This window comes from Tenrec ecaudatus, chromosome 11 (genome assembly GCF_050624435.1).
Source record: "Tenrec ecaudatus isolate mTenEca1 chromosome 11, mTenEca1.hap1, whole genome shotgun sequence".
NCBI lineage: Eukaryota > Metazoa > Chordata > Mammalia > Afrosoricida > Tenrecidae > Tenrec > Tenrec ecaudatus.
The window spans coordinates 63,990,616-64,060,799 of record NC_134540.1 but is presented as its reverse complement, the minus strand read 5'-3'; the positions used below and the strand labels follow the sequence as shown (position 1 = coordinate 64,060,799).

The 70,184-nt window shown below is 54.7% G+C and overlaps 1 protein-coding gene across 2 annotated transcripts; it reads right to left on the bottom strand.

The window, feature by feature from the left end:
- Positions 1-30,738: 30,738 nt before the first annotated feature.
- Positions 30,739-65,138, bottom strand: ATOH8 (atonal bHLH transcription factor 8). 2 transcript variants are annotated; one of them, XM_075563092.1, is made up of 3 exons: positions 64,266-65,132; positions 54,102-54,293; positions 30,739-31,770 (listed from the first exon to the last, which is right to left on the bottom strand). In XM_075563092.1, the coding sequence occupies exons 1-3, from the start codon at positions 64,998-65,000 to the stop codon at positions 31,765-31,767; spliced, it is 933 nt and encodes a 310-aa protein (XP_075419207.1). In that variant the 5' UTR covers positions 65,001-65,132; the 3' UTR covers positions 30,739-31,764. The 2 variants fall into 2 exon arrangements, with proteins under 2 accessions (XP_075419207.1, XP_075419206.1); XM_075563091.1 differs by lacking the exon at positions 30,739-31,770 and adding an exon at positions 43,213-44,665 and having other exon boundaries at positions 64,266-65,138.
- Between the last annotated feature and the right edge of the window lie 5,046 nt (positions 65,139-70,184).

The window sequence follows — 70,184 nt, the reverse complement described above, 5'->3', positions numbered from 1 at the left end:
GAGAGAAATGGTCCTGAATGAGCCGGTGGTCAAGGCACGCAGGGGCACGCCATGCAATGGTCCTGAGCCCCCCCGCAGATGGGTGGGAGGCGTCGTGAAGGACTAAGTGTCAGTTTGCATGTTTAAAGGTGAAGATGTTTGGGTACATTATGGCCTTCTGAGTATATTTTTTATGGGCAACTGAAGATCGTGTTTTGTTTTTTTTAACTCCTTTCTTAACAGTTAAAGATTCACGGGAGGGGCAAAAATATTCAGCGTGATCCTCTGCATTCGTCCCCCATCCCCGTCCCCTCGGGCGAGCAGCTTGCACTTCTTGTACAATAGGAATCTGACTTACTTAGATCTCACCAGGTGTCCCTCACTGCCATCCAGCCAATTCTGACCCTGCAAGGCTGAGTAGACTTGACCCCTGTGGGTTCTGAGACTACAACTCTACGGGAGTAGAAAGCCTGGCCTGTCTCCCTCAGAGCAACCACTGACCTTTCAACCTGCTGCCCTTGTGTTAGCAGGCCAGTGCATAACCACTGTGCCACCCGGTTCCTCACAAGATGCTCATGCATTCACATGTGTGTCCGTAGCTCTCTGCAAGTGTTTCCCACGACTGTAGCATCCCCACAAGACCCGTTCATGTTGTCTTTGTTAGCTCCCTCGAGGTTGACTCCAGCTCCTGGCTTTTATGTGTAAGAGAACAGAACATTGCCTGGTCCCACCAGCTTCACGGTTGTGGCTATGCTTAAAAACATCGCGCTGACCATTATCAATCCATCTCATGGAGACGTTCCTTCAGCTTCACTGACTCATTATCTTATCAAACTCTGGTGTCCTGTCCAAGCAATTGGTCTTTCCTGATGGTACCTGCAAAGTAAGAAAAGTAGTCTCACCATCCTTGCCTCTGGTGGCATGTCCTCTAAGACCAACTTGTGGATCCTTCTGGCAGTATATTCAATATGCTTAGCCAACACCACAGTTCAAATGCATCCATGGTCCTTCTGGAAGACTCCCTTAAGCTCCCCTTTAGGGTGGCGCTCTAAGAACCTCTCATCCCAAGCACCTGCAGCCACTAGTCAGTTTCTCAGCTGGATACATTGTTATTTCAAGAATGGAAGCAGGTAGTATGTATCTTCTTGAGATTGGTCTTTTTACTAAGCTAACATCCTCGAGGCGCCTCCACATTGTTGCAGGTGTCAATGGTTTGTTTCTTCTGATTGCTACATAGTCTTCACCAGAGGGATGCTGTTTCCCTTGATTGCTGCTTGGATCGCAGGAAAGTGGTTTGCTAAGCCACTAACATTAAAGGACACTGGGGCAGTTTCAAGATTTGAACGATGATGATTTAAATTTCCTGTAGACATTCATGTGCAAGTATCAACATGAAAAAAAGTTTTCCTTTCTCGGTAGTGCCCGAGGGTAAAATTTCTCGGCACTATAGTTAGTCCAGGCGCCCTGGTGACACCAGGTCAGCAATTTGAAACCACCAGCTGCTCCGAGGGAGAAAGGAGGTTTCTGCTCCCATAAAGAGTTACAGTCTTGGAAACACGCAGGGGGGCTTCTACCCTGTCCTACAGGGTCACTGTGAGTCAGCATTGACTCGATGACAATGAGTGGTTTGGTATAGTTAGTCCATTTTCAGTTTAAAAAGGAATGTTCAGCTATTTTCCAGTGTGCTTGAACACCTCATGTTCCTATCAGCAATAAATACAAAATTTTATTTGTATCCTTACCACCATTTGATGTCAACAGTATTTTTAAATGTTAGCTATTCTGATGGTTGTCTAATGGTATCTCATGGTAATCTTAACCTGTCAGTTTCTGCTTGTATGGTGTTGGCTGTGGTGCTGGAAACTAGGTCACCGCTGTTTCAAGTACTTGCAGGGTCACCAGAGTGAACCAACTTCTTCCATCTAGAATTGATCAAATCTGCATTCAAGATGCATTGATAATTACTGATGACTGGAACATGAAAATTAGGTGGAAGGGGAGATCAGTTGTTGGAAAATATAGAAATGAAGCTGGAGATTACATGATAGGATTTTGCAAGACAAAGCCAAGGGTCAATTGTGGAATAATTCATCAACTGGTCAAATGCAAGTTCAGGTTGAAGTTGAAGAGAGTGAAAACAAGTCCATGAGAGCCAAGATACAACTTTGAGTCTATCCCCACCTGAATTTCATGACCATTTCAAGAACAAATTTGTCACCTTGAGCACTAAACATTGAAGACCAGATGATCAGTGTGATAACATCAAAGCATCATACATGAAGAAAGTAAATTGTCATTTAAAAGACAAGAAAGAAAACACCAAGGAGGATGTCAGAAGAGACTATAAAACTTGCTCTTGAACATAAATTAGTTAATGAAATGGTGAAGATAGCTAGAGAAGACAAAATAAACTATTATAAGGAAGCGTGCAAACACTGTTAGTTAGGAAACCAGAAAGGAAGAGCTTGTCTTTCAACACTTCTCCAAATGAAAGACCCAAAAGGGAAGTTGAAGTGGCTACATCGAGGGATTATATGGACAAAATATTGAAGATGCCCAAAGCCACGAAAGATGAGTGGACTACCTGGGGCTACTGTTCCAAAAAGACCTAGTTGACACTCAGCCATTTCAAGAGGTAGCACACCATCAAGAACCAGTGGTACCGAAGGGAGAAGTCCAACTGCACTGAAGGCATTAGCCAAAAACACAGCTCCTGGAACTGATGGAATGCCTATCAAAATGTTTCCGCAAGGTGATGGAGCCCTGGAAGCATCGCTTGTCTATGATAGGGAATTTGGGAAACAGCGACCTGGCCAACTGACTGGAAGAGATCCATATTTGTGCCCATTCCAAAGAAAGGGGATCCAACTGAGGGTGGAAGTTACTGAGCTCTATCATTAATAGCACATGCAAATGGAATTTTGCTGAACACAATTCAACAAATGTTGCAGCAGTACATCAACAGAGAGCTGCCAGGACTTCAAGCCAGACTCAGAAGAGGACCTAGAACATGGGATATCACTGGTGATGTTACATGGATCTTGGCACTAAGCAAACTCATTTTATTGTGTGGATTATAACAACCTATGGATAGCATTGAGGAGAATGGGAATTCCAGATCACTTCACTGTGCTCGTGTGGAACTTGTACATAGACCACAAAGCAATCGTTTGGACAGAAAAGGGGGATGCTACATGGTTTCAAATCAAAAGAGAGTGTATCAGAGTTGTATTCCTTCACCATAATGATTGATTCAGTGTGTGTGCTGAGCATGTAGCTGCACTATATGAAATAGAACGTGGCATTGGGGTTGGAGGAAGACGCATGGACAACCTGTAAAGGCAAATGATACAACATTGCCTGAGGAAAGTCACGAGAGTTTGAGAAGATCAAAAATTACAGTCTCCAGTATGAATTACAACTGAATGTAAACAAAACAAAACCAAATCCTCACAACAGAACCAATAGATGACATCATGGCCCATGGAAAAAAGTTTTAGATTGTCGAGTATTTCATTTTTGTGGATCCACAGTCAATACCCACGGAAGCAGCAGCCAAGAAATCAAATGGTGTAAGGTAAATAAGCGGCCATCTAGCTCAGAAGCAACAAAGCCCACATGGAAGAAGCACACCAGCCTGTGCGATCACAAGGTGTTGAAGGGATCAGGCATCAAAGAACAAAAAATCATATCACTGTGAATGAGGGTGAGTGTAGAGTGGGGACTCAAAGCCCATCTGTAGGCAATTGGACATCCCCTTACAGAAGGGTTGCGGGGGGAAAAGACAAGCCAGTCAGGGTGTAGCAATGATGAAACATACAACTTTCCTCTAGTTCCTAAATGCTTCCTCCCTGCCCCACTATCATGATCCCAGTTCTACCTTACAAATCTGGCTAGACCAGAGGATGTACACTGGTATAGGTAGGAACTGGAAACACAGGGAATCCAGGACAGATGGTCCCTTCAGGACCAATGGCAAGAGTGGGGCTACCGGGAGGGTGGAGGGAGGATGAGGTAGAAAGGGGAGAACAATGACACGAATCTGCATCTAACCTCCTCCCTGGGGGATGGACAACAGAAAAATGGGTGAAGGGAGACATCAGACAGTGTAAGAGATGACAAAATAATAATAATTTATAAATTATTAAGGGTTCATGAGGGAGGGGGTTGTGGGGAGGGAAGGGGGAAATGAGGAGCTGACGCTAAGGGTTGAAATGGAGAGCAAATATTTTTAGAATGACGAGGACAACAAATGTACAATTGTGCTTTACACCTTTGACGTATGTATGGATTGTGTTAAGAGTTGTATGAACCCCCAATAAAATGATTTTTTTTAAAGAAACAAATAAATAAAATGGTATGTGGCATGGAGCAAATCACTGCCCAAGACCTCTTTAAAGTGCTAAGAACAAAGACCTCACTCTGAAGACAATGTAAACCTGACCCAAGTCATGGTATTCGCAACCGCCTCCCATGCATGCAAAAGCTGGATGGTGAGTCAAGAAGACGGGGTGAGAACGGACGCCTTGACTTATGGTGTTAGTGAAGAACACTGCAAGTCCCCTGGACCAACAGCAAGAAGGACTGACAAATCCATCGTGGAGGAAGTCCAGCCAGCACGCTCTTATAATGGAGGATGGTGAGACTTGTCTCAAGTATTTAAGACATGTCACAAGAGAGACCCGTCCCTGGCACAGGACATCATGCTTGGTCAGGCGGAGGGCCAGTGCCCATGAGGAAGACTCTTGAAAGATGGATTGACCCCCTAGCTGCAACAAGGGACTCAGAAGTAACGCGGCGAGGAGGGCGCAGAAGCAGGGCATGTTTCCTTCTGATGGACATAGGATGGCGATGAGTCTGGTCGACACGCTGGCACTAACAGCAACAAGCCTGTGAGGTCTCTGCCATCCTCTTCACAGAACAATGCAAACATCCGAATGAGCTCCAATGGAGCCACTTCCCCTTTTGTGCGCTGTTCTTTTGATGCAAGAAACCTTTGCCTAGCCCGAGATCCCAAACATTTTTTCCTGTGCTCTTTCTCAAGGTTTCGTAGTTTGTGTTTGACAATTAAGTAAGTCTGGATCTATTGTGAGTTGAACTGTTGTATTAGGTGAAAGGTTTTGGGAAGAGGTTTTGTTAAGTTTCTCAGGTGGGAAATACCTTGGTTCTTGGCTTTGCAGGAGAGAGAATTCACAGGAAACCTGGTTTGTGATTCAAGTGGGTTTTTTATAAAGGACCAAAGATATTTTAGGTTTTACATTTACTGAACACAGGCAACCTCACGGGACTGCACACCCACACGTGGCAGCCTGGGGCCAGAGACGTGCACGGCCAAGCAGAAAACAAAGAGGGCGGTGGTCTCCAGGTTCTGGCCGCTAGGGCCTTCAGCTGGGAGACATGGTCAATGGTACTGGTTGATCCTATTGGCTGAATTAAGCCCACCCGGCCTAGTTTAGGCCCACCCAGGTGTACTGCCTCCCTGGCTTGGGGCCTGAATTAGCGCATGCCCTTTAGACTTTATTGGCTTCCAAGTGTAGGGGGCCCTTAGGCATGGAGAGGACCAACCCCCTATCTTGCTACCTAACAGTTTGGTTTTGCCTAAGGATGTTTTGGGACTAAAAAGATTTTAAGAGCCATTTTGACAAGACTCAATTTTTGTCTCAGGACTACCACTTTTAGATGGGGTAAAGGATGTCCCAAGAGACTGGATGATTCTCTCAAGGTTACTGCTTGTCATGAGTTCCCTCGACTATTTCCTCCTTTGTCTTGCTCGCCCATGGCCAGGTCACACCTCTGGGTCCTGGTGTGGTTGGGTAGGACCATATAAATAGCTCCAGCTAATGAGGTGTGAGCAGACGTTACTGGCTTTCTACTCCTGTCAAGGAGGAGCCCACGTGGTGTAGTGGTTATGAATTAGACTGCTAAGTGCAAGGTCAGCCGCTCTATATCACCAGGCAGCTCCGAGGAGGAAAAGACAGAGCTTTCTATGTCTGTAAAGAGTTAATACAGCCTTGGGACCTCCCAGGAGGCAGTGCTCCCCTGTCCCAGAGGGCCGTGGTGCGTCGGAATGGACTTGACAACCGTGCGTCTAGTTTTGCGTTGTCCCTGTTTTGAGCATTGCCATCCCTTTGGGAGACCCTCAGACCCTCTCTTGCCCTCGGTGGTCACAGCCATCATGGAATGGGATGCCACCAACACAGAGGAAAACTGGCGCAGAGCCCGGAGAATTCATGATGGTAGACTCGTGACCTCCTTTTAGGGCTGCTTGTGACCACAGCATGACCTCGCTTACCCTGATGAACATGGCCACTCAGTGGGTGATTGGGATTGGGCAGCTCTTTGTAATATGTTTCAACCGTGGTGATGTACGGCCCGGGAATTACATGGCAATGAGGCTACAGGGAGAAATAATGCAGAAAATAAAAGCTACTCACAAACCAAGGTGGGCAAATGGTTATTGAGAGATTTCAGCTTCCCTTACCCCAGAGTCAGTCCTTCATCTGTCACTTTGTCATCCTGTGGTGGCGTCTGCGTTATGGTGATTGTCTACTACGCCGCCAGCAGGGTCACCCGCACGGACAGTGTCAGACTGGGACATTTTAGGAAGACTGGGACATTTTAGCCAAGGGGAACCGATGGGTCACAACAGAACATCGTCCAGCTCACATGCTGTGGACATGGGATCCGGAGAGTTCCATGGGACATCATGCTTGGTAACGCAGAGGGTCTGTGAGGGCATGGGAGACCCTCTGTGAGATGGGCAGGCACAGTGGCCACATCATTGGACTGCAACCCGCTGCGGATTATGCAGATGACCCACACAGGGCAGCATCTCATTCTCCTGCACACAGAGCCACCGGGGGCCAGAGGGGACTGGATGGCAGCTTTCTGTCTGCCTGTCTCTTTGTTGTCTATCCATATGCCAGTCCAGGGCAGTGCCTGATGCTGGCCACTTCATGCAATCTCCTCCAGCGTCACCATGGCTCACTCATTTGCCATAAGGGGAGACTGGTTGGCAAGGGAGTTGGATGGTGCCAGGGGAACACTCTCTGCTCCAGGCCCACTCCAGCTCCCCTGCACCAGCTCAGCTCAGAAAAGCAAAGTGGCCCAGAGTTTAACAGTTCTGCTTGCACTTGGTGACCCAGGAGGACCTCCCCACTTGCTTGGCACTAGAGACCCCGCCTAGGGTCTGTATCTACGTCTCAGGGCCCCTCGGAGATGCACAGGGACAAACTGGGAGCTAAGGAAGTGAGGTCCTGAGTCTGGAGTGGGGATACCCAGCAGATCTTGCAGTTCAGTCTAGAAGGCGAAGTGGCTCACCTTCTTGCCGTCTCGGGCCATGTGTGGAGAACATCCTTGCCTACTCAATAATCCTTTCCCAACTTCCTCCCCATTACCAGTGTGCCCAGCCCCAGGTGGAGCACCACGACTGGTTTAAACCAGGCATGATAAGCCTGTGCCTCATTTCCCAGCCTCCCTTGCACATAACATCGGTGGAACCGTAAGACATTAGTGGAAGACTGCTGGTGGGGAGGCCGGTGAAAGGGCCCAGTCTCCTGATAAGAGAGGGCAGACATGGCTGGGAGAGCCCTGCTCGTTCCACTCTTCTGCCTGCTTGTTTTCTTTGGATTGCGCACAGCTATTTCACGACCACGAGGAAAAACATTAAAAGATTCTCAGAACCTTTAGCCCGAGCTTTGTGGAGGCACTAAACCAAGGTCAACAAGCACCACCTCCTGATTTCTTGTTATGCGATAAAAAGCCCCCTTCCCGTGTGTTTAAACCTGCACGTATGGGCAGTTTTCCTATTCTTTTTGCAGTCCAAAGCCAATAAACCGAATGCACTGCCATTGAGTTGATGCAGATTTTCTTTCTCTTTTTTTGATTGCAGGTTCTTAGAGACCCTATAGGACAGGGTAGAACTGCTCTTGTGGGCTTCTGAGATTGTAACTCTTTACAGGAGCAAAAAACCCCATTTTTCTCCTTCAGAGCACCTGATGGTTTTGAACTGCTGACCTTGCAGTTAGGCCAACATGTAACCAAATGCCCAACCTGCATGGTATAGTACTTAGCAGGGGAGTTGGAAGAAAGGTCTTAGCTAGCTTGGGCTGCCATCATAGAAGTACCATAGTAGATGGCCGTAACCCCCAAGACATTTAAATGAAGAGCTGATACCAAGGGCTCAAATGGAAAGAAAATGTTTTGAGAATGATGAGGGCAATAAATGTACAAATGTGCTTCACACAATGGATGCATGTATGGGTTGTGATAAGAGCTATAGGAACCCCCAATAAAATGATTTAAAAATAAAAATTTTTAAAACCCAGATGTTTATTTTCTCACTCGTTGGGAGCATGGAAGTCCAGACTGAGGGCATCAGGTCCACAGGAAGGCTTTCTATCAGTGTCAGCTTTGGAGAGAGATCGTTGAGCTCCTGCTTGGTGGTCACGTACCTCAGTATCTCTCTTCCCCTGCCTCTGCTGGCTAGCTTGCTTAATCTTTTTCTCTCTCAAAAGAGATCAACTCAATATATCCCCTGCCTCGTTAACATCACAAAGTGGCCCATTCTGAAAAGGGATCCTGATAGGAGTAGGTTAGGATTTACAATTTGTATTTGGGGGGAGACCCAATTCAATGCATAACAGACCTTCTTCTAGGTTCCAACGCAGGCTGGCTTCCCATGGTGCCCAAGCAGGCCTGCCCCAGGAAGTGGCTCCTGCACGGATCAAGTCTGTCCTGCAGCAGCAGGGGCTTGCATTGAAGCAGCCCCACACCCCAGGCTCTGCAGCAGCAGCAGCCTTTCCCATCTTCCCCATCACCTCCCGAGTCAGCTCCCCACCTGAACACGGAGGCACTTCTCTACCCAAAACAAACATCTACCCACTGCCCCTAGGCCCCAGGAAAGGCATTCAGAGGTCTCCCCGGGCCCCATAAGAACCTCCCACAGATGACAACTCAATGTAAAGGACCACAAATCCTCACACCAGGTCACCAGTAGGTGACATCAGCATAACCGGAGAACAGATGGAAGCTGTCCAGTATTTTGTCTTGCTTGATCTGCAATGAATCCTCCTGGAAGCACCAGTCAAGAAGCCAAATGACACATTGCATTGGGTGAATCTGCTGCACAAGACCCCTCTAGAATGTTGAAAATCAGGGCTACCACCTTGAGGACTAGGGTGCGCCTGATCCAATGGCCTCAGAGTCATGTGAAAATGGGGTTTTGACTAAGGAGACCGAAGAAGAATCAATAGCATTGAAATCCGGTGCTGGTGAAGAATGCTGAAAGCCCCACGGACTGCCAATAAGGACAAACAGATCTGTCTGGGAAGAAGTACAGCCAAAACCAGGATGGTGAGACTTCCTCTCACGTCCTTTGGAGACCAGTCCCTGGAGAAGGACATCGTTCCTGGTGAAGTAGCAGGGCAGCAAAGAGGAGATCCTCCAGGAGATGGCCTGGCCCAGCGGCTGCAGCTCTGGGCTCACAGGTAAGAATGATTGAGGATGGTGCAGGACTGGGCCGGTTTCCGTGTGTTGGGCACAGGGTTGCTGTGGGTCGGACCCAACTTGATAGCACCTAACAGCAACTGTACGCCACGCTGCTGCTCTGCTCAGTGGCTATGAAGTCGATTCCCCCTCACGTTGACTCCATGTAGCAAAGTAGAATGGTCCCGTCTGCTTTTCAGGGCCGTGACCCTTCCAAAGCAGACCTCTGGAACTGTCTTCCAAACACTGCTGTGTGGGTTTGAATCACCAACTTTTCAGCTCAGAGCTGAGCACTGAATCGTTTGTGCCATGCAGGACCTCCATCAGCCACCACGCTGTCCTCTATCTGAACCCGCCTCCGTGGCCCAGCTTGAATCTCAGGCTGGTTGTTCCCTCCTTTGCCCTTAGTCCGTACCTCTGTTCCAGCAAGTGACACGCCATCCTGCACTGACTTATTCTCCAGGCGTTCTTGGAAGAGATTGTGGTCTCTGAGGGCAAGGCCCATCTTTCCTCTATTTGTCTGTACTTCCGGAACAGCTGGGAGAAAGAGGCTTTTTACTCCAGTAGAGTGACGGTCTTGGAGACTCACAGGGGCAGTTAGTTCTAGCCTGTCCTCTCGGGTTACTACGAGTCAGCTCTGACTAGAGGGTGGTGAGTGGTGAGCTGCCTCCTGAGTCAGTAAAGCAAGCCCTGTCCCAGGCGTGTTCTGGGATCTTAGCCTGAGCTTCCTCTTGCGCTTCCATATGGAGTCACTCTTCAGGGAACCTAAGGAGCCCCAGTGGTGCTGTGGGTTAGGTATCGGGCTACTAAGGTCAGTGGTTCAAACTCACCAGCTGCTCTGAGGGGGAAAGATGAGGCTGTCTGCTTCTGTGAAGATTGACAGCCTCCGAAATCAGATGCAGGGTCACTTTGAGTTGCAATCAACTCAATGGCAGTGGTCTTCTGGTAACTTGGGAAGTTCTCCATCATAAGGAAAGGGCTTGTCAATTTTCTTTTAATAATTGCTGAGCATCTACTATGTGCTGGTCAGTCAGCTATCTCCACAATACTGCCGAGTAACAAATACGCACAGACTCCAGAGGCACATGACTAGTGTCGTTTGTTTCTCGTTTGTCAGAGAGAGAGAGAGAGACCAGAGGAAGAGAGGCACATGCAGAGGTTCAAGTTTGCATGGCCGATAAGCATCAGAACCAGAATGAGCCCAAGACACTGTGTTACACACTGCCTCTCCATCTGTGTTAGTCTGGGTAGACTAGAGAAACAAATCTGCAGAAACTCATATATATATAAGACAGCATTTTATATAAAAGGTAAATGTACTTTAAGAAAACATCCCAACCCAGTGCTGTCCGAGCCCGTAAGTCCAACATGAGCCCATATGTCTGACACCAATCCACAAAGTCCTCCTCAAACTCATGAAACACACACTATGATGCCGACTGCAGGAGGAAAGCCGAGTCAGTGAATGTGTAAGCATCTCAGCACTGGCAGGGGTCTCCACACGGCTGCTCCAGCACCCAGGGCTGCATTGGGGTAGGTCCATGTGGCTTCTCCTCAGGGATGTCTCACATGAAGTGAGTTTTGCCAGCTGAAGCAGGAAACTAGCTAAGGCAGCTGCACCCTGGTCTGAAATCCAAGAACTAGAAAGGCGAGGCTCACCAAGCCATTTATCTCTCCGCCCTTCAATTAATCCCACATGTGTTTATCATCCAGGTTGGCACAATAAACCTTAACTATCTCACCATCTTTGAGAGCATCCTACCTCAGTCCATCAAGAGCGTGCTCATTAAAAACAAATAAAACCTACCACCAAAGCCAAGTATTCTAAAGAATGAAGGTTAATAAGGCAGAGTCATTCCGCCAGTCCCTTTTGATCTACACGGAAGTGGTTTCTAATAGTTTGCGCTTACGGCACAAAGCTATTGTGAATAATTTGTAAAGGCAAAACCCTCCAGCAGTCGAGTTGCTGGGTCCATGTAGTTGCTGTCTGTCAGCTGCCTTCCAATCAGCCCCCAACTCATGGCAGCCCCATGTCTGGCAGAGCCGAATTGGTCCAGGGTGTTTGCTTGGCTCCGAGTTTTTATATATATATATTGAAAAAGTTTATATTTAGCATTAGCCAGCTGGGCTCATTCTAGATGTTTCCAATTTTGTTGGCAACATCTAAAGTGTCACAGTCAGGAGCCAGTCAAACATATGCCTTCTTCTCCCCGTCAGGCCTGGTCAAGGTGTTGACCTTGCCTACGTCAATGTCATAGAGATTTTCCACAGCCTGTTTGATCTGGTGTTTGTTGGCTTTGACATCCACAGTGAACAGAAGTGTGCTGTTATCTTCGATCTTCTTCATGGCAGACTGTGGTCAAGGGGAACTTGATGATGGCATAATGGTCCAGCTTATTTCTCCTGGGGCCGCTCTTCTGAGGGTATTTGGGCTGCCTTCTTAGTCTCAGGGTCTTGGGCCGCCAGAAGATGGGTGACGTGTGGATTTTCTTTTTGTGTGGCTGTGGACGCCTTTCAGCACAGCCTTCTTGGCTTTTAAAGCCTTTTCTTTGGCTTCCTGATTGGGAAGAGCAGGAGCATCCTTCTTCGCCTTCAGCGCCATCTTCGTGAAAAAGGCGGCTCCGATCTTGATGGGAGCAGATCACTAAGGCTTTCTGCCTCCGAGCCCCCAGGTGTGTTCCACGAATCTCTTAAAGTGTTCATCAGTCAGCCGTGCGCAATCAATGTTCCCACCTTCTTCCAACAGGGGGTGTCAGCAAACACTTTCACCTGTGACTCATGGTGTGGCCGCTGGTGCCGATACTCCACGGCCCATGTGTGTCCAGTCTAGACGTCCAACCTGGAAGAACCTCTCCCCAGCCCAGAGAACCGAGTGAAGCACCGTTCCAGGTGTTCCCCACATGCCGAATATTGTGTCCAGAGAAAAGAAAGCAAAAGAGAAGCTGGTTATCGATTTAGTAAGCATCTATGGGAATTTTGCAGAAAGAATCAGAAACATCAGTCCTTGGGTGGGAATTTATCAATTAAAGGCTCAATGCCAAAAAACAACAACAACAAAAAAGCAGCAAGCTTTGGGAAACCACCTTAGCAGAAACTGAAACAGGAAAAGAGCCAAGGCCATGTGGGGAAGAATCAGGAGTCCGGGTCTGTGGGCCATCATTGCCATCAGGGGTAATGAGTGCTCTCTCCCTCAGCTCTGGGGTGAGGGGTCTACCACACAGACATGCGCAGAACCCACAGGCTGAGGAGGAGAGACTCTCCCTGCTGTGTGCTCAGTCTGCCCTCCGAGCCAACAGGGCGAATGACCACCTGGAGGTGAATTAGCTTCCCCCTACGAGGCTGAGAGCTAACATGGAAACCACCCGAGGGCCCATCCAGGAAGCTGTACGCTGACCTCTTCTGCCCACGTGCCCCGTCAGCTAGAATTCAGACGTAGCTCCATGGAAGCCACACTTGCCCCTGCGTTGTGGTGGCTGTGCCCCCAGTCAGAAGCTGGGGGTCTGCTGCTATAGGAAAAAAGTAGCAAGAAGGTCTGTGCCTCAGCCCATTCCATAGCATGGGCTTTGGCCTTGGGGAAAGCTGACCATTTGCAACACCTGCCAGCCTCCCCTCCCAGCCAGGACCACCCAGCATCCTTATGGAGTGAGGGGGGCAGAGAAGCGCATGTAAGATGCCTTATTCAATGCCTCACATGGGAGAGTGTATTTGTCAAGGGTTGGCTGTTGTGACAGAGAAGCCAAGTTTACCCCGAACAATAATTGTGCGGTTCTCTGAGGTAAAAGAATAAAACCCTGTGTGTATGGAGGTGACTGGCCCAGGGACTGAGCGGATCAGTAGCTCCACATGCCTGTCACCCATTTAAAACCCAAAGCCTAGCTCACTTCCAACGAGTCAATTCTGACTCATAGCAACCCTATAGGGCGGGGTAGAACTGCCCCAGTGGATTTCTGAGACTGTAACTCTTTATGGGAGTAGAAAGCCTCATTTTTTCTCTCATGAGGTGGCTGGTGGTTTCTAACTGCCAGACTTATAGTTAAGCCCCCAACTTATAGCCCAATAGGCCACCACCAAGGCTCCTGTTTTATAGTATGCCAAAGAATCCCAATGTGAGTTGGGAAACGCTTACTTAATTAACACAGGCATTTAGTCCCCTCTCGTCTTATATAAAAGTCTGAGTTGTGAAGCTCTGTGAAGCCAGAAGGCTCCATGTGCCTGTGTGGCTGCTCCACCGTCCCTAGGACGTTATCCTCCTCTGTAAGATCCAAGATGGCACCCCACTCATCCACCGTCCCCTCAGAGAGGCAAAGGGGAGATGTCCTCTCCATCCTCTTAGCATGATGTTCTAGTTGTCCACTGCTACGAAGCAACCTGCCCCTAGCCTTAATTGCTTTAAACGATAGACCATCTTATCTCACAGTTTAGGTGGGTCAGAAATTCAGAATTGCGGTCAAGTCAAGATGCCAACCAGGATTGCATTCATCCGAAGGCTAGATTGGGGCTTGGGGATATGCTTCCAAAATGCTCACCCACACAGCTGTTGGCAGACTCTCCATAAGGCTGCCTGGTTGCCCTAATCACATGGTTACGGGCTTCCCCCAGAACGAATGATCAGAGAGGGAGGGAATCAGGAAGAGGCCAAGTGCCCGTTACGTCTTTTTTTTTTAATCGTTTTATTAGGGGCTCATACAACTCTTATCATAATCCATGCATACATCAATTCTGTAAAGCACATTTGTACATTCATTGCCCTCATCATTCTCAAAACATCCACTCTCCACCCAAGCCCCTGACATCAGCTCCTCATTTTTCCCCTCCCTCCCTGGTTCCCCTATCCCTCATGAACCCTTGATAATTTATAAATTAGTATTTTGTCATATCTTGCACTATTCGACATCTCCTTTCACCCACTTTTCTGTTGTCCATCCCCCAGGGAGGAGGTTATATGTAGATACTTGTAATCGGTTCCCCATTTCCAACCCACCCTCCCAGTATCCCTACTCACACCACTGATCCTGAAGGGATCATCTGCCCTGGATTTCCCGTGTTTCCAGTTCCTATCTGTACCAGTGTACATCCCCTGGTCTCCTGAGATTTGTAAGGTAGAATTGGGATCATGATAGGGGATGGGGGGGTGGGAGGAAGCATTTAGGAACTGGAGGAAAGTTGTATGTTTCATCGTTGCTACATCACACCCTTACTGGCTCATCTCCTCCCCAAAACCCTTCTGTAAGGGGATGTCCAGTGGCCTACAAATGGGCTTTGGGTCTCCACTCCACACTCTCCCTCCCCCCCATTCACAATGATAAGATTTTTTGTTCTGATGATGCCTGATACCTGATCCCTTTGACACCTCATGATCGCACAGGCTGGTGTGCTTGTTCCATGTGGGTTTTGTTGCTTCTGTGCTAGATGGCCGCTTCTTTACCTTCAAGCCTTGAAGACCCCAGATGCTATATCTTTTGATAGCCGGGCACCATCAGCTTTCTTCGCCACATTTGTTCATGCACCCATTTGTCTTCAGCAATCGTATCAAGGAGGTGAGCACACAATGATATGATATTTTGTTCTTTGATGCCTGATAGCTGATCACTTCGGCACCTCATGAGCACGCAGGCTGGTGTGTTCTTCCATATGAGCTTTGTTTCTTCTAAGCTAGATGGCCACTTATTTACCTTCAAGCCTTTAAGACCCTAGACACTATATCTTTTGATAGCCAGGCATGATCAGCTTTCTTCACCACATTTGCTTATTCACCCGCTTTGTCTTCAGCGAATGTGTCAGGCAGGTGAGTATCATAGAATGCCAATTTAATAGAACAAAGTATTCTTGCAATGAGGGAGTACTTGAGTGGAGGCCATCTGCTACCTTAATACTAAACCTATAAATATATGCACATAGATCTATTTCCCATCTTCATATATAAATATATTTACATATGCACATGCCTTTATTTAGACCTCTATAAATGCCCTTTGCTTCCTAGCTCTTTCCTCTATTTCCTTTTGCTTCCCTCTTGTCCCACTATCATACTCAGTCTTCATTTGGGTTTCAGTAATTTCTCTTGGTTACTTTACCCTTGATCATGCCCTTCCAGGCCTCCTACACCCTCCTCACCACCGATTTGGATCACTTGTTGTTCCCTTGTCCCTGGGTTTGTTAACACCACTACCTTTGCCGGTTACATCTTAATCTCAGATGCCATGCACTGCTGTTACTTCTTCCACAGTGTGTTCATAGGAGAAAGTCACTATGTCCCGACAACAGACCACACTTATGGAGAGGGCAAATAGGTCCTGCCTTGTGCAAGGACAAGCATCAACGCATTTGTGGGCATACTTGAAGTTTTCCAAAGGGCTCATCCAGGACGCACACATACCTCTTCCACTTGCAGTCACCTGGCCACACATATAAGGGAGCTGGAACATGAGGGGGCTTCTAAAAGTTCCTGGGAAGTACCACGATCTTTTCTTTCAGTTTTTTCATGGACTTTTTGAAGTCCTCGAGTGTCATCATCCTAGCATCTGTGTCACTCATTGAAAGAGCCCTGGTTACACCGAGTTTTGAGCTTGGCTGCTAACTACAAGGTGAGCAGTTCGAAGCCACCAGCCATTTCTCTAGAGAAAGGGGAGGCTTCTTATCCCTGTAAAGATGAATAGTGTTGGAAACCCACAGGGGCAATTCTACTCCTGTAGGGAGGTCACTGTGAGTCAGAATTGACTCGATGGCAGTGAGTTTGCTGGTTTCTTGGTTGGGTCCCCTCCATTAAAAATCACTGGTATGTGGCTACAGGAAAGAAGTGGGGAATGAATACAAGCTTTGGCCTCAGAGAAGAAGCAAAGGTACAAATATGCTCAAAGACATTAAAAAGAACCCTGTGGAGTGTAATTCATAGTCCAGGGGAGAGAACATCCCCAGCATCCTCTCAACTTGTGGTCAGGTTGAAAACTCAGGTTCAATGACAGCACGACCCCACTTATAACCACTCATACACATGGATCCCATGGGTGTTGAGGTCAAGAGGTGACTGGAAGGATGCTTTCCAGCACAATAACTGCGGTCGAATTCCTGGCGATGTCCCTATTCGTTTCCACATCATTGGACTGCTTTTGTCATTTACCGCATTTTCCCCAAACCAGAACACGCTATTAAAACCCCATCTTTCTTCCTATTGTCTCTAATGACTCCATTTCCCCAAGTCGGCCTAGAGGAGGAGGGTTCCTGAGGAAGTCCTGGGCCTCTTCTGCTTGAGCCTTGCTGGGACGTCTGTCCTCTCTGAGGCGTGCTGAGCACCAGGCAGGCAGGAGAGAAGGGCCGCACGAGGCCAGGCCAGGTGGGCAGTCAGGGTGCTCCAGCCAGCACAGTGTTAGGGTCCACAGAGTAGGGAAGGTAACGGGAGGGCAGAGGGCCTGAGCAGGACACACTATGAGGCTCAAGAGGGTCACCTGGGTCTGGACAAAGGCCCAGTGCCAGCATCCAGGCTGAGGTCAGCACTCTTGGTCCCAACGTGCCCCAAGGTCCAGGCAGAATGAAGATTCTAGAGTGCAATGTGTGGTAACAGTGATAGGAGAACACTGAGAAGACCTTATATCCCCCACCCACAGCGGCCAACTGGGCCGCCCTACTGCCCTATGGCAACTATGAGGGCTGCCTGGGAGCATGTCACGGTTGCTGCAAGCAGGCGTGCGGTGTTGACTGCGCTGCCTCCTGCTGGGGCGGAGGTGAGTGAGTGGGCTCACCCTTGACAGCTCTGCTCTATGAGTGGTAGCTCCTTGGACGGCTGGGTTGAGCAAGATTTTTAAACCAATTCGGGCCTTAGCAGGAATGATGGCATGAGTGACTCGTGACGTCTGCCAAGGCACAGAAGGAGAGTCTTGTAGTACAAGTGCCATTCTTCCAGGCGCTTTTCCTTTCTCACTAGGGGTTCACCCCCATCTCCTTTTCCCCCAGTTGTCTGACTTCTACAATATGGAAGCATCACCCGTAAACCCACCCTTCCCGTTTTCGCTGGTGATTCCAGCTGAGGGCAACCCCACGCATGGGTACCATGCTAGAGTATCTCTGTGCAGAGGGCCAATTTGGCTAAATGTCATAGATTGGTACATCATCAAAGGAGCCCTGGTGGCATCGTGGTTACTCATTGGGCTGCTAACCGCAAGGTCAGCAGTTCTAAACCACTCTGTGGGAGAAAAACGGGGCTTTCTCTTCCTGGAAAGAGCTTCTGTTTCGATTTCAGAAACCCACAGGGGCAGTTCTACCCTGCCCGATCGGGTCACTCTGAGTCAGCCTCGACAACATGGCAGTGAGTTCAATTGTAAACTAGAGGGCCCTGGTGGTGCACTGCTGGATAACCAACCATTGGGTTGCTAACCCAAAGGTCGGCACTTCAAACCCATTAGAGGCTCCACAGGAGGAAGATGAAACTCTCTGCTCCTGTAAAGACGTATGGCCTTGGGAGTTGGAATCCACTCAATGGCAGTGGGTTGGGGTTGCTTTGTAGAATGCTTTTCCCACTTGGCATTACAACACAAGAACGGCCCTTTGATTTTTAATATTCTTTTTCCAAGAGACCCATAGTCATTGTTGAAAAGACAAAGAAGCAACAAGAACAAGAGCTTTGAAATGTCTTTAATTACAAAGCCCATGAAAGATGCCAAACCGGGTCAGACAGCGGCAAGCAAGAAGGATGGGACTCTTGAGCCTGCCTGAGCGTCAGAATGACCCGGGACGCATATTCAAAACGCACGCTTCCTCCTCCAGGCTTAAGAAAGGTTATCTCCCCACCAACCAGGAAAAATAAATAAACAAAACAAAGTGAGAGAGAGCGAGAGCAAAGGCTATGAGCAAGACAATTCACGGGAATCGAAGGCTAAGTGGTCAATAAACATTAAAAAAAATGTTCTTCCCTGTTAGTCAGGAAAATAAAAATTAAAACAATGAGAAGCCTTTTCCCCACCCAGCAGATTGGCAACAATTCAAGCGTGATAACAGCCTGCCCAGGCAGGGAAGTGGGCATGCTTTGCTACAATCTCTTGGGAAAGTCAGCTGGAGTTACAATTAAAATTAAAAATATCTTATACATTCACTTGACAGAACGAGTCTGCTTCCTGCATCATCTCCACAGCGGGGCAAGCACCAGTATGTGCACATACACGTGCAGCAGTGGCTGGAGCAACAGATATTTGCTGATGGACTCGCTCCCCAGCTCGGCTGGCTCTCAGCTGTAGGGAGCCAGACCGTGGTGACGCAAACAAGTACAAAGCCCTGCTCCCGGGGAGCTTACGTCCTCAAGCGAGAAGACGGTGCTCACCTGACAGACGGATCGATGTTCTTAAGATGTGGTCTATCTGTTGCTGATGAGCACTAAAGGGGAAGTAGCAGGGGGGGAGGGGGGTTGAAACAGAGTAATCAGAGAAGGCCTCCCGGAGAGGGCAGCATTTGGCCATAGAACCGCAGAAGGGGAGCATCCCGCAGAAGGACCGGCCAGTGCAAAGGCAGGGTGGGCGCGGTGTGGAGAAGAGCGGCAGCGAGGACAAGAGGAGGTGGTGAGGGCAGAGCGGTAACAGAGGCAGGTCATGCCGGGCCCTGGGGCCCTGGGGGGCCTTGGGTTGACTCTGGGACGAAGCTCTCCGTCTGGCTGTGAGCAGCTTCTGTGGGCTTGTAGAGGCCGCTGAGAGGGTGAGGAGAGCGCTGGGGTGCGCGTGCTGGGGCAAGCCGACGTCTGGAAAGAGACCCCAGCTTAATAAATGAATGAATAAACAAATGAACGAACAAACAAATAAATAAATAGAATAGAACAGACCCCAGCTCCCAAGAAGGAGCAGCCAGCGCAGTGGGAGACACAGCAGAGCCGCAGCCTGGCAACCACGTGAAGGCAGCCTGCAGGGAGGGACAGTGGGGGGGAGGGGTCCAGTGTGTTGACAGGTCAAGTCTGATGGGGACTAAGTGTTGACCATGGCCGTCAGGATGTCTTGCGGGAGAATGGCTGGCAGGTGGCGGATCACTGTCGGAGTTCCTCTTGGCTGCTGCCACAGAACGACTTCTCCCCCACGGGAGGCTGCGACAGACAGCAATGGAGTGGTCAGGAGGATGGAGGTCTGAATTTAGGGCACCATGTCCAGGGGAAGGCTCTCTCTCGCTCCTTGGTTCCTGCGAGAGCCTCGCAGGCACGTACTTCTGCTGCCCCTGTTTGTGCTTGCTCGACTGTGTCTAATCTGCTCTTTCTATATCTCAAAAGTGATTAAGAGGCCCAATTAATAAGGAATGCTTGCCTCAAGCGCAGCACTCTCAGAAAGAATTATCCATGAGTGTCAACTTGACAATGGTTCGACCGAACTAGCACGGATGAGAACCGTAAAGGGCAGAGAGCCTCAACTAACCGTAAGGAAACACGGTGGGCAGGGTCGTGAGAGTGAGGACGCTGACTGGTGTGTAATCCGCCGACGGATGGAGCTTGGTTTTGCAGACTGCCACCCACACTACGACGCAGTCAACATTTTCAATGAGTAAGGGTAGGCCAGGAGTCCTGTTGGCATCATCCTAACTGTAAGGTCAGCAGTTTGAAACCACCAGCCGCTCCAAGGGGGAAAGATGGGGCTTTCTACTCCCATGAAGTTAGTCTCGGATTCTGGGTTGCATAGGGCTATGGATGACAGCGGGAGCCCGGGATGGATTTGTGGGAATTTCATAGGAAAGAAGCCTCTGGAGGTTTCCCTTTATCCATAATAGAGGGATGGGAAGAAAGTGACGTTACAAGATCAAAATGATAAATAAACCTGACCTGAACAGTTAAAATCTTGTCTGTTGATCCCCACCTCCCACCCCCTGCTCTGGTGAAAGTTAGGCCTGATCTGGTTTTCAACATTTTAGTTTGTTTTTTCATATTAAGATTTATCTCAGATGTGTTATGTCATTGGGGGTAACTCTCTTGAATTTTCTTTAAATATTTTTAGTACTTACAACCCAGAATTGAAACCATAGAGATAACAAGTAGAATAAGGATTTCTAGTTACAGTGGTAGTGGTGGGGGGTGGGGGTGTCACAAAAGGGAGCTGATGTCTAGGAGTCCAGGAAGAAAAAGAGTGCTTTGAAATTGATTGGGAAAGCGATTGTACAACGCTGCTGGATGCGATTGAACTATGGAAGGTTAGGATTTCTTGATTAACTCCTAATGAAATTGTTTTGAAGGGTTAAAAAAAACAAACCAAGATTCTCGGAACCCCATGGGGCAGGTCTGCCCTGTCCTCCAGGCTGGCTACGAGTCGGCCTGGACTCAGGGAAGTGAGTTAGTTTGTCTGAGGTTTCGGCCACACCCATAGTGAAAGGGTTTCGTTACAAAGGGACACCCTATTCCCCAGCAGGATTATGTCCTCAAATATCGGGCTTAGCCTTCCAACACATTCACAGGTCAATTCCTAACAGTCACTAGATGGGCGCTTGGTTAGGGCCTCAGGGAGGGACGCAGAAAGAGCTACTGAGAGCAAAGAGGACAAGCGGGCAGCAGCTGACAGGATCAGGCCAAGCAAGCGGGCGGGCAGCTGTGTTCCGCCAGAGAACAATGGGGTACCGTGTCCTTGAGCCCCAAGGGAGGGGCCTCTCCAGGGGAGCCGGGAAGAAAGCTGAACTCTGCCTTAATTAAGGCTCATCAACAGCAAGTCGGTTGCCAAGCCTGACCCAGGCTCTGCCTGTGCGGCAAGGGGTGGGGTGTGGGGGGGCCCTGAATCCTTGGAGAAGTGCTCAGGCCTGGAGGCGGAAATGAGCCCCTGATGAAGTAGCCATGGCCAGAGGAAGGCCACAGCCCTGGGGGTGGGGGGTCGGGCCGGCTAAGGCCAGTCCTGAGGGAAAAGAGATGGTGGAGCACAGCTTCTTCCTTCCCCAGGGGTAGCAACTGATGAGGCAGGGCAGGCTTCGTGGTGAATTCTAGTCGAAAGGACTCTGATGTTCAACTCTGTCTGGTGTTGAGTGAGCAGATACTTGCTGCTGCTGCCGCTGGTGGTGTTGCTCTCAGCCTTCGGGCTGGTGCCAATTCACGGCTGCCTCTGGTGCACATAGCATGACTGCTCCAGAGGGTTTTCAAAGCTGTGGCCTTTGGAAGCAGACTGCCAGGCCTGGCTTCGGAGGGACCCACGGGTGGGTCTGAACCATCCTCTTTCCGGCTCGAGTCGAGCACCACCCAGGACTCCAGATGCTCTCAAGAGGATCGCTGGAAGGGACCCCAGTCTGCATCTCAACCACCCGCATACGTCACACACGGAGAAGCTGCGGCTCAGAGAGAGGAGTCATTTGCCCCGGGTCACGTAGTTGGTGAACGGCAGGGCTGGGAGCCCGAATGAGAGGGCCTGGTCTCTGAGTGAGAGCCCCCCCCCCATGGCACCTATGGGTTGAGTGGTGCCCATCCAACTCACAAATTGAGGAAATAAATCTGGGGGCTGGGCAGGGCCCAAGATCAGTTAACCAGGCTTGGGTAGGGGTTGGAGAGGGTGGGCCTAGCTCCTCCACAGACCTTGGTGGGTTTACCAACCCCACTCTTATGGGTAAGACGCTGTCCCTGGAATCGCCTGACCAGCTGTGAGCTGGAGGACTGCTGAGTTTCGGGGTTTCACCTCGCTGAGGTGTGGAACCTGGCTCTCTGGCTCTTAGTCACTTCATGCGGTGGGGCTGTGGTGGAGTGAGGAGAACCCTCGGGGCTGACCCACAGCCCCTCACCAGTGCAGGGAGTCCCCGGGAGCCCTCCCCGCCCTGGCCCTGGTCCCATGCTCATCAACCCTCAGGTGCCATGGCTGGAAGCAGAGGAGCTATAGACCAGATGCTCTCAGTGCCTCCTGGCACACGGCCCAGACCGGAGGGCAAGTAGCAGTGCTGTGAGCAGAGGAGGCACCCTGAAGAGTCCAAGACAAATGGAGGCTGAGACTCAGAGACAGGGGTTCTAAGGCCTTTAGTTCAGGGGCCACTGGGGGACTGGGAATGGTGGCCTTTTTGCAGCTAAGAAAGATGGATACCTATGTATTTGTCCCCTTTCCACAGATGCTCTATTGTAGATTGTTGGGTTGACAGCTCTGCTCCTTCAAGGTGTCTTGTGAAGTCCTTTCCCAGGAGGGGAAACGTAATCGAACTGGAAAGAATGTGACAGGCAGCTGTGTTTGTTTATTTATTCAGAATAAATAACCTTTTATTCTGAATTGGGTGAAGGTTTACAGAGCAGACTAGCCTTCCCCTCAACAATCCATACACAGTTCATTTCATGTCATTGATTACAGTCCTCTCAGTGTAACATCTCTTATGCCACTTAGAGATGGGGAATTTTCATCTGAGCCTGCACCCCAGTATCCAGGCAGAACAAGAGCATGCAGGCATGAGGGACCTCAGAGGTCACAGCACCACTGCCTCCTGGTACCCAAGATCGGGTCTCAACTTGCTGGACACACACAGCGTCACTATGTCCCCGCAATCGCCTGGCCAGTGTTGAGCTGGAGGACTTCTGTGTTTCACTGTGTGAAACTTGGCTCGCTGGCTCTTTGTCACTTCATGCTGAGAGCGGTCACTCGACTTACTGCTCTCCTTCATACACCTGGCTCTGCTGGGCTACGCAGAACAGCCAAGGGATCACGGTGGGTGCCAGCGGCCTGGTGTTCCCACGCCCCCCTCCCTCCCTCACTCAGTTCAGGCCTTCGCCCCCCATTTGGAAGGATGCAGTGGCCACAGAAGTTACCTGAGAGGATGCTCTGAGCCCAGGAGTACGTTCACCACTGAGGCACAGCCCTGGATTGGGTCCACGCCCACACCCATTTGCCGGCCTATGCCTGCCAAGTGGGAAGGGGTCTCTGTGGGCAGGGCAGGGAGGGGGAAGTTCAGCACGGCCCACCCAGCTGGCAGTAGGAACAGGACATGGTCACCTGTGAGGCTGCCTAAAGGGGGCCAGGGTCTCTCGGGCAACTGTTCCCTCCCAGCCCGGCCCCTGTCCAATCCCGTCTCCAGAGCCCGGGGAAGGCAACCCTGAGCCATCCATCTCCCGGCAGTGCCTGAGACACCGCTCATCATGTTGGCTGTGCAGGTCCAGGTCCTCCTTTGCTTCCCCCCAGGGCTGGACACTGGTCACCCACTCCGGGGGCACCTCCCAGGTGGCCACCCACTCAGCCTCAAGTTTGGAGACTGAGCCACCAAAGCCCTCTGCCGGTGCCCACGGCACTGGGGAGAAAAGCCGGCTCTGATCTGAATATCCCCAAACTGGTCCAGAGATCCTTTCGGTGTCTCTTGACAGGTCACGGCGTGAGGCCTGTTTCTTACCGTGGGATGTTGTCGAGCCTCGATCACGGGCCCTGAGAAGGGGATAACCAGGAGCCCTGGAGGCAGAGCAGCTATGCCCTGGGCTGCCAGGCGTGCAGTTCAAAACCACCAGCTGCTCCACAGGAGAAAGAAGAGGCTTTCTACTCGGATAACAAGTTAGTCTCAGAAACTCACGGGGCAGTTCCACCCTGTCCTGCAGGGTCGCCATGAGTTGGCATCGACTGGCTGGCAGGGAGAAGCAGGGGATTCAAGGAGCCTCGGGGGAAGGCACAGTGGTTAAGTGCTTGCTGCTAACCAAAAGGATGGATTCGAACCCCCGGGCTGCGGAAGGAAGCCCCGCTCTCTGCTTCTGTAAAGATGACAGCCAGAAAAACCCTGCAGGGCAGCTCTGCCCTGCCAAGCTAGCGAGTGGGCGGGGCCACCGCATCTGAAGCGACACAAAGGCCCCACCAGCATGACAGGGACAGACGCACATTGTGGCTGTGCTCCCAACGGAGAGAGCCACGGAGCCCTTTGTCCTCTGAAGAGCTTGCAGTCCTAGAGCTGCCCCCAAACCAAAACGTTTGGACTTCCTAGGCTGCTTCTCCCCCTGGAAGAGGCCCCCAAATCCCGTGTTAACCCCCATGCTCTGCTCTTTACTTAGAAAGTAACACTCAGAATCAACTCAATGGCAAACGTATCCCAGGATTCGATTTGCTTCCCTTCCAAACGTGGAGATATCTTTCTTGAGACCAGAACACATCTTGAGTCCTTTATTTCAAAAGGGAGGGGGCAAAATATCACGCGCGCGCACACGCGCGCACGTGTGTGTGTGTGTGTGCATGCGTGCATTGTCTGTGTGTGAAACCTCTGGTGGTGAAGCTGGAAATAAATCCCAGAGGCTGAAAGCATTTGTCTGTGTGCCAGAGGGTTTTGATGGAGGGTGGGGACCTGGGCTTGTGCAGGGTTAAATTCAGGGCTCCCTCCACCTCTTGGGAGGGGACAGACTTCTTCCTGGCCCCCACTCCCCATGGTGTTGCCACCCTGCTGCCTTGTTAGGAGAGAGCTGGAGGGAAGACTGGCCAGCAGTCCTCTGACCTGCTTAGCCGAGGGAAGGTGAGCACCCTGGCATTCCCACTGGGTGCCATCTTGTATAGCCTCACACCGTCAAGCCTGGATTGGGTGGTGAGATAGTTAGTTTATTGTGCCAGCCTGGCCGATAAACACATGTGGGATTAATTGAAGGGCAGAGAGATAAATGGCTCGGAGAGCCTCGCCTTTCTCGTCTCTCACTCTTTGATCATCGGTGTGCGGCTGCTTTGCTTGTTCTGTGCCTCAATTTGCAAGCTACACTACCTGTGGGACACCTAACCTGTGGACTCTGTCGCTGTAAGTTGAGGTCCCTTTAAGACCTGCCTCGCCACACAATTGGAATTTACATCTCTTGAGCTGGTGACTGACTGTTGGCGACCTGGCTGATGGTTGGTGACCTACCTTGCTGTTTGCTGCCTGTGCTGGGATAGCATGGGATAGTCCTACGAGAGGACTACCTGGCGGCCCTCAAGACTTGAAGGACTGCCAGTGTCTCACAACTCTCTCTCACTGGAGTGAGTTGCACTGAGCCATGTGCACTGCTTTATAATTTAACTGTTCATTCTTGTATTATATATCTATCTGTTCATTTCTTGTGTTATCTATCTTTATAAATACATATATAATTAGCAATCTGGTTTTGTCTCTCTAGAGAACCCTGTCTAATACAGGTGGCGACTGGGGAAGGGGGCTGTTGGATTGAAGAAAAAGAGGCTGGCTTCAAACCCCAGCCATGGGACAACTTTGGGTGAGTCACCACCCAGAAATGTAGTGTCAGGAAGTGAAGCCAGCGAGGGCTGGGGGGGCTGGGGGGTTGGGGGGCTGACCCATAATTGCCGGAAGCATGGTGGACCTGTCAAAAATGCTTGCCGCTAGTGACATAAATTAGGATGCGAAGGCAAGTTTCTGCTTTTTTTAGTGATGGTTTATTTACGTGTTTTTGACCATGTGAAAAAATTTTAAATTCATCCAGAAAGGAGAAAAAAATGGTCTCGATAGACAACTGCCCTGGGCTCAGGATGTTCTGAGAAAGTCTGGGGAAGGGGCCTGTTCCTGGAGCTGATGCGGGAAAGGGTGGAGAGGAGGGGCCGGCCACAGGGAGGGACAAGGACTCAGTGGGCCCAGGATATCAGAGTCAGAGAGAGCCAGGGGATGGTAAGCATCCCCACGAGCTCCGCACAGAACCCGCAGCAGGCCGAGGTGAAGACGTTTCATGCGTTTTCATATGAGAAAGAAAGATGGGTCCTGGAGGCAAGGGGCCGGGCTTGTGAGTCATTGCTGCGGGTCAGCAGGACAGGGGTGGTCACCCGGGGCCTGGGACTGAGAGCACTCGATTCCCAGGGGAACCCAGGCCTGCGTGGACAAGACGCAGAGGCACGTTTGCTGGGAACGGAAATGCTTCGGTCGTGACAAATGCTGGGGTGCAGAGGCCTGTCTCGTGGGCAGCCAGAAGAAGAGCACACTGGGGCATGATTGAGCAAGAGGAGCCGGCCCCGTCCGGGTGGGATGGGGCCAACGCCCCTAGATGGCCAGACTCGGTGGAGACTGTGGGGAGACGCTGGAGATGGCTGGAGAGTGGGTGGGATTCCCTGTGACAGGTCTGGCGGGTGGGGGGGCGGGGGGTGTCAGCTAAAGAGCCTGGACTGTAGCCTGGAAGCAACAGGCGCCAGCAGAGGATTTTAATCAGGGAGGGGCTTTGGGAAGCAACCTCTGCCAGCCCTCTGTGAGAGGGAGAACAGATCAGAACAGACCAGAGGCAGAGAGACCCCGCAGGACTTGGCCCAGCCAGTAGACAAGTTCCTCCTGGGTCCTCAAACACACCACGCTTGTTGTGCCCCCAGGGTGTGTGTGTGTGTGTGTGTGTGTGTGTGTGTGTGTGCATCCACATGGTAACTGCACTCCAGCTAGGCAAAGAGTGTTCATCTCTGTAACCGATGCTGAAGGCTGCCTGGGAAGTCCCTGGGTGGGGCCAGTGGCCAACGTGCTCGACTGTTCGCCAAGAGGTTGGAGGTTCAGGCCCGCCCAGAAGGGCTTTGGAAGCTTGGCCTGGAGATCTACTTCCCAAACCACCCACTGGAGCGATGTGACACACAGGGACGCAGGGCGTCAGAGGTGGCTCCGAGCCAACAGAGGGACCAGCTGGAGTCACAGTGTCAGAGAGACTCTCAGGCCTGTGAGAAGAGCCACCATGGATCAGTGGTGTCTGGCATCGGCGGGAGCAGATGTGGTAGCCCAAGTGCACCAACCCATGCCCACTCAGCACCCACTGGATGCCAGGCACCAGGCCACGAAGCCACGTTTGTGCAGAAGTCCAGTTCCAGAACACTTGGCCCTACAGCGAGCAAAGCACTTGGGGGCGGGGCCCCACTCTGTGGCCGTGCCCCTTCCTGCTTTGAGCCTCCCTGGGGCCTACTTAAGGGACCCCGGCCTGTGTCCTGTGGTCTCGGGGCCTTGAACAGATTGGATGCTTTGAGAGCTGTTTGTGGAAGAAAGGAAAGTGAGTGATTACAGTTGCCCTGTTTTTCATTCAAGAATGAATCAATATGCAGACTCTGCCAGACCCTCTGGAGAACCAAGAGGTCAATTAGATCCAATCTTTGCCCTCCAGCAATTGGCAGTGCCATCTGGGGCGTCAACACGTGCTCGAAGCTGTAAAACAAGGCTGTTGTAAGTAAAAAAGGGCCTGAAGAGCCCGGGTGGCGAGGTGATTACTCATCGGGCTGCTAACCACAAGGTCAGCAGTTCAAACCCACCAGCCTCTTGGGGTAGAAAAAGTTGCCTTCTCGGAAACCTGCAGGGGGCAGTTCTACTCTGTCCTAGGGGATTGCTCTGAATCAGAATGGACTTGGTGGCAGTGAGCTGGGGAATGTTTTTTGAGGAAGCAGCCTTGGTGGTGGTGAGGCTGCTGAGCAGCACGGTTAGCAGTTCAAATGCACCAGCCCCTCCACAGGAGGAAAATGAGGTTATCCCGTGAAGATTGGCAGCTTCGAAAACCCACAGGCACGATTCGTCATTCTATGCTGTCCTACGGGGCCACGATCATTTACTCGTTGGCAGTGGGTGTGGGTTTGGGCATAGCTGTGTATCTGCATTCTAGGGGGGCCCTCACCTCAGGAGGGCAGACATGGCTTACTTGGGGTGCAGTGCAGTGGAGGGGCAGAAACCAGAAGGGAGGTGCTGGGAAGAAGGACACCCTAGGGCAAAGGGTGACGGCTGGGGTCCCTCTGTGCTGCCCTCTCCTCAGGGAGCCTGGGAGCAGAAAGCAGCTGTGTTGGAGGGGCCTACAAACTGACTGGAAGGAAACCCTTGGAGAGGACAGAGGCCTGCTTCGAACAGGCCAGGTTCATTCAGAGCCTGGGCTGCTGGCAATGTCCGCTCCACAGCTCAGGCAGCAGTATGGGGGAGGCAAGTGAGGGCCGGGTGCGGGACCGGGCAGTGTCTCACTTGCTTGTGCATAGGTCAGGTCACTGTGGGTTAGAATTGACTCCCTAGCCCTAACCCCAACAACTGGGAGAGGCTGTCTGGACCTCAGGTTCCAGAGTCTGGCCCACTCATGCCCACTGGGCTGTGAGAAAGAGCGGGGAGAAGGAGAAGGAGTAATAAGACAGCCCTAGGCCTTAAAGATGGAGAAGAGGTGGGAGGAGGTCCCCAAGCAGAGTGTGGGAAAATGACCCAGCTCTGAGCCGGAAGGGGCCACAGGGACCTCTGGATTCCCCTCCCTGGGGCAGAAGGCTCTCTCTTGGCACCGTCTGGGGCCAGGAAGCAGTGTGCAGGCGGAGTGAAATTCTTGATGGGGCCCGTCAAGCTCGGTCCCTCCATCTTTTCCTGCAGGAAACAGGATGCCTGCGCACTGCAGGACTCAGGTGTGACCCCCCCTTGCCCCCGGGCCTCTCAGATGGACATACTCGGGCAGGTCCTAGGGGCCCCTGAAAAGGGCCCTCTCTTTGCCAGGGCCAGGCCCCGGTGCACACGGTGGCGCAGAGGCAGTGTGCTGACAGTCACCTGCAGCCAGCCCTGCAACCGTCTGGGCCATGGCTATTTCCACGTGGTCTGCTGCCTGGCGGACTACATGCCACTGCTCGGGAGACTGCCCATAACCTGTGGCTCAACCTGAAACACGGGGTTCCATTAAATGAGAGTGCACGCATGTTGGGTATGCACATGTGCACGCGTGAGGAGCACATACGTGCGCACCCAGAAACACCAATGGCCGTGTGGCGAGGACACTGGGTGAGAAGAGGAGATACAGGGGCTTTTCATCATGAATGTGCACAAACATACAAGGAGCCCTGGTGACTGCGCTCAGTCTAGTTGCCAGTTAAACCTGCCAGCTTCCAGTCGGCTCCTGTCAAGGTTTCCAGCCGTGGAAACCCCATGAGGTTTTCTGTCCAGGAGATTGCTATGATTTGGAGCTGGCTTAGCGGCAACAGGTCTTTCACAGACATTCGTGTACGTGTGTGTTCACGTGCGTGTGTCCCAGCCGCATTTTCTGCTAACCAAATATGGCCTGTGACCCATTGTCAGTGGTTTGACCTCCTTTCTCTCCAGAGACCGGTCTGCTGGTGACCGAGGGTCTCTGCTTTGCCAGCACATTAGAATCACTTGAGGAGCTTAAACAACAACAACCTCATGGTCCAGGTAACACCCCATTCCAACCCCTCAGGATCTCTGGAACGGGGCTTCAGCATGAATACTTCACCTATTTCACCGTTTCCTCAGTTCACCCCCTATGCTGCTACCACTGAGAAGCCTGCACAGAAAGCCTTTCTTGCCCCCATTGCTCTGCTGAGAAACTTCTATTCATCCTTCAAGACCCAACTCATGTAACCCCCTTCCCAGAGACTTGCCCAACTGCCTGCAGGGAGCGCTAGTTCCTTCTGTCCTGAAACTCACCCCCCCGCCCCCACTAATAATCTAGCTGCACCCTAATTATCTGCCTGTCCTCCTGGACAGAATCATGAGCTGCAGGAAGACACATCCACTGCAGGGTTCCACTCTCCCCTATTCCCAGAGCTTCGCTGGGGGTCCAATACCTCACTGGGGGTCAGCTGGTGGCAAGGTCATGTCATGGAGGCCCAGGAGTGGTGCTGGGGACTAGAGCTTGAATGCCTCCAAGTGGTGAGGGTGGGCCTGCTCTCCTGGCAGCGGTGGGCTTTCATAGAAAGGGTCTTTTCACAGCCACAAGTTTGATGTTGGTTGGCCCATATTTCCTGTGTCCCAAGGGGGCACCACCAGGTTCCTTGGAGGTTCAGAGGGACAACTGAACAGGGCGAGGCCTGGGCCTGGGGCCCCACGGTGACCGACCCTTCCTACGTGCCCCACCCCCCTTATTCCCATCCCGTGCCCGTTCTGTCTGGCTGCTGCTCGAGCACTTTCCCCGTGAAGTCCCCGGATTCCTTCCCAGACCAAGGAACCGGGGCCAGCCCACGCACCAGAGGGCCATGGAGAAGGCTCTTAGCCGGCTGGGCCCACACACACTCCAGCCCCAGCCCCCCGCTCCTCACGGAGAGCCTTCAGAGCAGAGCAGAGAGAGGCCAACATCAAGTCAAAGTCAAGGGCAAGCTGTGTGTCCATCTGCTCCTGGGGCGTCCCTGCAGCCCTCCTGCGTTAGCAGCCTTTTCTTACTTCTGGGCCCCCGTGCAGGGAAGGGGTGAGCGTGAGTGAGGCTACCCTGATTTGAATATGGGCTCTGCCACTGACCAGCGCTGTCTCCTTAGCACCTCCGTTTCCTCATCTGTGAAATGGGGTTGGTAACACCATACCTACCACGGAAACGCGGGACAAGGATCCCGTGAGGTGGGAAGTGTTTCTGACCACAACCTCTATTCACAAATCCAGGCTGACGTCATGCCCAACACCGCCTCTGACTTTCCAAAGTCCTGCTGGTCACCCACAGACTCACTCAACATGAGGAGGGCTGTCTTGACGTGTAGGGGCTTTTACTTCAATTTGAAGCAGATGGTAGAGCACAGATGAGGGCTGTTTTGGCCTTTTGAACACAAGGAAGGAGTAGGCCTTGGCTTTGAACGTGTCCCCCCCCACCGCCCTACACACATATTGGCCCATTCCCCTGGTCCCTTCCTCCCTCTGGCCCTCAGGCAGAGCAGGGCGCCACCTTGCTTGCTGGGCCCTGAGGTCACTGGTGAGGAGGAGCTGGCTAGGGAAGCAAAATCCTCAGGCAAGTCTTCTGAGAGCAAGTCCCCAGTGAGGGGGGGGGGGAGGGACAGTCATCAAGATGACTTCCTCCCCATGGTGCTCAGGGTCACAGAGGCATCCTGGATGCAGACAAGCTGGAGAATGGGGATCAGAAGGCTGGAGCACCCAGTGGGAGGGAGAGTAGGGACTCAAACCCTACTCCCTACCCACCAGTGGTTCCCGAGCCTCCCACTCCAGCCCAGAGAAGGCTCACCCTGCACCCAGCCCATTGGACCAACTCAAGGGCCCAGAGAGAGTGTGAGAGAGTGAGAGACCGAGATCATGCTTCCAATCGCCACTAAATGCCCTCCTTCCCATGTGGTCCAAATGGAATTGCTGGCATGTCTTTGGCTTGAGATGGGATTTGGACAAGTCGGGGAGCAAAGGGATAGAAGATCTGTGTGGTTTCTGTCTGGGGGTTTTGTCACCCACCATGCACAGTGTCTCTGTGAAATCTTTGGCAGTGACTTTTTGCAGCCACAGGGAGCCTCGAAGGAGGGGCCGGAGGTGAGGGCTCGCTCCCCTCCCCACCGAGCAGAGGGAAGAGTGCAGCGGAGGAGCCAGAGGAGCCACTGCGTGGCAGGGTGAGGGCCGGGCCCCGGCTGGTGGGTGGGGTGGGGGTGGGGACAGGCGGCAGTCTGAGGGTCTGGAGGCAGCTTGCAGGAGTTGACGCTGGACTTGGTGGGCACACACTGTCTCCTTCGGTGCTGAAGAGGCCGGCGGCAGCGTCCTTGGTCTGGTTCTTCAAGGCGGTCACTCCTGAAAGAGACGGCTCATTGTCAGAAGCATCCCAACTGGTCACAATGCCAGAGTGGACCGGGTGCCAGCACCCCGGAGCCAACTGCCCCTCATTTTAACCTCCCAGCAGCCCCCAAAGTGTCCCTTATGGTCCAGGCAGGAGGCTACATGCCGAGGGGTTAAGTGAGTGGGGCACCTGGCTTTGGAACCTGTGCTCTTCCCAGGCTCCCACCGCTGCCTTCGAGTGGTGTGGCTGGTTCTGTTGGTTTGAAGGAATGGGCAGGGTGGAGAGGGCAGAAGTTCTGGGAGTTCTTGTTCCTGTGCACAATGCTGAGGAATCTGATCAGAACCACCACTACCACCACCACCGGCTAAGTGGGTCCCTGGTTGGCTGACTGGCCCTCCCCCTCCCCTAGGAGCAGCTTGTCCATGTCTCTCGTTCCCTCCCATGGCCCAGACAAGAGTCCTGCATCACAATCCAGAGACCGGCTCTCAGGGCCAGCAAGTCATCAGCCCACCAGCGACCTGGCCTGAGCTATCACTGTTTCTCTGGGCCTCGTGCCCTCCTTCTGTCCAATGGGAGGGAGGAGCCAGTGAATACATTTCTCATTCTCTCTAAGTCATGGACTCGAGGTCTGGCCTGTGGATCCCTAATCCCTAATCTGGAAAGCTGGTCAAGGTGATTCTGGTCCACTTGGAAGCAGTGAGGTGGGGAGGACACACAGAGGAGTCCTAATCCCGTCTCTGGAGTTAGGGCAGGTCAGGGTCAGTATCGCCACTGTGGCAGCAGGACTGGGTGTGGCTCTTGAGAAAACCCCCAGTGGATGAGACTTGGGGACATGACCTGGAGGAGGGTCAAGGGGGCTCTGGGGGCTATAGCCCTCTAGGGAGAATGGGTCCCACATCTCTCTGACCCAAAACTGTTACCATGGGGTCGGTTCCATCCAGAATGGGCAAAAAAGGCAGTAAAGACATCAAACGCCGCGACTGCTCAAGAGTCAGAGCAGAGCTGTGCTCCACAGTTTCAAACAGCCCCTTAACCTGGTACAGCACACGCCTCACCGAGCAGGTCCAAAACCGCCACCCCCCTTTTGATTCTTGCAACCAACCTGAGCCAACAGCTAAGCGCTTTTAAAATAAACAAATGAAAGGCAAACCTGCCAGGCTCTAGCCACATGCCAGGGAGCTTCCTCACCCTCTGCCCCCTCCAGGTGAGCAGTCACAGGCCCGAGGAGGAAGCGCCAGGGGCTGGCAGCAGCAGCACTTGAACCCAGATCAGTGTTTATTCTACCCCACAGAGGCTGCTCTTGCTGAAAGGGAGGCTTGGGGAGCCAGGTCGCAGCCAAACCGCAAGCTTGGAGGGCCTGGCAGCCACGGGCCCTGCTGAGCATCCTTGTCGCAGGCCTGAGGCGGTGCCAGGGGCCCCCAGCCAGGTGCAAGGCAGGAGTGGGGTCTGAGGAGGCCCTGGAGGGTGGGGGGCAGAGAACTGGGCCAGGAGAGTGGCGCTTTCTCCAGCTGAGAGTGGCTCCGAAGGAGGGGGGAGGGAAAGTGAGAGAAGGCTGTGTCTTGATGTGGTCAATCCCAGGCTCACATTCTCAGGGCTGGCCCCAGCAGGAATCTGCTTTCTGTTATGGAGTCTCGGGAGGAGGATTAGGAAGTGGAAAGGAAGCCTGTGGGATGGTCCTGGGGTCTGTGGTCCTCGGGCCAATTTACGGCCGCGTCATCCCGGTGGGCACGGGCTGCCTGGGCGGGCTCTGGCGTGGACTCAGTCCCCTCGTTCAATCTGCCTGTGATTTGGGGAAGGAGGAGAGGGCTGGGCCGGCGGCAGACGTAACTGGACACAGCGTCCAGGCTGCTGGCAGTCTGGGCACACTCCCAAGCTCTCCATCAGCTCTCCGGCCTGCTCCAGCCACCTCTACCACCCAAGACTGAGGGGCGGGGAAGCTTCTCTCAGCAAGGCCTGACCTTCACAAGCCCTGGCCCTTGCCCCGGTGTCCTCCCTGCACCTGTGTCCCCAGCGCCCAGCCAACACATACATCTGAGGTCCCAGGAAGCCTTCTGTCTTCTGGCCGTGGTGGGAAGAAGACGGGCGCCCAGAGGTACCAGAACCATTTCTGCTATGAATCAGCTGTGTGATCTTGGGCAGCTCATTTCCCCTCTCTGTGCTTTCGTTCCCTTGCTGGTCCAGATCGGGGGCGCACATGGATGACAGACATACCCCATGGTTAAACGGATTATGAAGCCACACTTGCAGTACCTAGGAGAGCAGAAACGCCATGGGACCTCCTGGTCTCCCCAGGTCTCACAAACTTCCTTCCACCACTTTGAAAGAGTTGACTCTTCGTTCTCACACACGTTTTGGTCCTGGGTCAAGTCCCAGCTCTCTAGGCTTCAATGTATTGACCTTTTTTGTTTTGCTTCCTGTAGTAGCATTTTAAAGGCTCTGAACATGTTTTGTCGGTGTAGCAAATGGGCTGGCTTATCCCGATCAGAAATCCTCCTTTTTCTGCTGCACCTGTGTCTGTGGTACATGGCCAGTTTCTGAGAGCAGCAGCCTGGCCTGCTTTGTTCACCGGGGGAGCCCCAGCCAGGGAGGGAGTAACCAGTAAGCATCCTATGCCCCGGTTTGTGTTGATCAAGGTAAGCACAGGAGTAATTAATGCAACTAGGGCCATGCAGACCTCGCTTACTGGGCCCCCCAGCACCAAAACCGTGCCTGGTGCACATAGCCAACTCAGCATTTGTTGAAGGAGTGGATATTTCCAGTCGCAAGTACTTCTTCAGTTACTATAGCTCTTTGTACACTACGAGATCATCTTTTCCTAGTTCAAGTGTAGCTGTTTTACGTGTCTACATCAATAACCAGGAGCCATGCCGGCATCGTGGTTACAAGTTGGGCCGCTCCTCAGTAGAAAGAAGAAGCTGTTGACTTCCAAAAGGAATTGGTCTCAGAAACTCACAGAGGCAGTTTTACCCTGCCCTCCAGGATCACTCTGCATCGGCATGAACTCCATGGCAGCGAGCGAGAGACATTCCATTCACTTCTCAAAATTATTTGGCCTCCTGCTCCCTTTTTAGAAATAAAGTTCCCCTGTGCCCGCCCCCCGGCAGTGCAAGACTTCTGTACTATAGCTCACAATCCAGGATCAAGTGCAGGGGTCTGGTCCTGCAGCCCCCCTGGGTTCTTCCAGTGCCCCCCGTGATCATCCCCACTTTCAGACACACTGTTTTAGGGCAGTTTCTGTGAATCCTGGAACAGCTTCCCGTGGTTTGGCTGCTGCTGGTGAGCCCCAGCATTTCCCGGATCCTTATTTCTAATAGTTCTTCAGTCCAGGAGACCAACCCTGCTCGCTAAGCCCGACCCTGTACCCTCTGCTCGCTAAGCCAGACCTTGGCCTTCAGTGGCTCCTTCCCCTCTCTTGGTTACATGTGGGCACTACAGGGCTGTTTTTTGGAGTTCAGGGCCACTCAGAAAATACTGATAAGGACCTGCCATCTAAATTATTTCACCTTTTCATTCCTTTCCAGGCAATGATGTCTGTTCTCCTCCTTTGACCATTTTCCCACGCTCTTAAAATGCTAGCTCTTGCTATATGGAAGGTATTTTGAGGGCTTCTATGTGAAGAAAAGATGTCTAGTGGAATGGAAGCCGAGCTGCTGTTGTAGTTTTTAAACTGATCTGTCCTGAAAAGAGTGGCCAGATCTCAAATGTGATTTAAAAGATGAAGATGATGACAGCGAAGGTGCAGGAAGAGGAGGAAGAGGAGGAGCAGCAGCAGGAGGAGGAGGAGCAGGAGGAGGAGCAGGAGGAGGTGGAGCAAGAGGAGGAGCAGGAGGAGGAACAGAAGGAGGAGCAAGAGGAGAAGCAGGAGGAGCAGGAGCAGGAGGAGCAAGAGGAGGAGGAGGAGCAGGAGGAGCAAGAGGAGGAGGAGGAGCAAGAGGAGGAGGAGGAGCAGGAGGAGCAAGAGGAGGAGGAGGAGCAGGAGGAGGTGGAGCAAGAGGAGGGGCAGGAGGAGGAACAGAAGGAGGAGCAAGAGGAGAAGCAGGAGGAGGAGGAGCAAGAGGAGGTACAGGAGGAGGAGTAAGAGGAGGAGCAGGAGGAGGAGGAAGAGGAGCAAGGAGGAGGAAGAGGAGCAAGAGGAGGTACAGGAGGAGCAGGAGGAGGAGCAGGAGGAGGAGGAGGAGGAGCAGGAGGAGGAGGGGGAAGAAAGCAGAAAGGGTACGGGAGAAATAGGTTTCAAGAACCAAATCGGCACTAACGTGACTCTTCCTTCTTAGAGACCAGTATGTGTGTGAGACAGGGCTTCTGGTTTAGTGCATGGTTCTTACTGGATCCAATCTTGACACCGAAGCCGGCCGATTATGGAGCCCCGGTAGGCTGTTTTAACCTCCCGGAGCCTCAGTTTACCCACCTTTAAAATGGGCACGGCAATGGAAGCCACCTTCTAGGCTGGCTGCAAAGAAGCAGCGGCACAATGGAGGCCGGCATACAGGGGTGGCACATGACGGCAGGGGTCCTGCGTCCACAACCGTTGGGTGCCCAGTTCATAAAGCATGAAGTGGCAGCCCAGGCTAAAAAGTCTGAATACCACTGACTAGAAACTGCCTCTTCTTCGCCCACTGCCAGTCTGTGTTCAACCAATGACCTCCTGAAACAAGCCATGATTTACAGAATCGTCCAGGTGGTACGCATCAGTAAGAGAGTCAGAAAGCCCCTGGAGTGCACAGGGTGGGGTGTTAAGTCACCTAGAGAAAGCGACTGGCTCCAAGTCTTCACCGATGACTGGGTTTCCTGTGCTGATGTGTTCACCCATAGAGCAGTGGTTCTCAACCTTCCTAATGGCGCAACCCTTTCATACAGTTGTAGTGACCCCCCCCATAACATTTTCATCGCTACTTCATCACTGTCATTTTGCTCCAGTTATGAATCGGGCGAGCCCTGTGAAAGGGGTCACGACCCACAGGTTGAGAACGGTGGACCTACAGTATTTTAATTTAAAAACACATTACTGCCGTGCAGACTGCCTTGTAAGCTGGCTCGTATTTTTCCTACAAACACTCAAGACCAGATCGCTCTGCCTTTGAGAGACCCGTTTTCACATCATCTTCTTGATTAACCTTTGTTGAGGTTAATCTGGACGCAGGCACCGGCCTGGGCTTTTCCGGCCTCCAAATAGCCCAAAGAACTGGAAGCAGGTACTGGCAGGCCCACCCCTAGCGCCTGCCGCCCCGCCTGGCCTAGGCGCCAGGGGCGACAGGCAGGAAATTCATGAGCAGCTGGGCTTGGCTCTCTGTGCCGGAGGGCGGGGACATGGCGTGACTCAAGGATCACAGTGTGTCCCGCTGGGAGGGCCCTCAGAGGTCCCGGGCATCTCGGAGTTGCAACAGGATGATCAGAGGCCAGGTGAGCCAGCAGAGTCCACTTGGGAGCCGTGAAGGGGGAGACGAGACAGTTCATGGATTCCGCAAACATGCGTGAAGTCCTCCCTACTGCGGTCTTTGGGAGAACAGGGAGGCTGACTGTGCCCCCCAAAGATTTACAGCCTCAGAAACCACATGGAGGTCTGCTGTGGGTTGGAGTAGGTACGATGGCAGAGGAAGGTGCCAGCTCTGGGAGAGGCCCTGGGGTGAGGCATCCCTGCCCCTGGGGCAGCAGACCGGCTGCCTAACCACAGGAAAACGCTGGACCAGCTGCCCTTCCAGGGGATTCCAATTCACAGCAGCCTGCCCGCCCACCCACCCACTGTGTGTGGGAGTAGAACTGTTCCCCGCAGGGTTTTCAATGACTGCTTTGTTCAGAAGAAGACCCCCCAGGCCTCGCTTCTGAGGTGCTTGTAAGTTGGACTGGAACCCCCAGTCCTTCCAGAATAGCTGAGGCTCCCCTCTCGTAAAGGCTGCCAGTCCCACCCCTTCTGGTTGTGTTCTGGGAGCTGCTTGCCCCACGCCCCTGGCTTCCCCTAGCTCCAGCTCTCTCAAGGTCCAAACTGGGAGGGAGGACACATGGGGCTTGGGCAGGTCCCCATGACGATGTCCAAACCCCAGAGCTGGTGACAGGCTTACAGCAGAACATTCCTGTCTACAGGAAACAGGTGCCCGGCAATGCTGGCGAGCCAGTCACCCCACAGCCCACCCCACCCCTGCTAAGCAGCTGCAGGTGGAGCTGGCTCCCAGGTAATGTAGGCAAACCTTTAGTGAGTCCCTGTCACAGTCCCCACAACGATCAAAACTATGATGCTCTGAGGTGGGGGCACCAGGACGACTCAAACCCAACCTCGTAACCCAACGGCCCATCTCCTGGGAACTATTGAAGCCCGCAATCCCACCTCCTCCTACATTCTGCAGTGTCGCCAGTTAGTGGCTGGTAGAGTGGCACTGTCCCTGCCGATTCCCTGAGGGAAGGTCCACCTAGACGTGGCCCTGTCTTCCCAGGCCTGGAAGCCCAAGGGCAACTCAGTTCCCCCCTTGTCAGGAGCATCAGCGTGCCAGGCTGCATATTTTCTCACTCCATCCCAGGAGGTCAGTATTGCCGCTGCCCCGGCAGATGAGGAAATGCAGGCCCCAGAGGGGTCACCTCGCTTGCCCTGGCCACACCACTAGGAAATGACAGAGCAAGGCACACCCCTAACTCTGATGACCTCAAGGCTGGCAGGACCCCAAGCCGCCTATCTACTCAGCTGCCACCTGCCTGGGTTCTACAAAAACCTCACCTCCATCCACCCCCTTTGAGCCTACAGGAAGGCAGTCGGCAGCGGAGACCCGGTGCCCCAAAGCCAGGTCCAGAGCTCACAAGGGGCCACAGGGGGCAGTCACAGAGACCCGAGGCCCCACTGTGCCAACAGTCTCTGGGGCTGTGGGCACTCTCTCTTCTCTCCAATTAGCTCTCTGTCTGGGTGTCTCTGTGCCAACTGTTTCTTCATCTCTCTCCCTCTCTGTTTGTCTCCCCATGGCCATCAGTCCGTCTTTCTGGCTTGGCCCTCACTGAACCCCACCCACAGTACAGACAGTCAAGCTGGCCTCTGTAATTAGGGCCTGAGGTCCTGCTGTCTGCAGCTTCCCATCTGCTTCCAGTCTTGGGATGCTCTCCAGCCAATTCTTCCCAGATAAGCACTGCTCTTCTGGATCCCAGAAGTTCAAGGAGCCTGTGTCCTTCCTCCATACCTGGAGGGGAGCCAACAGCTGTGTGGACAGGTGGTCCAGCCAGGTGAGGAAGGCCCTGTTCACATATCGCTATTGGCAAGCCCTGATTCATGATCAATCTCTCTCTCCCCACCTCCTCAGGCCTATCACCCCCCCCCTCTCCCGGTGCCTCTGTTTACCAGTCCCTCCTGCAAAACGGCAGAGGGGGAGGGGCTACCAGCCAGACATGTCAATTGAGGCCCAAGTGCTGGCCAACACTAACCCTGGCAAAGGCCACGGTAACCCCAGGAGATTCCCCAGGGGGAGTCCAGCTGTAGCTATTGATGACCATGGGGGACACAGGTGGGGTGGTGGGGGGGTAGAGGGGAGGCATTGACTGATGGCCACGAGTGTGTCAGAGTCGTTCCCAGTGTCTGGCTTTCCAGCAGCCAATCTCCAGGCCTTTCTTCAGTGGCACCGTCAACCTTTCACCTGTGCAAAGCGTTTGCACCAACCCAGGCTATAGGCCCCTCCAAAGCCAAACTCTCTGACCCTATGGGAACTCCCTGCGGGCTTCCAAGACAAACTGTTTGCGGGAGTAGGAAGCCCTTGTCAGTTTGGTGGACTCAAACTGCTGACCTTTTAGTTCGCAGTTCAAGGCCAACTCATTAGGTGCCTGCAGGCAGAGAAATAATCAAGCAATTTCAGTGCCGGGGTGCGACACTACCCAAACACAGTTTAAAGATGTGTGGAGGCCTCCTTCAGCTCGTTCATTGCTGGAGCACCTCCCTCCAAGGTGCAGATTCTGGACCCTCTAAGGGACCCAAGCCGGGCCAGGGGCCTCTCTGTCCGGGCTCTTTACTCCCTGGCTACCACCCACCAACGACTGCAGAAGAGGAGCCTCTAGAGGCACACGGGACAGGCCAAGGCTAGGAAGAATCATACCCCCCACAATCCCCTCCTACATGCACAAGATACACGTACCATCCTGTACACCCACATAGGCCACCCTGCACAGGGGCTACATCTGCCAGCTGGGGCATCCGGTGCCTCCATCCATCTAACCTTGGCCCTGCCTCTGCCCCTTCGTCTGCAAAGTGATAGTAGCCATCTACTGCTCACAGTGGGTGAGGATTAAAGAGCTGGGGGCTCAGAGCGTGTGTATGTGTGTGTGCGTGTGCACACCCCACTGGCCTGTCAGCTCCTCAGTGGCAGTCAGTGTGCTTTTCAATCTCCCTTCCAGCCCTGGGGATATCCCAGGGAGCCCTGAGGCAAGCAGCCCTGCCCCAGCACGGACATTTTAGGAGAATGAGCCACAGATCAGCCGAGAACCCCACCCCCACCTCTCCCTCAAAGGATGTCTGGGGTTTTCTGTGCCAAAACAACTCGGACAGCCCGTTTCCCAAGGACGGCTACACTTCCCTGCCTTCCCAGTCAGACATTACTGGATGTACTTCAGCTTCCTCTTGACAACTCAAGGTCAGCCCAGGAACAGCAGTTGACAAAATACTCCCCAGGTCCCTGAGGCCATATGGCCTCTTGGCCCTGCCCTGCACAGCCCCAAGCTCATTGGCTTCTGGGGGCCTCTGGCTTTGCTCTGAAGTGTTTTTCTGTCTCCCTCCGCCCATCAGGACCCTGGTGGGACCTGCAGGGCTATGAGGGTCCCTGCCTCTGGGGGCTGCCTACCCCACAGCAGTTTGCCCTTTCTGTTCAGCTGATCCGAGCCTTCTGAGAGCTCAGCTTGGGAGACCTGCACAGAGGGCAATGGGGGGCGGGGGTTGGGATGGCTCTGAACCTCCTCAGGAGTGTAACTTAGCTCTACATTCCAGAAGGTGGGGTCCTGGCCTGTTCTCTGGTGTGACGCCAGCAAGGAGAACAGAACATGCATGGTACACAGTAAACAGAAAAAAGAATGGAATTCACACTCCCTTCACTTTTCTTGCTCATGTAACTGGAAAAATCAAACTCATGGTCATTGAGTCAATGTCCAAGACTGTCACTGATTACAGGAGTAGAAAAACCCAGTCGTCTCCCTTGTTGCTGCTGGTGGCCTTGAACTGTCAACCCCAAGGATTGCAGCCCAATGTGTAACCACTACATCAAGCAACTCCCCGTGGAAGTGAAGGATGGGATAAGTAAAGAATCCCTGTGTGTACATGTACCAGGGGTGGGACAAAGTGGGCTAGCTGTGCGAGCAGCCAGGCTGCTGCCACCCACCGTCTGGGTGTACGAGGTGGCAGGGCAGGGGGTGGATAGGAAGTCAGGCACAGCACACTGCTCCTGGGGAGGGTGGGAGACTCAGCACAGCCTGGTCTGATGGGCTCCAAGCAGCTCACCCCTTCTCTGGTGCTGCCTTTAGATGCCAGATGCCTGGTTCTAACCCCATCGTCAAGGCTCCTGACTTCTCAGTGTGTGTGTGTGGGGGGGGCAAGTTCTGAAAACCTCAAAGACCACTAGTCACCTCCCAGGGTGCACCCCTTTTCCACCTGGATTTGGAAATGGGGCCCATCCGATTGCACCATGAACTGCCCAAAAGAACAAATGGGTCTTGGAAGAGGTACTGCCAGCGTGCTTCTTAGAGGCAAGGCTGGTGAGATTTTTGTCTTCACATATTCGGACAGGTTGTCAGGAGAGACCAGTCCCTGGAGAAGGACATCATGCTGGGTCAAGCAGAGGGACTGACCCAGTGGCTGCAGCAATGGGCTGGCTCAGGCATGGGAAACATCATGAGGATGGAGAGGACCGGACACTGTTTCGTTCTGTTGGATATTGGGTCACGATGGGTTGAAATGGATTCAGTGGTAACACACACACACACACACACACACACACACACACGGTGGAGAGACAAAGCCTCTAAATCCTAGATGGGGAGGAGACACTCGGGTCCTCCTGTCCCTTTCCTGCTGGGTCAGTGCAGCCCATCACCCACTGCTCCAGACCTTGCAGGCCCACAGGTGACAGTGTCCTTCCACCCCCGTGGCTCCCTGGGCCCTCACACTGGCACATCTTTACTCCTGCTTACAGTGTTTCTCAGAGTAGACAATACTGCTACCCACACTGACATTGGAATGACCCTCTAAAAGCAAACGCCAGCCCCCCATCCTGGATTATGGGCTCGTGGGAAAGGCTCACATGGACCCATGGGATTGTCTTGGGACTCAAGGGAGCTGTGGGGGCAGAGGCTCTGGGAGCCATGCAGTGCTGTGCGGAGGGGGCCAGGGCCAGGGCAATCCACCAAAAAAAACGAGGCTGCCGGCCACCCTGTCCCAGGGCTATGGCGAGCCACTGTGGTTATGGCTGCCACTCTGGTTAGTGCCATCTTGGGGCTCATCCAGTCCTATGGCTGCTCTCCCACTGGCCCGCCTAGCTGACTAAAGACAAAGCCCGGACCCATAGCCGTGGGGTGGACTGGCGACCCCGGGGTGCATAAAATAGCTGTTCCATCGGGTTTCCAAGGGTGAGTGTGTGTGTGTGTGTGGGGGGGGGGTTGTATGAAGTTTTCTTCCCAGGACTTGTTCAGTTAGAAGTTAAGCACATAGCCATTGGTACCACCCAGGGGCTCCTCCCAGCAGAGAGGCATGGTTATGCCCCTGGTTCAGGCAGTGCCCCTCTCACAGTGGGGTGTGTAGAGTGGGCGCCTGGTAAGACTGCCGGCCCAGTGAGGAGGGTGACCCCGGCCGTGCTCTCTGCCTTCACCCCTCCCTTTGGAGGCCACATGAGGACAACATGCTCGCTGCTTTGGTGGCCACCGTGTGACCACGCGAGCCTTGGTGCCATGGTGGGTTGAGTTGTGCTGCTCACCGCAAGGTCAGGGGTTCCAAACCACTAGCCAGACTGAGTGGGGGAGGCGATGCGGTCTGCTCCTGCTTTGAGATTGACCATGTAGGAAACCTGTAACAGCAGTGTCCTTCGGTCTATCCTACAGGGTTGCTAGGGGTCAGAGCTGACTCCATGGAAGTTAGCTTTTTTATTTTCTCCCGGGCAGCCACCAAGCATGCATAGACCTCAAGAGGCCCAGAGGCAGGCTGCCACCAAGCCACCTCCCACCTTCTCCGACTTCAGAGCCATGAGAAACCCGAGCCCCTATACGCCGAAGCTGCCAGGGCCATGCTTCTGTTATCTGAAACACAGAGCTTCCCCTGGCTGAGTGGAGAGAACAGGGGGACAGCTGCCTGGAACGGAGGGTGGAGGAGAAAGCCCAGTGTTCCCCGACAGCCAGGTCCTTCCTGCAGTCCCCGCGCCCGGCACCCCACGCTGATGCTTCCTTAGACTCCTTGCCAGCAGCCCCACCCATGGGAGGCTGTTTTAGTTGAAGGGGCAGCACGTTGTTATGTGGGGTCCTACTGTGTGCCAGGAGCTGAGACACAAAGGTGGAGGGACTCAGGGGTTAGCCAGGCACTCAGCACATGCCGTGAGCTGCAAGGATTGTGTGGGGACGACTGTGTGACGTACGGCGTGTCATGGAAAGAGTGTATCCCGTAACATCCCGTCTCTGCTTTTAGGGCCTGGGCACACCTGTCACCGGGGGAGGGCAGTGAGGCATTGTGCCACAGGAGGAGGTCAGGGCGGGCTCCCGGGATGCGCCGAACATCCAGAATGAGCAGGAGTCCTCCAGGCAGACAGGGGAGAAGGGCATGTTACGCAGAAGGGACGGCATGAGCACAGAGCCAGAAATAGCCCCTCAAGGCTACGAGTCCCATGCCGCTGGAGGGTAAGCTGGGACGGGAGCGTGACTGGCTGGGACCAGGGCATGGGGGAGGGGTAGTGGCATCAGCTGTTCTGTGAAGGAAGCTGGCCTCCACCTTGGCCTTTGGGGGCACTCTGAGGGTATTGAGCAAGGAGCCAGAGCTGGCTTCCTGCAGGGCTGTTGGCAGGGGCTTGGTGGGAGCTGACCAAGCGGGGAGTGGCTGGGCAGCTGGGTGGGCATCGGATGGGCAGGGGATGGAATGCCTAAGGCAGACAGGAGGGTCTTAAAGGAGGCAGTGGCTCCCTGCAGTGCCCTTGAGAAATGTTTACCCTGGGGTGCTCAGGAGGCATGGTTCATTATTGTCAGTCTCCTGGGCTGGGTTGGGCCAGACCAACGGGAACAGTGACCCACGGGCTCCCTCTGACCCTGCCCTCCACCCACAGGGCCAGGGGCCCAAGGCTGGGTGATTGGTAGGTCAGCCTGGTTCCTCTGCGGGAAGCGCCACCCCATCGCCCAGCTCTTGTTCTCCAGCACCCTCGAGGCTAGAAGGTGGTCCTGGTCATTCGGTCCTGCTGGCCTCCTCACCCAGCAACCTGTGGGCCGCGCTGCTCCTCCTCTTCCTGCTCTTTACCCCATCACAGCGTCCAGGCCAAGGCCAGGGGCCAGGGCAGAGTGCACAGAGCATCCCTGCTTCATTTATCACAGGAGGCCCATAGCAGTGCCAGGAGGTGGGCAAGGTCTTCTCCTGCTCCCTGCATGGGCTCCTGGGGCTGAACCGCCTGGCAGAGACCCCACAGCCTCTGAGGCAGCGCTGATGGGGCGGGTCACCTGCCCACTGTGTCAGTGCTGTCTGCGGCCCCTGGGGAGGATGCCCCTAGCTGGCACGGGAGCCCCTTGGCTGGGTGAGATAAATGTGCCTTCCAGAGAGATAAACATCAAAACCGGGCCTGCATCCCTGCAGCTGAGGTGGGGAGGGGAAACACAGGGCAGGCGAGAGAAGTGAGGTGCCGAAGAAACGCATCCACAAGCTGGGACGAGCCGGCCACCCACAGCAACGCCGCTGACAGTCTTTTTCCACTGCTGGGACAAGGAGCCGCCAGACTTCTGGGTCTGATGGAAGAGCGGAGAGGTGAGCCATGGGAAGGGCAACTGGGGTGCTGAGAAGGGCAAGCTCCCCCATCCTGACCTATGATCACATCACCACCACCTGACAAGCTGCCCCTCCACCCTCTGCCCACCTACATGCCCCCAGCCTGACTTCAACACATCCTTGGAGGGCCCAGAGGGGGGCGAGGCAGGCCTGGCCTTTCTCTCCCCCTCCCTCCTAAGGCTGGCCTCCCAGCTGCCAGCTCTGCCCAGCACCCCACAGGCCTCCGACAGGCTGCCCGCCGCTTGCTCCCACGAGGTGCCCAGATTCCAAGCAGATGGCTCCCAGAAGCCTCCGGGGGCCGCCGGTTCTTAAAAAAGGCAGTGTGTCATGCTAGGATCAGCTGAGGGGCCCAGGCACTGGGGTGTTTATTAATACGACTGCTCCCCGCCCTCCCCCCACGGCTGCTTGTCTCCCCAGTGCCCTTTGATGCTCCGAAAGGGGGGTGTCCACCTTAAGCCCCCCTCCCTCCCTCTGCCTGTGGCCTGCTCACGGCTCTCTGCCTGTGGTGTATTCTGGGTGCCTGGTGTAATAACTGTGTGACACCCCCCCACCCTGGGTTACCACTAACCGGACCACCCCGGGCCCACCTTTCTGGCTCCCACCAGCCCCCTCACCCCCACCCCGCTGAGCTTTTATGAAAGCAGTCATTTCCAACCATCTCCAATTTTAACAGCTTTGAGGGAGGAAATAAAAAAAAAGTTCTGTGGTCTCCAGGAGACCTAATGAGGGGGCCTTCAGTCACCCTCAAGGAGGGAGGGGAGGGGGGAACGTCGCAACTGGGGTAAGAGGAGGAAGAAACAAGCGAACAGAATAGGGGCGGGTGGGGTGGGGGGAGGAGTTGGGCGCGGTGGGCTGGGGAGGGCGCAGGGGGGAGGGGAGCCGGGCGCAGAGATAAAAAGTCAAGCGGAGGCAGCCGCGGCGCCGCCGGAGCAACAAGAATCCCAGCCGCCAACTTTCGCGGCCGCCAGCCCTGTTATTCATGAGCAAGTTTCCTCTCTCACAAAGGACCTTTTGCACGGTTTTCCCCCTGCCTCCAAACCAGCTGCTCGCGCTGCTGTATCCTGAGTGATGATGAGGCTCTGAAAGGGTTTTTGGGGAACAGATGGCCAGGGGAGAGCTGGGGAATGTGCCAGCAGAGGCCGGGCCGGCGGCCAAGGCCTGCGGTGACTGAGTGCCTGGGCTTCCAGCTCGCGTGCTTTCCCTGCCCTCTGCCCTCTGTGGCGCCAGCAGGCCTTCCCAGCGAGCGCGCGGAACATCTGGAGTCTGGGCCTGCCAGGAGGGGGGAGGGGGGGCGCGGCCGCCGGGCGGGCGGGGGACCCTCTGTTCCTGCGGAGCTCCCATGGCCTCACCAACAGGCCCGCCTCGCAGAACAGCTAATCAAAACCACAGCGCCCAAATGGGAACCAGGCACACTCCCAGCTGCCGCCAGATGCCGCCAAGCAACTTAACCCGGTGTCAGGACTCGCTGGCGGCACAGCGCTGGGGGTGCTCTGAGCTGATGACACCCCCTACCCCCCCACCCCCGCACTCAGCCCTCGGACCCAGTTCACCCCTCGGCTGCCACCACCAGCAGGGTTTTGGCTCCCTGCAGTTCCATGGGGCAGACTGCAGCCCGCTTGGGGGTGGGGACAAGGCAATGTATGGAGCATCGGCTGGGGGCCTCCCAGGTGCAGGCCACTGTGCTGGGCAGTGGGCGAGCCCCAGGGAAGCGGGTAGCCACAGTCCTTGCCATCCCCAGGAGCTGGAGAGGTCGGAGTTAGAAACTGAGCCCCTTCATGCCCTGACTGCCTGGCCTTGGGCAGTCAGTACCCTTCTCGGGGTCACAGCCTCCCCTTTGGTGGAATGGGAGAAGCGGCCCTAACGCGTGGGGTCAGTGTGCTCGTAGGGATCATGGATGCGGTGCCTGCCACCCAGTGGGCCCTCAGCACATGGTGGATGTGGCTGCTGCTGGTGGTAGCCAGCTGGTTAGCTTTATTCCCATGCCAACCAAGGGGCATGCGTGTCCCTTGCAATGAATCAAGGGACTTTCAAGGTCTAGGAGGACACGGGGCATCAGAGAGGTAGTGTAGCATGTCCAAAATCACACAGCTAGGAAATGCCAGCACCGGGACTGGAGCTCAGCCTGTGTGGGCTTTGTGCAGGCTGCCTTGGTGTGCTCCGCTTGTGCCTTCACCAAGAACTGTAGGGGTCTCCAGACTGATCCTCACCCACACATGACTCCAGGGGACTGCCGGAGGGAATCTGGGCTCCATGAGGTGCTCCAGGCGGGCTCCCCGGAAACGCCCTGTTTTCCCCGGGGAATGGCCGTGTTTCCATGACGCTGGGAGCATGGACGGGTGGTTCTTGCTAGCTCTGTTTGGGGCCCCGGTGTTCATATTCACACAGGCCGCGTGGGTGAGAAGCGTGGCTAGTGGTGATCGTGTGTAAGGAGAGGCGTGCCTGAACAAAGATGAGAAGAGGAATGGGGTACAGAGATAGTGAAAGGGAGGGGAGCGCCCCTATCCTACCCAGGGACCGCGGAGGAACCTCTTGGGGCAGCGTTCTGGGGCCGGCCGGCCTTGTGCATCGGAGAGGCTGCCCCCAGCTAATGTGGCCTCCAGGCTGGCCTCACCAGACTTGTGGGCTCACGGTGTCAGGTGTGGGAGAAGCAGCAGCTGAGGGAAGGCACTGTGTCAGAGCACACAGCTGGAGGAGCGTCTGTGTCGCAGGAATGCTGGGGGGGGGGAGGGATGAATGGCCTCCTGTCTGAGACAGGAGGGGAATCTGATGGCGGTTTCCCCTCTCGTCCCAGTGCAGTCACTTTGAGGGCTTCAATGGTGTTTAACTGGGTGACTGGGCCAGGGCCCTTCAGCAGGAGAGCCCATGCTTGTGGAATGCTCTTCCTTTGTGGGGGCCACCAGGACAGGAACGGGTGTACCTTGCTTCCTGGCCAGGCAAGTCCCTCAGGCTTTCTGAGAGCCTCAGTCTCCTAACCTGTCCCGGGGGGCAACACCAGCATCCTCCTGGTAGGAGGTCCCAGTCGTATTGGGGCGCCGTGACTGGGGTCCCCAAGGGCTCTGTGTGTGGCCTTTCCCATCAGGAGAACCCATCAAAAGGGACTTTCAAGTTGGTGCGAAAAGCCTGTGGTGGGCTCAGAAGAAATGAGGGTGACGGAGCACCCAGTATAACCAAACCCAGAGCCAAAGCAGTGGATTCTAGTTTAAAGATACCCCACCCCCAGAATGGCGTGATAGAGTAGGGCACCCCCTAGGGCTTCCCAGGCTGGCTGTCAATCTCCACTAAAGCAGGCAGCCTCCCCTTTCTCCCAAAGAGCGGCAAGCTCCAACTGCAGCCAAGTGCTTCAACGCTGCGCCATCAGGGCCCCTCCGGAAAACGGGACTGGCAAGACCACAGCTTGGAACGTCGGACTGAAAAGGGCCTGACCCCCAGGAAACCCTCAACAGATGCAGACCCGGGGTGGTTATGTGCTCAGCAGGTGGGAACAGGGTTGTGGCCTCAGGAGGGCCCTTAGGCTGCAAGGAGCCAGCAGGGGCTGAGGGCTGAGTTCGGTGCCACAAAGACACAGAACAGGCCACAGAAGAACAGAAGATTGGCCTCCTGGCAGAAGGAAGCCCCTCGGGGTGCCCTCTCCTGTCCCCTATCTCCTCCCCCTGAGCTTCCAGAAGAAAAACAGGCATGTCACCTCAGCTGGGCCCCTCAGACCTGCCATCACCAAGGAAAGTGTCCCCTGCCCAGAGGGCAGCAGGGAAAGAGGCTCAGACCCGGTCTCACTGCACCCAGCTCCAACACTGCACCCAGCTCCAACACCTCCCGGGCCCAGGACCACCCCATCTGAGAAGGGGGACCTCCTGCTGACTGGCTGTCACTACCCCTCCGCTCTGCTCCAGCCCTGACCCCACTGCCTAACAGCGCTGTTGTCCCCTGCCAGCCTATGCCTGTGCGTAAAGGACCCCACCGGAGTTCGTGATGGGTATATTGAGGTGGTAGTGGTTGGTGGCGGCAGCATCGTTACTCAGGGTGCCCTGGAGGAAGGGACAGTGTCCTTCCCATCCTGCAGGTCAGACCAGGCCGGCCCACCCAGTCCAGGTGTTGAGAAGAGGCCTGGCTGCCAAGCCTCCGCCCCTTCCTTACCCACCCCCCGCCCCCCGCCCCCTCCTCCTCAGAAGCTCCCAGGAGGTGCTGCTTTAAAAACAGGAGCTGCGGAAACATGGCCCAGAGCCAGGTGCTTAATGTGCATTATTTCCTGCTGCCTCGGAGTCAGGACTGAACTCTCCAGGGCCCTGCCCTCCTCCCGCCTGTCTCTGTCTCTGCTGGGTGGGCCCCCAACCCACCTCAGTGAGTGACCGGTCTTCCAGGCGGGACTCTGGACCCTCAAAGTCATGGCCTGGGAGGTCCAGAATGGGCTGGGGAAGGGCAGATGTGAGCCAGAGGATGAGCCTGGGGTCTGAGGGTGGCGGGCAGTGAACCCAAAGTCCAGCCAATTCCACTTTAAATCCCCATTGTCTTTATGTAGGGTCAGGAGGGGCTGGGCAATTCATGCAGGCAGGAAGGGGTCCCAGAGGGCCCTGAGTTCCATCTCACAGAAAGGCATCCAGCATGAGTGCCCCCTGCCCCCATGGGACAGCTCAAGTGGTCATGGGCTTTATTGGTCTCACCCTTGGCATGGGGCCGCTCGGGGCGCTGGGGTGTCCAGAGCTACTGATGTGGAAATCTGCCCACGGTTCAGAACCTCAAACCTTTGTTGTCTCACTGCAGCCCTGCCTAGTAAGCCCCTCTTCTGTTACTTCCTCTGCCTGAGGCCTTGCGTGCGCCTCCTTTCCCACCAGTCACAATGAACCCACGTTGCCGGGAGGGTCACTATAAAGTCATCGTGCACGTCCAGGCTGCGAATGAGTTTGCCAGACGGGCTTCCTTGATGGAGCGGTTAGAAGCACGCAGGCCCATGGGGGCTAGCTCACATTCCACGAAGAACAGTAGGGGGCCTGGCAGCCCCAGGTTCCTGGGCGGGGACAGCGTGCCTGAGAGAGGCCCTCGCAGAGACACTGCACAGGCACGATGTCACTGGTGTCCTTCACCCTGGGCCCCGTCACGGCAATGCTAATGGGACCGAGGCCCAGGGAGCCCAAGGCCAAGGTGTGTGACTCAGACCCTGTGTGGCTGATGGGGCCGTCACACCATCACCAGTCCTCCTGACCTAGACCCACTTGCGGGTCAGAGGCTCTGATTCTCATCACCCCTCCACCTTCTCCACGGCCCAGGCCCTGCAAAGCCAAGAGCACCTCACCCCACAGCTTCCCGTGGGTGCCTGATTGCTGCAGGCTTGCGTTAGGGGCAAGAGTGCTTCTGTCTGCTTTTCCACGTCACACCTGACGGGGCCCAGCTCCCAGACACACTACCAGGGATGTGGCTGCCATTTAATGCAAGTGGGACTCTGTGTGAGCTGTTCTGCGCCCACACATGGCTGGTGCACAATAGAGGCTTGCTGGACAAACAGCACCGGGGGGGGGGGCTGTGCACATGGAGAGTGTGAACATGCCCCATGCCAGCCTAGGGACCCCCGCATGGTCACATGTCCTGGCTGGGGGTGGTGGTGGTTGGATGTGAGACATCTGAATAGAGAAAGGGATAGGGAGGAGAGGCCTCCTGGGGTTTCTGGGATCCCCTGGGATCCTCCCTGGGTGCCAGGAAGCAGGGTGGCAGGGCCGAGCCCTTACAGGCCAAACACATCCTCTTCCTAAGCTTATAAGCTGGTGTGATTTTCAGAGAAACCACGCACAAATCAGAGGGATCACGGTCTACTTGTACTTAGGGGAGCTGGCTCCCCAAACGTATTCTCCATAAATGGAGATGAACCCTCAAAGATGCAGACTGAGGGGCCACAGGAGGAGGGAAATAAAGTTCCAACGCTGCCTTACACACCAGGGTGTGTCCAAGGACGCACCCACCAGACTGGACAGCTCAAGTCCCAGGCGGAAGGGAAGGGAAGGGTGGGGGCCCTGAAGGGAAGCAGAGAAATGCCCTCCCCGAGGCTCTGGGTCCCCTGTCCTCAAAGCCCAGCAGACCCAACATGAGGCAGAAGTCAGCCAGGACAAACTCAGCTCACGCCTCTGAGCTTGAATTTGGCCACACTTCGCAGCTAAGGGGCTGGGGGAAGGGGGACAGACAGACAGAGAAGACAGGGGGCGAGGAGGAGGAGGAAAGAGAGGCTACCCTGAAGTAAATGCAGAAGGAGCTGAGCAGGACTCTGAGGGCGTGGGGGCCCCTGGCCCTTCATATGAACAGGAGTCTGACCGCTCCCCAGCACACTCCTGGCCCACGCCTGCAAAGGCTGCAGGGTCAAGCCTTGGTTACCCAGGCCAACTACTGAAAAATGGGGAGGGGGACTTCTGGCAAGGGCTTGGCTGATGACCATGAGTCCCCGTGGGCAGACCCAGGGTCAGTGGGTGTCTCCTGAGTTTTTTCTTTTGGGAAACGTATCGCTGTGGCTATTATCAGAATCTATGCGACCACAGAGGTCATTAGAGCAAAGAGAGATGCGGACCCCACTTCCCCCAGTCCCAGCTCAGGAGGCCCCAGGGGACCTGCTGTGGAAGACAGACAGGAAGTACCCTGAGGCCTTGTCTTGGCTGCAGTTCCGAATTCCAATGGGTTCTAGGCTGGGTGGAAGGTAGGGGGTGCGTGCGTGCATGCGTGCGTGCATGTGTGTGTGTGTGAGAGAGAGAGAGAGAGAGAAAGAGAGAGAGAGAGAGAGAGAGAGAGAGAGAGAGAGAGAGAGAGAGAGAGAGAGAAAGAGAGAGAGAGAGAGAGAAAGAGTGTGAGTGTGTGTAGGAACAGGATCAGATGCAGGAGACGTGCTCCTACCCTGCAATCTCCAGCTGGACAAGCTGTCCCTCCCCCAGTGCTATGCACCAGTTCAAGGAGGCGCCATGGGATGAACTTCAAGGTCAGGCATTGGGGGGGGGGGGCTCACATCCCTGTGAGGAGGACCAGGCAACGAGGTGGCAACAACAACTCCGCTGCTGCCCCCTCTGCTGTAGACACGCTTGCTGCACAGAGCACAAAACAGAGGCATGAGACCAAGGACACTGCCGTCCGTCAGTCCGTCGTGGTGACTGACTCACAGGGACCCTGTAGGACCCCTGTGGATTTCTGTGACGATAAAACCCTTTGTGGGAACTGAAAGCCTCCTCTTCCTTCTACTGCTGACGGGCCCTACGGGCAGTCGCCCAACGGGTAACCACTATGCCACCAGGATCCCAGACGCTGGTGACTGATAAGCTCCAGAACCCAAGCCCAGGGCTGTGCTCTGCCCTTCACCACAGCCTGCCACCTCAGCCTCCCGCCCTGTTCGATGGCGCAGCCGGACCAGCTGGTCTCTAGGACGTCTTCCAGCCCAGAGGTCTGATGGGATTTCAAGGGGTGTCTGCTGGGCGCCTTCACCCCGCTCTCCCTCCATCCCTGGTCTCTGGGGCGGCAGGTGAGGAGGAGGAGGCAGGGCCCTGGAGGGCGAAGCGAAGGAGACAGAGCAGCGGTGCCCATCCACCGCTTGGTGACCGAGTGCCCGGGGAAGTTCACCCAGAGTTTACGGACCTCCTTGGTCACCAAGTGCTGCTCAGAGCCATCCATCAGGCCCTTAATTTGCCCGTGTCACTTTGCAGAGGAAAGCCTCCCGGTGCGCAGCCAGTGGGGCTTCCTCCCTCACGCACTTGGTGAGGGCTACCTCTAATTGGTCCAAGTTAAATCACTCCCAGAAACTGCCGTGGTGACTGTGTGGGCCGGGGAAGGAACCGGGAAGGTAGTCAAGAGGAAGGAGAAGGGTGCGTGTGGCATAGCACCACTGGGACATCAACTTTCCGCTAGGTCTCTAACACTTCTCCACTCCACCCACCCCACTATCATGACCCCAATTCTACCTTCCAAATCTGGCTAAACCGGAGCATGATAAGAGCCAGAAACACAGGGAATCCAGGACAGATAAACCCTCAGGACCAATAATGAGAGTAGAGATACCAGGAGGGTAAGGGGAAGGTAGGGGGAGAGAGGGGGAACCCATCATAATGATCTCTCTATAACCCCCTCCCAGGGGATGGACAACAGAAAAGTGAGTGAAGAGAGACATTGGTCAGTGTAAGGCATGACAAAATAATAATTTATAAATTATCAAGGGCTCATGAGGGAGGGAAGGTGGGGGAGGATGGGAAGGGTGAAATGAGTTGATACCAAGGGCTCAAGTAGAAAGAAAATGTTTTGAAAATGATGACGGCAACATATGTACAAATGTGCTTGGCACAATGGATGGATGCATGGATTGTGGTAAGAATTGTATGAGCCCCCAATAAAATGATTTTTTAAAAAGACAAAGGAGAAGATGGAGAAATGGATGTGGGATGCCTAGAGTCAACGTGCTTCATCCCCCACATCTTCCCATTCCTGGCTGTCCAGACACTTCCCTCCACATGATGGAGCGTGGGCCCTACCTCTGCCGCTCTTCCTCCAGCCTCATGCAGACTGAGACCCTGAGTTCTGGGCCAGCCTTGCTTAGTCCCGGCTGGCTCCGAGCTCCGGAGCTCCGTGGGAAGTGCTGATGCACAGGCCCTCTGGGGAAGCAGAGCTGGACCCAGCACCTTCCCTCCTGCTCAGAAAGCTGTTCCCTCTGCCTCAGATGCCATTCCCTGCTGTTTCTGCCAGCCGCCTAGGAGTTGTCTGGGCCCCAGTCATCCCAGGATGCTCCTCCTAATCCCTCAGGTGGGAGCATGTGTCCCCTGGCGCTGAACCAAGTGCAGGAGGTCCTCTCTGGCCATCCTGCGAGATGCCCAGGGACCGGGACCGGATGTTTTTCATCTGTGTACCGTGCCCAGCATGCTCAGCCGTGGCAACTATCACCCTGTGGTGGCGCATAGATTCCATATGAATCACATTGCCCATGCACGCCCAAGGACTATGGGGAGCTGAGAGGACACCTATCAGGGACCAGGTGAGGCTCCACCACCAGAGCCTTTAAGGCCAGAGAGGGCTGCCTTGATTTAAAAGTAAACATACCCAGGGCCCTTGAGTCCGTCTGACTTTGATCCCGACTCAAACTTGACGGAACAGAGCGCAGACCCTATGGAACTGCTCCCAGAGTTTCCAAGCTGTAGCCTTTATGGAAGCAGACTGTCACATCTTTCTCCAATGGTCTCAGACCACAGACCTGTCAGTTGGCAGCCGAGTGCTTAACCCCTGTGCCACCAGGGCTCCCTCCCCCTTTAAGCAAGGCCCTTGGCACTAAGTAACTTTCCCAAGGTCCCAGGACCAGGCTCCTGAACATACTGCCATCTAGGGATGCCAGGAGCCCCTCTCCCTGGCACCTGGCACCTCCCCCAGAGACCGCTGTCCCCTGAGCAGACGTCTACCCACCTTGCGCTTCTTGGCGCGGCCCTCGGCCTGCAGGGTGCGGGTGCAGCGCTGCACGCACTCGGAGAAGCTGAGGTTGCTGTGGTCGGCGCTGTAGTCCAGGTCGGCCAGCCGTGCCAGGGACAGGATGTAGTTACAGGCGATCCTCAGGATGGCCAGTTTGGACAGCTTCTGCCCGTAAGAGTAGCAGGGCACCTGCGGGGGAGAGGGCAAAAGGAGGGGCTGCAGTTCTCTTCATGGGCAAAACCTTGGCTGCAGGCCAGCTCATGGCACCTCCTAATTCTACCACCTAGTGGGGGCCAGCTGAGCATGGGAGGGGCCTGGGTGAAGGATTCTAGGCCTGAGCGCCTGCCTCCATTATTTGCTAGATCAGTGGTTCTCAACCTTCTTCATGCTGTGACCCTTCCATACGGTTCCTCAGGTTGTGGTGACCCCTTCCAACCACAAAATTATTTTCGTTGCTACTTCATGACTATAATTTTGCTACTGTTATGAATCGGCCTGTGAAAGGGTCGTTCACGCCCCCAAAGGGATCTTGACCCACAGGTTGAGAACCGCTGTGCGAGATGATCTGCCTTTATTCTCTGCATGAAGCACCTGCGGGTGACACACACGTCATCTCCGCCATGCCCCTGACAGACTCTGGGAGCTATCCCTTCCTATCACCACTGGAAGACAGGCCTGCAGACGAGTCACTGGATGTCCACCACGACAGCGCTGTTCTCCCCCCGCCCTGAGGAGGACTCTCTGAGGGAGTGGATGCCCCCACCACTCATTCCCCGACCCTTGGGCACCTTGGGGATCTGACATGAACGGTAATGATTCCTGCCACGGGGACCGCAGACTCGAAATCACGCTACAGTGCCATGCAGGACGGGCACTAGGAAGGAAACGCGTGGTTAGGGTTTCCATCTCTCATCTCTTCCCTTCCCTCCCACCTCTCTCCCTCCCTCCCTCCCCTCCTGTCTTTCTTCTTTGCTCTTTTCACTGGGGTGCAGCAGGCACACAGGAAGTACGTGATCGATGCTTACAGACCCAGCCAGACCTGGCAGGTGTGTCAAATGCTCATCACCCAGGGTGGAGGTGGTGGTGGTGGTGCCCATCGCGTCCAGTCTAAGTCCCATCAGCCCCATGTGACCGAGTAGGGCTGCCCCCATGGGGTGTTCTAAGCTGTCACCTTTAGAGTGTGTGTGCGGTTGTACACTGGGGTGCTGCGAGTCAGAACCAGCTCAGTGCCATCTGACGACAATCTTTACAGAACCCGACTGCAGGGCTTCTCCCTCAGGCCGACCGGCTAGGTGTGAACCACCAACCCGAGCGGCCAACTGTGGTGCCTCTGGGGCTTTCCCACACCACCAACCCGACGCTCACTCCCTGTACAGGGCTTAATGATACAGGGTGGACAGCCTCTTCCCGATTGAAGAGTCATCTCCAATGTTTCGCTACCTGAGCAAAAAAAGCCAAAAAACGTCCAGGACCGAAGCAGGCTTGAGCCGAGCTCTGTGCCGTCACGTGCGCAGATCACAACAGGCTGGACCTGCTCGGGGCCGGGTGGTCGCCATGCAGAGAGCCCCTCCGCCCAGGTGGTTCCCCCACCGCTGTGCGCTTCCAGAATCGACGAAAGCAGCAAGCATGGCACAAGCATGTGGTCCTAACGAACCCTTACCCCGCAGAGGGACCCACGGGGCACGTGCGTTCAGCAGTTAGGAGCAGGCACTGTTCATGGCACCGTGGCAGGCACTGTTCATGGTTCCAGGCCCGCGTTTCTCAACCATGGGCCATCTGTTTCCTCGGGGCGGGCATGTCCTCAGCCGAGTCTAGAGATGCTGCTGGTCTGCTGGTTGTCCCCGCCAGGGACTCTGATAACCACTGACAGTGCCCAGGGCAGCCCTCAAAACCAATTCTCACGCAGCCCGAAAAGCCATCGCTGCTAAGATGGAAAAGCCCACTGGAGGAACACACAAGACAGTCGCCTCAGATGGGGGACACCCACTGTGACGGTCATGCTTAGCTTATGTTGGGCAGGAGCTTTCCTGATACCCCCCCCCCCCCCGCCCACCTCCAAGCCTGTTCCCTAAGCCAGGGAAGTTTCCTGTCCTGCCTCAGCAGCACCCCATTCTGGCCTCCACACTCAAGTATCCAACTGACCTCCTTCACTGGGGCCAGTGTCCGCAGAGCCAAGCACAGGCCCACTGTCGCAAGCACTCAGGAAGGGTTGCCTAGTAAGGGGACAAGTGAGACAAAGAACACTCTCCCTCCACTGTCACCCAGTGACTCGGGAGCCTGTCCTCTAAGGACGAGGCGTTAGCCCCTCCATAAGAGATGGCAAAAGCAGAGAGCCGCAAGGCATGTGTCTTTGGTCACCTGCATTCGCCTCCTGGCTCTAGCTCTTCCCAGCTATAACTTCGGGCAATTGGCATAATCCTCTGAGCCTCCGTCTCCTCAGCATGTTGATGAAAGGACAGCCCTCACAAGGTCACTCGCTGCCAGCGAGCCCATTCTGACTCTTGGTCACCCTATAGGGCAGGGGAGAACTGCCTCGGCGAGTTTCCCACACTGTAACTGTTCACGGGAGTAGAAAGCCTCATTTTTCTCCTGAGGAGTAGCTGGTGGGTTCGAACTGCCGACCTTGGGTTTAGCAACCCAGTGCATAACCCATGATGCCACCAGGGCTCCCTGCACAGGCCGGTAAGGAGTAAAAGAGATGACGTGTGCATCTCAGAGTAAGGTCCAAGCAGACCACGTGTAGTGATGACACTGGAGGTGGAAGGTCCCCAAAGAGGGGCTCCAGACAGAGGGAGAATCGTGAGGTCTGGAGCCAGACACGGCCGGCGGCGAGGTTGCTTTTAGTCTTTTTAAATCCTCTAAGACAAGGAGTCCTGGGAGACACCAATGGTTAAGCTCCAGGCTATTAACCACGAGGTTGTCATTCAATTTTGCCCAGGAGTGGCTTGGAAGAAAGGCCTGGCTCTCTTCTCCTGAAAGCTCGCAGCCTTAAAGTTCTGCTCTGAGCACCAGGGGTCTCCAGGAGCTGAACTCAACTGACCACAGCAGGTGCTGTGTGTGTGTGTGTGTGTGTGTGAGAGAGAGAGAGAGAGAGAGAGAGAGAGAACTGGGACCCCAGGGAGGAGGAGGGATGTGACAAAGAGAAATGCAGCCTCCCCACCCCACTCCCAGCCCCCATGCAGTCCCCCTTCCCATCTCCCAGTCCCAGCTCATCCACAAAAAGCTGGCAGAACAATGTACTTTGCTTGTTCCCAAGGAGAGTCCAGAGAACCCTGCCCCCAGAGCTCCAGGCCGCTTTATCAGCCTGAACAAATAAACAAGGGATGTGAGACACAGGGCTTTGGTAGTCCTGGGTCAGGGCTGGGGGTCTCAGCCTTTTCCACACCCTGCCTGACGAGGCCTGGGGCTGGGCAAAGCTCCTGACTGAAGCAAGCCCCTAGCATTCCCCCTCCCTCCCTGAAACACAGTGCCGGCCTGAGAGCTGGTGACAGCTGGGCCTCCCAGCCAGTGAGAAGCAGGATCTGCCTGCTGGGACCCAGGGTCACTGCGGGCTCCAGAGCAACAGATGATGCCACAGTCCTTGTCCAAGTGTCACTCTGCCCGGTTGCGCCTGTCAAGTTCTAGGCCCAAGAGCAACGATCTGCTGAGCTCTTGTCTTTGTGACGCTGTGGCGGCTTTATAGGGAATGTCTCCCCACTGAAGAGTCCTGGTGGCAGGGCAGACTACATGGGTTGCTAGCCATGAGGTCAGCAGTTCAAACCCACAGGAGCCAGAGTAAGCTCTCTGCTCCCATAGAGGTACAGCCTCAGAAACCCACAGGGGCAGTTCTACTCTGTCCGATAGGGTTGCCATGAGCTGGCATCAACTCGATGGCACTGGCTTAGTGGGTAGAGTATTAATCCATTTACATTTTTCCCAAAATAAAGATTACGGTGCCAGCTACAAATGAAGAAATTCATTACCAGCCAAGGCCTGGCTGGAGACAAGAAGCCTGTCGGGGCAACACCCAAGGCAGGCACATGGTCATTGGGCTCTCTGGGACCACACCCCCACCAGGACCGGCCACACACCTGAAAGGACCCCCTCCTGGCCTGCCCTTCACCCCCAGTGACAGCCCCTCAGCTCACCTGGCTAACTCCCTGAATGCAGCTCACTGGAAGCCAGGGCCTAGCTCAGGGACACTAGGCTTGGGCTGTTGCCACAAAGTAGGAGTCTCCCCAGGTCTGGGAGGTGGGGACGGGGTGGGGGTGTGGCACAGAAAGGCACTTCTTGGCAGTGTGACTTTGGGCAGATCCCTTCAGCTCTCTGCGCCTCAGTTTCCTCTCTGGAGAGCGGGGATAGCAGAGCTGTCAGAACTGCACTCACTGACCCATGACCACAGGCTCCTTGACGGTCCCTTCTCCTGACTCTTCCCAGGGAGTGGGGACCAGATCACCCCTTGTGGCTGGCAAAGGGCTGGGGAATTTTGACTACAAATATCTACATTCATCTTTTTAAACAGCCTTTTTAAGTAGCTAAGAAATCCTTGGACAGTGCAAACAGTTTAGCACTTTACTACTGACTAAAGGTCGTCAGTTCAGATCCTCCCAAGGGCACCTTGGAAGAAAGGCCTGCTGATCCACTTCCTTTGAAAACCAACAGGGCAGAATTCTACTCTGAAATAGATGGGGTCACAAGGAGTCAAAACTCAACAGCAAGTGGTTTGGATTTGAGCTTTTAATGGGGGAGGGGTTATCACTTCTATTTTATAGAGAAGCATTTGACACGCCAAACCCCAAACACCAAACTCACTGCCATCCAGTCGACTCCAAGTCATAATCACTCTCGGGCAGGGTAGAACTGCTCTCGTGCGTTCCCGAGACTAACTCTTTACAGGAGTACAAAACCTCATCTTTCCCCTGAGGTGGTTTTGAACTATTGACCTTGAGGTGAGCAGCCCAATGCATACATAACCACTACACCAGCTGGGCTTCCAGGGGCACAAACACTTCCTGAGTGTGAGATTCGCTGGGTCTTGACTTCATGGCTTGGCTCAGCTCTTCCCCATTAACCATCAGGAGCGGCACGACCGGATAAGCACCCACAGCCCAAGGCATGTGTGGAGAGGGGGCGGCCTGCCCTTCAGTGCCTGGAGGGAATGTTCTGGGTGAAGATCCCAGAGACACGCAGTGCTTATAAACCTACTCCTGTGACCAAAGGCCACGACACCCAGCATGACTGCAGCCCCCCAACTGCCAGCTGCTCCCTGGGGCAGAGGGCACTGTGCTGGGGAGGGATGGCCTGGGACCAGCTCATCACGTCACAAACTGCCACCTTTCAGGGAAATTACCTTTTCTCCACAGCCACCTGTATGGGCCCTCAATACGAGACCTGCTCAGCATCCCCTAAGGAACCTGCCCTAGCTGCTATGGGTGGGCCCTGGGGTCTGACAGTGAGGGACAGGCTGAGCTGGGATGCCATCTCCACACCCGCTTCTAGGCCACCTTCAGTTCAAGGCAGGCTCCAGGAAAAGCAGGGAGGGGACCTGGGCCCCATTTGCTTTTTACCCTCCTGAGAAGAGGCACCTCAGTAGGCCCTCCCTGCTAGCCTTGAGCCCCTACCTGCCCATGCTGTCACTCCTCCCTCACCACTGATCGACAGGGCTTTCCATAGCAGGCAGAGAGAAAACACACGTACTTGCCAGGTGCCCTGAGGCTGGGCCCGGTCTGTGAGCTAGAAGCCCTTCCGGGAGGCCCAAGCCCACAGCAGCCAGCGTGTCCTCTGACCCTCCACCTGGGGCTGGAGCCGGCCCGCACATGGGCCGGCCCAGCTGTGCACACATGGCCTTCACATGAAACCGGGGAGGGAGGGCTCTGGTGCAGCTGGGCTGGTGGCATGTGTTGCAGCCTGACCATCTGCCCCGCACACCAGCACCCTGGCCCCTGCTGCCGCACCTGCACTCTGCGCTGTGGCCATCAGCACGCCCTCCCAGCTCCCTGCCTGGCTGAGGGGACAGCCGCCAACAGAGGTCGAGCTGACAAAAGAGCAGCTGGCCTGGCTTCCAGGTGCTGAGGTTGGATGGACTGCTCCTGGGCCAGAAATGGCTGAGGAGCAGAGTCTGGAAGAGCTGGGTGCTGGAGGAACTCCCAGACCCTGGTTCAAAGCCAGCCTCTGACAGTGACCTCGGCACACTAACCTTGGCTAATTTACACAGCTTTTGGAACCTCAGTTTCACCACCTGTAAAGTGGGTGGGAGCTAGTGGTGTGCCCATCCTGTTAAGAGAACTACATGTGCATGCCCGGCACTGAGCGCCAATCGAATGAACTAGTTCCTATGAATATTATTGGATGGCGCTATGAGTCAGAATGGCCTCGGGGGCCCTGACAATACCACCACCAAAAAGCCAAACTCACTACCATTGGGTCCATTGTGGGGTAGTGGGTAAATGTGTTTGGCTGCTCACACAAGGTCAGCAGTTCAAAACTACCAACTACTCCAAAGAAGAAAGATGACACTTTACTCCCAGAAAGACTTACGGTCTCAGAAACCCACAGGCACAGTTCTACCCTGTCCTATAGGGTCACTGTGAGCCCAATAAGAGCAACCACATGATTGTGATTGAAATTACTGCCTCTCGGCCCTCGAGTCGATGCCGACTCATAGTGACCCTGCAGGACAGGGAGAACTGCCCCCTGTGGGTTTCCGAGACTGACTCTATGGGAGTAGAAAGCTCCATCTTTCTCCTGAGGAATAGCTGGTGATGGCAAACTTCAGACCTTTCCTTAGCAGCCCAGCGTGGACCACTATACCCCCAAACACCAAACCAAACTCACTGCCATCGAGTCAGTGCTGAGTCACAGCGGCCCCCGAGCCCCCACTACAGGCTGTAACTAACTGTTCATGACAGTCTTTCTCCCTCAGAGCTGCTAGTGGTGGTTTCGAACTGCTGGCTACACGGATCGCAGCCAGCGTGTAGCCACACACCACCAGGGCTCCTAAAATTATTATTATTTTTTAATGATTAAAAAATACTCATTTCTACATCTGTCGAGAGCCTTGCCCAGCCCCGAGGACACTGCAGCAGCTCAAGAAATGTTCTTTCCTCCTAGAGTTTCCTCTCCTTTTTTGTTTCCTCAAAGAAAACGCGTATGTGATACGCATGGTCGCCTCCACTTGACAGCTGAGACCAGAGAGGGTAAGGGACTGTCCAACAAGCCTCCCTGGCCAGCGCTGGTCTCACTGCACCAGGAACCTGCTCGGGGAACAAAGTCCCAGACCAGCGCCACAGCCCCCATCTGGTCTCAGTCTTGTTCCAGGCAGAACCACCTTCCTGCCTTTCCCAAAAATTCAGCTTGGGAAAGTCAGTCCATCCTAGATCCCAGAGCTACAGACATTCAGGACTCGGGGGAGGGGAGGGCTTTTTACAGGTAGGGAAACAGGCCGAGCGGAGCTCCTACAGCCACACAGGTCCTTAAGGATGGGTGGGTGTTGTGAGGTGGGGGGTGTATGTGGTAGGTACACTCTCAGGCCCTGGCTTTGTGGCTCTATTTCCTTCCTTCCTAGACGGGAGGCAGGGGCGCACGTAATTACAGCAGCCCTCTGGAGAAGAGACAGAGTCCTTCGAGCAAAAAGAGGACTAACAGGAGCGGGTGTTTCTGTGCATGTGTGTGTGTGTGTGTGTGTGTGTGCCTACATGTGCAGACACACACTGAAAGGGCTTGGTTCTGCCTCCAGCCTAGACACACTGGCCCTGCACCTCCGGCATAGGACTTTCTCAAGGAAAGGGTGGAATAGAAAGGCGAGCAAGGATTACGAAGCTCACTCGGAGCATCTGCCAAGTGTGTGCCCAGCCCGATTGTTAACAAACTCCACAGGGCAGCCTCCACCCCCCCACGCCCGACCTCACTGACCGAGACAACACTGGCTGGGGGAGCGTTTGGCCAGGCCCTCTTTGCAGAACCTGCTGCCATCTTGCCTACGCCACAAGGTGTTCTTGGACAAGTCTCCTCCCTTCCCTAGGCTCAGCTTTCCATCCACATCAGGGGCTCTCCTCATCCTGGCAGAGATATTGTGAGGATCAAATAGCTCAGAGCTCTTCTAGAGCAACGGTTCTCAACCCGTGGGTCGCAACGCTTTTGGGGGTCGCCTGATTCTTAACAGCAGCAAAATGACAGTGGTGAAGTAACAAGGAAATTAATTTATGGTTGGGGGTCACCACCACATGAAGCACTGCATTAGAGGGTCGCGGCATTAGGAAGGTTGAGAACCACGGGCTTAGAAGGAAGTAAAAGCCATCCAAGGACCCCTGGTGGTGGCGTGCTAACTTGTTAGACTTCAATCCCAAAGATCAGCAGTTCAAATGACTAGTCATTCCAAGGGAGCAAGACGAGGCTTTCTGTCATAAGCAGCGACAGTCTCAGACACTCCCGGGGCAGCTCTGTCTTGTTCTACAGTCATAGTGAGTCGGCACTGACTCCCTGGCAGGGAGTTTGGCTTGGGTTTTAAAAGCCATCAGACCAATGAGATGCAGTGGAGCATGGAAAGACCTTGAACCATCCCTCCCTGGGAATTCAGAGGCAGACAGCTAGGTGCCGGCCTGGTTCTGTCACTCATGCGACCCTGCCCCTCAGCAGCTGGGAGTTTCCGGGCTGTGGCCTTAGCAAGCTGGGAGGGTGTGCAGGTGAACGGGCCACTCTGCCCTTCTGTCAGCCTTCCTTCAGGGAAGTGGATAGCTGGACATGCCCCCAGTGGCTTCCGGCTCCCCACTCCCCAGGGCACTCAAACACGGAGCTGCTGCCCCAAGGTGGGACTGCCTGCTCCACTGGGCCCACTGCCCAGGTCCTGGCTAGCCTGACTACGGGCAGTTTCCCAGGCTGGTCTGTGACCACAGCTTGACCCTGCCTCCCAGCCTCAGTGACCCAACGTCTCACCCAAACCCAGGCAAGGCACATTGGCTCAAAAGCCCTCGGGCTTCTTGGATTCCTTTTCCATGAATGGATACAGACTTCATCTCCCCTGAGGAAGAGCAGAGTGTGAGCCAGAGGATGCTTTGTTGTTGGCTAAAGGCCTAGAGAGGTTAAGTAACTTTCCTGGAGTCACACAGCCAGCTTCACAGCAAGCAAACTGACTCTTCAAATGAGGCACACCCAATCCAATATCACACCACACACACATACACTCGCCTGTGAGGGCTGTTTGGAGGGCACAAGAAAGGCACTTACCAACCACTTCCTTCATCCAGCTGACAGAATGGGAAGCCTGGGACAGGAGGGCTATGCCCACACCTTTTAAAAAGTGGAGTTGTCAACTGCCCCCTCACAGACCATAAGTACACAAATATTCTTAGATTAATCTTCTCCCCCTAACCCTGCAGAGGGACACTGTCTGATGTCACCAGCTGAGAAGCCCAGAATGACCCTAGAACTAGACGCTGCAGATCCTTCTGAGCAAACCCTCAACAGTAGGGTCCCCCCATCGGCTCTGCCCCTTTCACAGGGGGGATGGTGTCAAGGTCGGGTAGTAGGGGGTGTGTGTGACAGGGAATGAGTAAAGATGTACCAGGATCTTCTGGGGAAATCCCTGGGACACCCTGGGGAGCAGGCTCCCAGTCCAGGTTTCTAAACACGCCAGAACCGAGGGCCCAGAAGCAACCTGAAGGTATTTCTGAGGGCTGGAAGCCCGGTCTGAGGCAAGGTTAGCGGGCTCCGGAAGGCTGTAGCAACCTTATAGTCTGGCCACCGCAACCCCCGGGAAGCCCACTCCTCAACTTTCTGGGCCTCTCCACCCCACCAGGTAGGGGAGACCTGACCATAAGCTCGTGGGTAAGGCTCATCCCCTCCCTTCCCCACATCCCCAAGGTGCTCCAGGAGACAAATCCTCGCTGCCAAGAAAGTGAACTGCAAGGGCTGAAGTTAAATGCACAGCCAGGCTCACTGGGGGGTGGGGGTGGGGGCCGCAGAGGAGAGTCGGGGGGCCAGAGATCTCAAACCCGCATGCCCACTTTGCAAACTAACGGCACAGGTCGCCTCCCTAGGATTGCACGCAGGGGCTCTGGGGTCCCAGCGGGCAAAGGCCATGTGCCCTTGAACTTCTCCATCCACCCCCAAATTTCCCAACCCTGCATCGCCCACTCCAGCATGCTTCCCCCGGCGCGGGGCGGGTGCGCGGCGGGCAGCGGGTACCTGCTTCCTGAGCGCCTCGAAGGCGGCGCTGATGGTGTGCACCCTGGTCCGCTCCCGGGCGTTCGCCAGGAGCCTCCGCGTCTGCTGCAGGGCTTTGATCTCCGAGGAGGCGGCGGTCGCTTCGCCCGGCCGTTTCCTAGGCGACGCTGAGGAATCCGGGTGGTTATTGTAAATTACGTGTGAAATTGATGCGTAGGAACTTTCCCCAGGGCGCGTCGGGGGCGCGGGACGCACGGAGGATGCCGGGGGCGCGGGGCGCGCGGGGGGCGCGCACAACAAGATTCGGGGACGCAGGCCCTGCTCGCGACCTGGCTGCGCCTCTGGGGGTCCTGAGGTCTGGCCCTGGGGCGCCGGAGGCGGCGGAGGAGGCGGGGAGGGGAGGCCCGGCCCCACTGCGCCCAGGGCGAAGCTGCGCTTTCTGGCGTCCAAGACCTCAGGCACCCTGGCGCTCCCGCGCTCCCCGACCGTGTCCGCTCCCCCACCTGGGAGGGGAGCCGGCGCCGCCGGGGTTGGCACCAGGGCCAGAGTCGGCTGTAGCCGCTGGGTCGTGTCCCGCAGCCCGCGGAGGACTAGGGCGCCGGGCTCGGGCGCTTCCAAGTCCACTCGCAAAGTTTTATAGCCGTTCGCGCGCCGCGCCGGCTCTTTGCCTTTCCTCTGGAGCTTCTTGAGGCCGTGGAGCTCCTTCACGCACACGGTCTTCCACGGCCCGTCCTCGAGGACCGGAAGGTGCTTCATGGCGCGGGCAGCGTGCGAGGCCGGGCCGTGGGACTGGCCGCGATGCGCGCCCGCCGCGCCCGCTCTGCACGCCCGGCGCAGCCTGTGCCGGGCCGCCGGCGCGCTCAGCGCCGCTCAGTCTCGGGCGCTCCCCCTCTCCCCCCTCCCTCCCTCCTCCCTCCCCCTCGCGCTCCCCCTCTCCCCCACGCCCCGGGCAGCTGCGCCGCCGGCTCCGCGAAGCCGCCGCGCTGTCCGTCCCCGGAGCGCTCAGAGTGTCATCTGAAGTCGCGGCCGCGTGGCCAGCATTTCTGCAGAACGCCCGCTGCGCTCCATCTGTGTTTGTTTAGCCTCAGTTTACACCGAAGCCCAGTGCGCGAGATCAGTCAGCGCCGCCGCAGGGAGACCAGGCAGCTCGGGCTGCCGCCGCCGACTCCCTAGCCCCGGCCGCCCGAGCCACGAGCGCCTTTAAAGGAACAGGAAGCGTTTTTCAAAACAGCTGGGCTGCCGGCCGCCTCCTTTGTCCGCGTCCTCTCTGCCACTCACCGCGCCCCCCACCCGCGCCCCCGCCTCCTCCTCGCCACCTCCCAGTCTCTCTTCCCAGAGCCTGCCTCCTCCCGATCTCTCTCTCCAGCGCCTACGCCCGCCCGACTCTGTTCGTCTCTCCCCACAGGGCAATATGCCTGGCACAACCGCCTAGCACGTGGCTTCTGGGCGCTTCGAGTCTTCCCCCAGTCCGAGCTGACACCGACCTTGGGGGCCTCTAGGTGTTTGCTGCAGTGTCGGCCTTCTCCACCCAGCACCTTCCTGCCCACCCTTCCACCCCAGAGCGGCCATCTCTAGGGCGAGGGAGGGGGTCAGGGCGGGGCGGTCTGGGCTCTCAAACTGCCCAGCGACCTTCACCCCCTGGCGGGACAACCCCAGCTACTGTTCTTTCGCTGGGACTGGGAGACCGGGAGTAGGAGAGGGCTTAGGCGACCGGGAAACTGATGCTTTCCTAAGTCACTCGAAGAGAGAGAGCCCAGGGCAGAGTGGGATAGGGGCCTTGGCATCTGTGTCATGTAGCGTCAGCTCACCCCCGGCACCCGGCTAAGGCCAGGTTTACTCAACTATGAAATGAGAAATGTGAAGAACATCACCGCGGAAGACATGGGCTGTGGTGAGTCATACACCAGGATTATGGTCCCAGGCACATACAAGATGCTGGTCAGATGGAAGCGGTGACTTCTGGTTCCTGGGGGCTAGGAAGTGTAGACTCCCAGGGAACTCCCTCTGTCCCTTCCTAAGTGGCTTTGGACAAGGCGCTTCATCTCTGTGCCTCGATTCCCTCCTCTGTAAAATGGGAACGATGACCAGACTGTCTCCCGACGTGGCTGTGAAGAAGTGTAAAGCCAGGCATGGAGTAGAAGCTGTGTTTATGCCCACCGATAACAGCTAGGGCAGAAGGTGAGCCTCTTGGGTAGAGTCCAACCCTTTTGCTAACCCCTGAAAGATTCTGGAAAGATAAACTAGTAGACCTTCCACATCCTAACTAGAGGCCCACCTGCCCGATGTTGCCCTCTGAGAACCAGCACAGGTCACTCCTCACTGGCCCCTTCTCTGGGCAGGTCCTCTGGGAGGTGGGCCATGGTCACTAAAACCCCAGAATCAGCAGCTCACAGCTCACTGGGACGGGGTCTGGACAGAAGATTCAGGGGTTGAAGCATGGAGCTGGGGCCTGATGTCCCTACCAGATCCTGACTTTTGAGCCCCCTGACATAAGCAGGACATTTCACCTCACCTGGGCTGTTTTCTGATCTGTTCCTGGGAGTCACAGCACCTTAGAGTCCGTCCAACCTTTCCTGGAACTTGAGAGAGTAAAACCCAAACCCACAGCTGACCAGGCGAATCCAAGCTTACAGGACAGTAGAACTGCCCCCATAGAGTTCCCAAGATTGTACATATCCCTACAGAAGCAGACTGCCCCACCTCTCTCCCACAGTGCAGCTGGTGTGCTCCAACTGCCGACCTTCCAGGAAGCAGCTGAGTCTGCACTGTGCCCCAGGGCTCCTCCACTCACTTAAATCCCCCAACTCAAACTAACTGCCTTCAAATCAAAGTGACCCTATAAATGAAAGTGAAAACTGCCCCTGGGAGTTTCTGAGACTCTAACTCTTTCCTGGAGTAGAAAGCACCAACTTTCTCTCAGAGGAGCTGGTGGTTTTGAACTGCCGACCTTGCAGCTCGAGAGTCACTTCTGCACTTGTTTTTATGACTATAGCAAGCCTCGTTTTCCCCACCAAGATGAGCCTCAGAGTCATAGAACACCTCTTTCTCTGGACACTGAGCATCCTCCTGCACCTGATCACTATCCTGAAGACCAAGGGTGTGTCCCCAGAGAGAAGCCCTTATCTTCTTGCTGTTTCCCCACCCAACCTGGGACATGAATGGATTGTCCTTGCCCCGGGGCTCTGCAGAGTGCCTCCTTGTGTTCAGATAACAGATAATGGGCTCCAGTCTCCCCTCCTCCAGCTTCTCACTCTTCCTGGCTTCTGTACACATTCATGGCTGCAACTTACCCTTGACTGCGGACTCCACGGTCCCCCTTGGATCTGAGATGCCTACACACCAGCTGTTTCCTTCCTCCCTGGTTCCAGAAGCCTGGCACTGGACTGGTGCCCTTTGCTGAAGGACAGCCAGCCTTGTGCCCTTTATGTTCTTTTGTCTGGTGGCCCAGGGCCCAAGCAAAGGCCAAGACCCCTGGTCACCCACCTCTTGGCGATCCAGCTCGGTCAGCGGTGGCGGTGACAGCCAAGTTCCCCATTGCCAGGACCTCAAAGGTACTTGCTCTCTGAGCCTGTTTGCCGCCTCAGCTGGTGTCAGGGTTCAGTGAGGCTACATGGGAAGCACTGCGCAGGGCACCTCCAGTGAATTAGGTGGTGGCTTTAGGCCTCCTGGTTCCTGCAGCTGCCCAGACCCAGCCAGGCTCAAGGGGCACCAGGCTCAAGGGGCTAGTTGAGGTGTGTGAGGAGGTTTTGGCCAGACTAAAAGTTGTCCCTAAGGAGGTGGACCACACACCAGGGAAATGATGTATCTTGCTTGAGTATCCAGGGCCCCACCCACACTGATGATAGTCCCTCACCAAAGCCCCCCAAATAAAAGAGGAGGGCATTGAAGCTGCATGGGGGCAGGGAGGGGGAATAGGAATGGCAGGTGTCCTCTGTCAGGTGGACGTCGAGCAGAGTCCGACCTAGGCTCCAGGCCCCAAGCATGCTCCTCCTCACTTTCCCTGCCACCTCTGCCCAATCCTCGAGCCAGGACCCTGGGATTGGCATGGGTGTAGGTGGGGTCTTTGCTTTGCCGCTTGCTTAACCAGATAGTGTGACCTGGAACAGCCCCTTCTAGGAAATTGGTCTTTACCTGGGCATTACATTCATCTGGACACAACGAGATAAGCACCCATGCACTGCTCCGAAGGGTCCTTCTCATCCACACTCTCTCATGGCCTGGTCTCAGATCTGTAAGTCCCAGCTAGCTGCTCACACATTACCCCGTCCCTGTCCCCCTGACAGCTTAAGGGTCAAACTTGCCTCTCAGGGTGCCAGATTTAGCCTTCTCTGTCTAGTTGAGGAGCCCTGGTGGCACAGTGGTTAAGCTCTCAGTTGTTAACCCAAAAAAATCAGAGGTTCAAACCCACCAGCTACTTCTTGGGAGAAAGATGTGGCAGTCAGCTTTCAGAAGGATTTGTAGTCTTGGAAACTCAGTGGACTAGTTCTACTCTGCCTTCTAGGGTCACTGGGCGTCTCAATTGACTGGATGACAGGGGGTTTTGTTTGGGTCATTAAAAAAATTTTTTTTTGGTTTTTGCTGGTTTGGTTTTTGTTTTGTTTTTTCTTCCCTGTCCAGCTGACAAAGTTGAGAAGAGGTCAGCCAGCCAGCGCCCCCTGGTGGTGCAACATTGCCAGGCGGCACATACCATAGGAACTTCTTGCTGTTTGGGGAGCCATGAATTCCTGGAGCTGCCAGCGTAAATAGGCTTTTAGACTCCAAGTAGCCCCCACCCTGGCTTGGCCTGGGATGGTACAGACACTGCAAGATCATCCCTGCACTACTTTCCTTCAAAACCAATGATTGGAAACAGACAGCTGCTTGAGGTGGATTCAGAAGAGGACGTTAAATGAGTGGTCTCACCGCCGATGTCTAATGGAGCTCAGCTGAAAGCAGAGACTATCAGAAAGATGCTTGCATGTTGAACAGGTCACGATTTGGAGCACTTAGGGGTGAAGATCAAAGCCACCCGGATGGGTTACCCTTGAACTTGAAGAAAATTAAATTCTCACAACCAGACCATAAACAACATCGTGAGACGAGAAGATGAACTTGGAGTTGTCGACAATTTCACTCTAGTTGCATGACCAGTGTCCAGCAATGGAAGCAATGACCAGGAGACCAAACAACACATTACGCTGGGCAATTCTGCCACCAAAGGCCTTGTTCACGAGTTCAAAACGAAGGTGTCACTTTGATGATGCAGGTTATGCCAGGTCCAGGCCCTGGTCTTTTTTTTTTAATCATTTTATTGGGGGCTCGTACAACTCTTATCACAATCCATACATATACCCATTGTGTCAAGCACATTTGTTTATTTGTTGCCATCATCATTCTCAAAACATTTGCTTTCTACTTGTGCCCTTGGTATCAGCTTCTCATCTTTTCCCCTCCTTCCCCCTCCCCCATGAACCCTTGATAATTTATGAATAATTGTTATTTTGTCATATTTTACACCATCTGACATCTCCCTTCATCCACTTTTCTGTTGTTCGTCCCCCAGGGAGGAGGTTATATGTAGATTTTTGTCATCGGGTCCCCCTTTCTACCCCACCTTCCCTCCACCCTTCCAGTATCCCCACTCTTAGTACTGGTCCTGAAGGGATCATCTGTCCTGGATTCCCTGTGTTTCCAGCTCCCATCTGTACCAGTGTCCATCCTCTGGTCTAGTCAGATTTGTAAGGTAGCATTGGGGCCATGAGAGTAGTGGGGTGGGGAGGAAGCATGTAGGAACTAGAGGAAAGTTGTATGTTTTATCGTTGCTGCACTGCACCCTGACTGGCTGTCTCCTCCCTGCGACTCTTCTGTAAGGGGATGTCCAGTGGACTACAGATGGGCTTTGGGTCCCCAATCTGCACTCCTCCTCATTCACAATATGATTTTTTTGTTCCTTGAGGCCTG

Bases quoted from the DNA above. Each gene is read 5' to 3' on its own strand.
- ATOH8 (XM_075563091.1), bottom strand. From the start codon at position 65,000: ATGAAGCACCTTCCGGTCCTCGAGGACGGGCCGTGGAAGACCGTGTGC. The intron at 54,294-64,265 runs GTACCCGCTGCC...TCTCCCCCGCAG, and splicing joins TCGAGGCGCTCAGGAAGCAG to GTGCCCTGCTACTCTTACGG. The intron at 44,666-54,101 runs GTGGGTAGACGT...CTCTTCCATCAG, and splicing joins GCCGCGCCAAGAAGCGCAAG to ACCCAGAAGTCTGGCGGCTC.